A 71,862-nucleotide genomic window follows, 5' to 3' on the forward strand; every position below is an offset into this window, starting at 1 on the left:
TTTCCTTTGCTGCTAGCACGAATAGGGGCTCTAATAATCAAGCTGAGATGATGGATCTGTTGATTGGAATTCAAAAATGCAAGAATATGATTTTTGATGATATTATTCTCAAGCTGGATTCGCTGTTGGTTGTAAACTGGTTTAAAAAAGGAAAATGTAGTTTATGGTATTAGGAGGATTTTGCGAGGAGATTAGCCGACTATTATCAAGGATAAATTTTTAGATTCAACATGTTTTTAGGGAAGGAAATATAGCAGTGGATTTCCTTGCTCGAATGGGAAGTAGTGGCTACATTGAGGACTAGTTTGCACAAGAGGACCTCCCTTTCTTGATTAAGGGTATTATGCGCACTAATCATAGTGGTTTAGCTCAATTATGAAAGGTTCATTGATGTTTTGGTCTGAGCTGTTAGAAGTTTTGGTCATGATCACTGGGTGCTTGCTGTGGTTTTTACACGGGTTCTTTAGTTTTATTCTGTCTGTTTCATTGGTTCATTTGTTTACAATAAGACGTTGGTGGTTAGTGTCTTTTATTCTTAAGGTTGATTTGTCTATATTTCCTTTTGGTTGGCTATTGGCATTGTAACCATGGTATTCCTCTACCACAAGTGAAAGCTTTTTAATAAAGACCCATCCTCCTTTTCCAAAAAAAAAAAACATCATTGTAATATCTAAACTCATCTTAAATGGGTCTACAGAACTCATTTCACCATCTCAACTCACTACTATCATAACAACTCGAATACTAGCATTTCAAGGCTCCCAAGTTCAGCTTCTACGCTTGCAACTTTAGAAATTCTGAGCTCAATATGTATATACTGTTCAAGCTGAGCTCAACTTCTCTAGTTCTCGTAGTCTATTTACAGTCATTGAAATCGAACAAAATATGTTCTGGTAGTTAATATAGTTATGTCCACCTGGTTTATATATATATATATATATATATATATATATTTAGATGGCATTGGTTGCTTATATTCTAAATAATAGCTTAATTTGTGGCATTGTTTGTACGTAGTTTGTAAAGTCGTAGATAGTTTGATATTAAGTTATAGTTTCCCTTGTAACTAGACACTACAGCTAAAAAGAGCTATTGGAACAACTTTTGTTTGGAACGAAATGAAAATCGTCCCAAAAAATGAGATATAGGGATGTATTTCAAATTTCATTCCAAAAAAAAGATGGAAGGTGTTTGCCGTTCGAAGGTATATTTGGGGATTAAAAATTTTGTACCTAATAAGATAACTGCTCAAACATCCACAAAAAACATTCAAACAAAATGAAATAAACATCCGAATGGAAATTATATATGGTCGAAGGACAATTTGGCACGTTAAGTAAAAAAATTTAACAGAACATTGACTTAACTTTCGAACATCATACAAAAACATTCGAATACTAAGGTTAAACAATGTTTGAATAGATATTATTTATTAACGAATAGCGAATTGGCAGGTTAAGTAAATAAATTTTGGCGGGACATTGACTTACTATTCGAACATGTTACTATACCATTCGAATGGTACAATAATCAATGTTCGAATGTAAAATTAAGTGTTTGAACAGTGATTAGAGGAATGCTACTTTACATATTATAAAATAATTTTTTTATTTTTTATTTTAGTTTATTCTTATTAAACTAATTGAGTTGTTTTACTTATCATTCATACACTATATACTCTTTAAAGGAAAAATGAAAAAATAAAATAAAATAGGTGAAGTGTGTGGTTTGTACTAGGGATGATAAGTAGAATTAGTCTTATATTAACTAATAATTTATATAAAAGTTATCAATTAGACAATGGGAATAATATAAATCAATAATTAATTTCAAAAAGACAAAATTGATTTAATTATGATCAAATTTACAAAACCCTAGATATTGTCCATACCAAAAACAAAATATAGAAACTACTAAGATCCCAACTGTCTGCACACATCCTCGACTGTAGCTTTTTGAGAATTATGCTAGTTTTTAAGAGATGACATTAGGCCCTTTTTGTTTATTTTGAGCCTTCACATTCTTTTCTTGATACATTGCCACTTGTTATCCCGTTGAGCCTATTAATTAGCCTTTTTTTCTTAAACCTTTTTCCCAAAGTGTTTCAAGAATAGACTTTTCAATCTACATTAGTGTGGTGAAAGTGTGGAGATTGGGAAAAAAAAATAGTAGAAAAGGATGGAAAAAAAAAAAAAGCAAAGAGCAAAAAGCAAAAAAAAAAAACAAAAAAAGATCATCAAATTGAAGAACGGTAACATGAAAAAAAATATCTAGTGCTTCATCGAAAATGAGTTGAAATAAAGGATGAAATGAAAATGTCAAAAAGAATTGAAAGTCTAATTATTCTTGAAAACACTTGTTATTTTTACTATTACCCACATATTACATATTTCCCTTCTTTTACCCAACATTACGTGCTAATAAAGTCATTATTTGATATGGAGGATTGCATGTTTGGTTGTTGGGAAATAGGAAAATGCTAAAAAGCTCTAATTATAGATGAGGAGTTTGGGAATATATTTATGTAGGTGCTTAACAGAATTGGGGTAGAAGAAATAAATAGGGGTGAAAGTTTAAACTAGAAAACCTGCCTGAACAAGACCGAACCAGATCGGTTGGCTCAGTTTTGAATCAGTCCGGTTCAAAATTGGTTCTTGGCTTTTCGACACCCAACCGAATCGGTTTATAAAATATATATCTAAAGAAATTAATTTTTAATATTATATAAAATATTTTATATATGTATATATAATTTTTAGATATAATATATATAATTATATATGAAATAATTTTATCTTATAATTTATAACATAAAATTTTAATCTTAAATATATATATAATTTATATATAGCATATATATAATTATATTGACACTTGATTAAAATGGAAAAACTAAACCAAACCAGACTGGAATCGGTAAAATCAAAATTACCGGTTTAGGAGGATAACCGGTCTAGGATTGGTTCTTAAAAATGTAAAACCGGTGTATACCGGTTCAGTCTCAAAATTTGTACCAAACCAGACTGATTACACCCCTAAAAATACGCTTCTTTGTAGAAACTACAAGGTTTATATGGATAAGAAGAAATAAATGGATATTTGAAGGAAACTTTTTAAATCCATCAATTGTGTTCAACAAAAGTTTACAAGCACATGAATAGTTCACTCAAGTTCACAACCAGATGAGTAGCTTAAGCAGAATCCAATGCCAACAAGCAAGTTTACAGTGGCAACCTCTACCAACAGACTAGTTAAAAATGAATTGGGATGTGGTAATAAAGAAGGCAAACCAGAAGATAGGAGTAGGAGTGGTATTAAGGGATCAAGATGGGGAAGTTTTGGAAACAATAATGCAACGTGTAACTTTTTGTGTGCAACATGTTTTTGCAGAGACTCGGGGTTTGATTATAGCAGTAAGTTGGTGTAAAAATATAGGGTCACAACATGTGGTCTTTGAAGGGGACTCGAGGCAAGTTGTAAATGCAGTGATGAATGATAGAGAAAAACACGATATGTTAAGTTGTTTGCTGAGAGATGTAAAAGCCATTCTGCTAGATACAGTGTGGGATATAAAGCATATCAAGAGAGAATGAAATAAGGTGGCTCATCAATTGGCTTAACAAGCAACTTCTTTTTGCACTAGAATTATAGACTTAGAAAATGTAATATCATGTATATTGCCTCTTGTAATGGTTGAAAGCTAGATAACTGTTTGATGAATGAAGTTGAAAGGTTTTATTAAAAAAAAAAGTGAAAGAAAGAAATGAAAAAAAAAAAAAGCCGCAACATAAAAATCATAAAAGGGAAATTTTGACCCAAGGCTTGTAAATAGTAGATGTTGCCCAGGGCATGCGGAACGGAGCTCAGAGAGAAAAAAAAATAGAAAATACCTAGCACTGCTGGAGCATCTTGTACAGATTGAAGAAAAAAACGGGAGTTTAATCTCTAGTTTTACAGCTATGTTTACACTCTAAGAGCATTGTAATTTCTATTTTTCTTCAATTTCTTTTAAATATCATTTTGATGATTATTTACATTCAGATTGTGAAGTTTATTTTTATGAATATGTCTAGCTAGCTAAGTTTTCAACTAAAGTTAAGGATGAAACCTCATTAATTTTTAGTAGTATTATTTATTAGATTATTTTTTTTTTTTCCAGCTATATATGTGATAACAATCTATTGTTCTTGCTTCACATCAATTGAGAGAGATAGAGTTCTTGATATGAGTGTAATTATACTTTTTTCATGATCTAGAATAATCTTAATCAACTGAGAGCCTAATTTATAATTTTGTTAAAAATAAAATCCTATATTTTTTGTGATTTTGTTTTAATAAATACAAGTGATGATTTGATTTTATATATTTGAGCGAAGAAAAATATACTTTAGATTTTTTCTTAGAAAAGGGTTTCAACGATGATATTTTTATGATAATAAGATTGATTTCTAGATTATTATATAGATGTTCGAGAATAATCAATTTTCATAAATATATTATTATGAATTAATGAACTAGATTCCAAAACCTTAGTTCATTCCTCATTAAGAGTTTATTCATTGTTTAGATTAGTTTTTATCTCTTTGGAGTTTATTTTAGTTCTTTTTATTGTGATTAGTTCTTTAAATTAATTATTTCTTGCTTTGATTAATTGATTATTTAGTTATTAATTTCTTATTTTATTTTACAACTCATCTTTCTGAAATAGATTAGAATTTATTTGGTTTATATTTGATTAGTTTCCTACATTTTAACAAGTCACTATGGGTTTGACCTCATTCTTGATAAATGACGTCGTTCTTGATAAAACTATACTTCGGTATGGTTCGTGCATTTGCAAGTATAATTAAAATTTCACATAAAGTTTTTGAATAATTTCTTTATTTTATTATTTTTTCAAGACAAAAATAATGACGACACAAAATAAAAGAAAGAAAGATAATATAACTAGCAAATAATACCAACTTAAAATAAAATAACTCGATTAAATAAATAATAAAAAATGAATAACTCAGCGCATGTTGCTCTTCTAGGCAATATAAACATTGCTTGATCTTCTAGACGACCTCGCCATGCCCCTCGAAATACTCCCTTAACACTACTAGCTTAGTGTCTTGGCAGGACAGCTCGTCCCAATTGGCATCACACTCCTTTTATAGTATCTTGGCCGCGAGATGACAGCGGCTTATCACCTCATCTCTCTCGACCAACTCAACCCTAAGACAAGCGACCTTGCCACAAAGGTAAAAGTTCTCCCTCTCCTTCATGCGCCACTTTCTAAAGAAGTCGATGAAAAAGTGAAACACTACACTATTCCTCTCCGCTTCTCAAGGGCCTAGATCATGAAAGCTTCCTTCCCACAGACCTCCTATTCCAAGTCCCTCTCATCAACAATCCAAGCCACTAGATGATCAATTCCCTAAGGCATGTAAGTAGCAATACTGTAAGACAAACACAAAATAAAAGCGAACAAAGTAAAAAGGGCCCAAGAAGGGTGTTCACGTCATGTTTTGTACACCTTTGGGGAAAGTTTCAACAACTCAGGTCTTCAACGTTGGTCCTCAATCGGTGAGGTACGGAGCTCCCAGCAGTGGTTTGGTGCAGTTGTACAGCGTCGATGCGTACGTCTATGGTGATGAATAACATTTAAATGCTGATTAAAAAAAAATGATACACAAATTTATGTAGCTCGACACTAGCCTACGTCCACGAGGATTTGGGGAGGGGAGTTTCCACTATAATATACTTGTTTACAAACTCTCGTAGCCTCTTCTTCTCACCCCTTAGTAGTGATGAGGGATGTTGCTTGGCATGTCTGACCGGCCCCCTCTCCCTTTCTCACTTTCTTCTGACACCATCACCTTCCAATCCCTTCTTGTCCCCTCTCATTTTCTTCATATTTTGTCTTCTAGTAATGTGCTCTATCTTTTATTTCCTTTTTCCTAATGGGTCCCCCCTATGGGCTGGGCTTAGGAAATTCAATGGGCCAGGAGAAAAATATCCTCATAGTTACCCCCAACAATTCTTATCGGGCCCATCTGATGGAAATTTTACCAACCTGTTTTCATTCACTTCATCTCATTCTGCTTAGCCGTTAGTTTTTCTGCTTGTTGGCCTTTAGGGGGTTTTACCTCGCCTAGCCTTACTATCATCGCTTCGTTCTCCTGATTACCTTTAACCTTCCTTTCATATTTCCTTTAGCTCTGTTCCTTCCATTCCTATTTCCTTAGCTCCTATCCTTCTGTTCATATTGCCTTAGCTCCATTCCATATGTTCCTATTACCGTAGCTATGTCCTTCAACTTCTATTGCTTCACCCCGCTGGGCCTTTTTTCTTCCCTTTTGCTTTCCTCTCCATTTGCATCTTCCTTTCCTTTTTGTTTACTCTTTCCTGCATTCTCAAAGTGTTCATTTTGTTTATGAAGATTCCTTTAGTGGAGATTCTGTTGATGGAAATCTATAGATGGAGGTTTCGCTATTGAAGATTTCGCTTATGAAGATTTTGTTGATGGAGATTACATTGTTGAAGATTTTGATGATGAAGATTCCTTTGATAGAGATTCCATTGTTGAAAATTCTGCTCATGAAGATTTCGTTGTTGAAGATTCCACTGATGAAAATTTTATTGATGGAGATTCCATTGTTGAAGATTTCGATGATGAAGATTTCGTTGTTCAAGATTCTTTTGATGGAGATTCCATTGTTGAAAATTCTACTAATGAAGATTTCATTGTTAAAGATTCTGTTGATGAAGACTTTGTTGGTGAAGATTCCTTTGTTGAAGATTCTGTTGTTGAAGATTTCGCTAATGAAGATTTTGTTGATGGAGATTACATTGTTGCATATTCCTTTGATGGAGGTTTCATTGATAATGTCAGTGTCTTTCTCTTCATTATTCGGGAGGTCCATAGACTCGACCTGCTCTCCATCAAAGGGGTCAGAATGCCTCATGCCAAACCGTCTCTTTCTCCCCTGGAGAGGTAATTTAGACTGCGATATGGCTGGTCCCCTCCTTTGCCGTAGTGGGGGTTGGGGTAAGTAATCAGGCAGTCTTGGGGCTGAACCTCCTTTCCTTCGCAGGAGGAACGAGATGGCCTTTGACTCATCCTATCTCGTTGTTCCCCGCAGGAGCTAGGTTTTGGGCAATCTGTTCTGAACTTGCTCCTACCCATTGACACCACAGGAAAACAGGCTTTGGGTCAGACTGTCGCTGATTCCACATTTCACCACAGTGGAGGTCGGGGAAAGTTGTTCAGGTGGCCAAGGGCCGATCTCGCTCTCCATTGCAAGGGGACAAAATTTGGCTCAACCCATCCCCATGATCCACGACGAGGTAAGGTATTCAGGCAGTCTACTTCTAAACTCGCTCCCACTCGTTAATGCCTATAGTGAAGGTAAGTCTTCTCCTTCAGGCAGCTGAGGACTAACCTGCCTTCTGCTGTAAGAGGGACAAGGCAACCTTCAGGCCCACCTTTCCCTTTGGTACCCCGTGGGGGAGGTAATTTGGACATTGAAGTGGCTAGTCTGCTCCTTCATTGCGATGGGGATCAGGGTAAGTATTCAGACCTCTAGGGGAGCTGGTCCCGCTCTCCCGAATGAGGAAGTTGAGCCACCTACTCACCTATCATCCTACGTGGGGAGGTAGGCTATTTGGGTAGTTTGGGACTGGACCCACTTCCGCCTGTTGACATTGTAAGGAAGAGTAAGTTTGAGTCAGGCTAGCGCTGAACTCACATTTCGTTATGGCGGAGGTCAGGGTAAGCTTTTCGGGCCTCCAGGGAGCTAGACCCACACTCCCTATTCTTGCCTGTATATACTCACGAGTAGCTTTAGGCAAACACTCATCCCTTTGGTCCCGTAGGAAGTACGTTGTTCGGCCAGTATATAACTGGACTTGTTCTTGCTTGTAAACACTCACGAGAAAGGTAAGTATTCATTTTCGGGTAGCGAAAGGCTTACCAGCACTCCTCCGTGAGAGGGATAAGACAAACTTTTAGGCCTACCTCTCACTTTTTACCTCACTAGAGGTAAATTACTGATGGAGATTCTGCTGATGTGGAGTCCGTTGGTGGAGATTCTGTCTTCGGGTGTCCGAGGGTTGACCCACACTCCTCCATGAAAGGGATAAGACAAAATTTTAGGCCTACCTTTCCCTTTTTGTCCCTTATAGTACAAAACCTATGTCTGTACTCTGTAGCGACTCTAGGCTTAGGACAGGGCAGATATAATTCGGCCCAATATCGTGACAAGCAGGCATCAACCGAAGCAACACGCGAGAAGTTATGCCACATTAAATGCGTCGGCATGGAGTGCGAATATGGAATCCCCAAGAAAATCCTATTGCCGACAAGTGACTGTCCCATTAAATGCAATAGTATGATAGTCTGAGCAGACAAAACCCCAACAAGGAGGATATAAATATCATAAAGCCGGTAACGAAAAATGGTTAATCACTCTTAACCCCTTCTTTCCTTTATTCAAAACTGCATATATTTTAATTTTGATATCAAAGGTGTCACGAACACACCCGACCATCACATTTTTCTCTTTTACAGAAAGTCCATAGGTTCGTGATTGATGATTACAAACTGCCTTTAACATAAAAAGTATAAGGGCCAGTTTAGGTGATGGAGCATTCTCAGCGTACTCTACTACTATTTATTATTTTATCATTACTTTTCATATATTTTTTATAATTTTATATTACTATTTATTATTATTTAATATTTTATTATTATTTAACAATTTATTATTATTTAATATTTTATTATTATTTTTCCATTACTATTCGTAAAATACCTGAAATTACCTCATACTCAAACTCAACTTAGATTAACCCGCCTAGATGAGGATGAAGGCAAGAGAGGACAGTTACCCGCAATGGGTAGGAGTCATCATTGACTTGGAAGAGAGAGAAGCAGTTATGCCGTGAAGGAGCAATGACAGCTAGAAATTGTTGGCCATAAGGTAACACGTATAACCCCATTGGGACATGGGCATCCAGCTAGTTTGCAGTTATTCCTCCAGGACACACCTTTATTTATCTTGTAAAATTAACCAACCGAGTTTCAGAAAAGGAAAAGTCTAAACTCAAGCACTTTGTTAACCATTTGCGCACCAAACCCAATTGGCAGCCACGGTAAAAAAATAAAATGGTGCGTAAAGGAATGAAATAATGAAAGGCTAATGGCGGGAGGAATGAAAAGAAGTAAAAAATGGAGGAATTGTTTGGTGGATTCTTCTTGACGAGACGCCCCTACAGCCCAGGCCCTAGTCTCCTCTCCTCTTCTCCAATTCTTTTGAACCAGATCTCCCTTCCTCTCATCTTCTCCTCTCTAATCTCTGAATCCTAACCCTAGGAAAAGCCCCAAGTAGATCTTCCCATCAAAAAGCTCTCTCTCTCTCTCTCTCTCTCTCTCTCTCTCTCTCTCTCTCTCTCTCTCTCTCTCTCTCTCTCTCTCTCTGTGATTGGTAAAATTTAGGTGGATCTTCCACCTTCGCTCTCTCATCTTTGGTCTCTCTTTTTTTTCCCTCTTCTTTCCCTTCATTTTTTCTAATTTCTTCATCAACATAACTATTGGCCTCTTTTGGAAACGTCTCATTTTCCGTAATGGTATAGCTCAGACGTTGAAGAAGGTGGTGAGATGGTGCGGAATGAGTTATCTAATTGCATGAAAGATCAAGGACTTTTTGTTAAACCAAAGATGGATGATGCTCTGCTTTTCTAGAGCATGAAGCCTGATGCCACTTTAGATCCATTTACTTGCAAAAAAGCTGTTGGAAACATATCCTGGAAATTTTAATTTTACTTTGTGAGGTCTTATTTTTGTGGGACACGAGCAAGTAATTGGTTGGAAATCATGACCCCAAATTGAATCTAATTGGAGACTGGTTCTTTTTCCTCAACTCCTTTTTTTTTTTCTTTTGGTATTCTTCATGATGCAGCTATCCTCAAGGTTGTGTATTTTTTTTTTCTTTTATCTCATGAGTAAAAAAATCTGCCAAGACTTTCTTGAACATTTGTAGGAGCTTCAAAGTCCAGATTATGATTATTCATGAAGCTGTAATATTTCATCAATAATCGAGCAATACTTCCTGGTCAATGCTTCTTACTCAAAATGAGTTTAGTTTCCTCAATGGGATTTGGGGGAGGGGAGAAGAAAGTGGCTTCTCCTTTTCTCTTCTTGCACTGGAACGGAGAACGAAGGAGAGACGAAGGAGAGTAATTTTTTTTTTTAATAAAAAATAGTCCTGACATGGCAGCACACCATGTCATCTTGGTGCACAGATTCGTCCGCCAAATGCTTTTACGTAGAAGAATTGTTCAGAAAATGACATCCCTATTTTCTATTTCCTTCTTTTACACTTCTGCCACTCTGGGTGTAATCCGAAGGCTGGAGCATCGGATGATCGGGTCCCAGCTCATCTGTCCTAGTTAAGCCCCATCTTTTTTTTTTCCCCTTTTTTTTTTCTTTTTTTCATTTTATGTAAGAAGAAAAATGTTGTTAGAAGGGAAGCATTGAAATAGTCTATCTCTCGCATGAGCCTTCCCCATCTTTCTCTTGGTGAGTCAATCTCGTTTTAGTAGTTACCAACCCTCATTTTCAACTTCCCACCATCGCTCCACCTCCAATCATCATCGTCGCCCTTTCCCAATTCATTCCTCTCCACTTTCGTGGACCCCCCTCATACCCCACTCCCTCCAACCATAACAACCCAACCTCTAGACATAGAAAACCTCATCTCGCAAGCAAAAACTCTTTCCTGAAAGAACCTTCCATGCAACCATAAAAGCCATTTGGAGTTTTGTTATTGGACTCTTGATAGAAGATATTGAAGTTAACACTTTCCTCTTCACCTTGCCCTTTAAGAGAAAGAACGGGTACTGGAAACAGACCATGGAACTTTAAGGGCTATCATCTTGTTCTCTGTCATTGGCCTCCAGGTCTAAGCATAAATGAGGTTCTCCTAAATCTCTCTATCTTTTGGGTCCAAATACATGGACTTCCATTGGAGTCGCTAACAAGGCTGATAGAAGTTAAAATTAGTTAGATGCTAGGTAACCTCTTAGAAGTTGATTACATATCCATCTTTGGAGTAGCCTTGAAGAGGTATTTACGTGTTAAAGTTGAGATAAATATTTCAAAGCCTCTTCCAGAAGGATTTGACTTAGCACGTCCCAACTGAACTCAAATAAGGATTTTCTTCAAATATGAGCGACTTTCGAAGTTCTGTTATATGTGTGGAAGACTTGGTCACATTCAATAAAGTTGTCCAAACTACAAAAGTGGAAAGGAGTCCTTGGCATATGGACCATGGATGAGAGGAAACAATACCAACTCCAGAACAAACAATTTGTTTGAAGTTTATCAGCAGCACCAAGGAATGGAGTAACCAAGTCATCATCCTCTGATTAGACAAAGATCAAATGAAAATCATATGGGAAATAGAGGCACATAGGAGGATAACTACATAAACAAGGGAAGAGGGAAAATGCATTCTGAGAGTGCTATGTATATTCAAGGAGATGAGGTAACAACGAAATGTTTTTTTCCATATTCCATGCACAACTCCCCTATCTGTCCCAAGTATGACACGTGGATTCCCTTCTTCTATGTGGACAACCCTGTCAGACCCCTTTAATGAAAATTGTTGTCCTATTCGTTTGAATACTTTGAACCTGCAAACAGAAAAAATCCCTTGTCAATTCAAACATCTAGCCCCAAAAGCTTCACTTCTATCACCTAAAGCACCAAGCCCTCATTCAATGCTTAAACCAATAGTGTCAAACCAAAAGGCTGATTCCATTTAAATGGATCCTAACACAAATCACATTTTCCTTAACAAACCAACCAACTTTGTTAGCTCATCTATCTATCAACAAATAATATCCCAATTTAAATTGTTGGATGGGCCTCACAATCCTTTCAACGCAACGCCTACACTCTTTCTTCTAATTAGCCCAACGGGGCCACTCCTGTCTAACTATGAAACATGCAAGCCTTGTTCAAACATCTGACTCTAGCCAACCCATATCAATCAAACAAGCCCAATCAGAATCTAGCCATGCCCCATCATCTGAATAAACTCTTTCTTCAACTTTCTATCTAGAATCCATTTCAGAAGTGGCTCCCTTACCAATAACCCCCACTCCTCCCAAACAGAACCAAACAGATACAAAGAAGAGGGTGATTCACCTGAATGAAAAGAGATATTCCACCAAAGAAAAGAACACTGAAAGAAAATGATACTCAACTAGACCAGAAGATAACTAAAGAAGATTGTACTTCATTGAAGCTCGGCATCTCAAGTGGACTTGAATAGACCCTTTCAGCAATCAAAACAGCAAGGAAACTTCGAAGAAAGGAGGAAAAGATGACTGCTACCAACAGGAAATTCTCACCATACCACAAGATTAAGAAGGTGAAAGCTTCAAGCATGGGTAATCTCTTCCAAAATCTCTCCAATCCAAATGCACAAGTTAAAGCAACGGCTGAGGCAGCAGAGCCTTATTTGCCCCTAACTAATCAATGAAAATCATTTCCTAGAATTATAGAGGGATCGCTCATCCCTCTGCAAAAAGAAGCATTAGGGCACATATCAAGACCTTCCAAACTGATATTGCCTTCTTTTCGGAGGCACTTTTGAATGCTGTAAATGCCCCTACTATTGTTAATAGTTTAGGTTTTGACTTGTATATATGTAGTCTCTCTCATAGGAAGAACTGAGGTCTTTTGGTCATGTGGAGACCTGGTGTCGATGTAAAACCAATCCATGTTTCTTGTAATATAATGACTCTTTCAGTGCAGTCTGATCCCCCACATAAACCTTGGATGCTTAATTTGATTTACTGTCCTACCCAACATCATGAGAAAATCACTGGACCTATCTTGAGCTTAGGTGATTTTAACACCATTATGAACCAATCTAAAAAATCAAGAGAAATGCCTTTTGCATCCTCTTCTACTCTATATGGATGCTAATGGTATGGCTGATCTAGGTTATAATGGTCCCAAATTTACCTGGACAAACAAAATAAATGGCCATGGTAGAATCAAAGAGCGACTAGATTGAGTGGTTGCCAATCCTCAATGGACCGCTTTCTTCCCGGAAGCTAAAGTTTCTCATCTTCCCATTCTCTCATCTGATCATTCCCCTCTCATCATCAATCCTTCTGGTAGGGATAGATCTCCCAAGCCTTTCAAATTTGAGGAATTATGGGCTAGAGACCCTTCTTGTTATGAGGTTATAAAAGAGGCTTGGAGTCAAGAGATACTTAGAAACCATTCTTTTGTTTTGCAAAGAAATTAAAAGTAGTAAAAAATTCTCTCAAATTTTGAAACATCACTCAATTTGGACATATCCAAACATCCATTAAATTGCTCACAGAACAACTATCCAAAATTCAATCTCAAGACAACCAATCTTCCTCTGACCATCATGAAGAAATGATTAAGATTTTCTTAAATGGACAACTAAAAAGGGAAGAGGTTTTATGGAGGTAAAAATCTAGACATCAATGGCTCATTTCTACTGACTTAAACACTATATTCTTCCATATGTTTACCATTATGAGAAGGAGGAGAAATGATATCTATTGCCTTAAAAATGCCTCAAATCAATGGGAGTCAAATCCTCTAAATATACAAAATCAATTTCTAAACCATCTTAAACAGGTTTATCAGACTTCCATAACTTCTATAACCCATGGTCTTGAAAACATTGAAGTTATTTTTCCGGAAAAAATCTCCCAATTGGATAATAATTTTCTTTGTTTTATCCCTACAGATGAGGAAATTTTATCCACCATTAAACAAATTCATTCTTCAAAAGTACCTGTGCTTGATGGTTTTACGGGATTTTTCTTCAAAAATTACTAGGGCATTGTCAAGGATGATTTTATTGAGGCTGTAAAAACTTTTTTCATTAATAATCACATTCTGAAAGAGGTGAATCACACACACATAGTGCTTGTTTCAAAAACTAAAGCTCCTAGTAGTGTCCATAATTTCAGGCCTATTAGCCTTACCAATGTTTACTATAAAGTCCTTGGAAAAATTCTAGCAAACAGACTCAAAATAATTATGCCAAAATTCTCCCCCATGCAATCTGCATTCATGCTTGGTAGGAAAATACAAGCTAACACCATTCTTGGACAAGAAATCTTCCATTCCTTAAAGAAAAAGAAAGGGAAGCAAGACTTAATGACAATAAAAATTGATATGGAGAAAGCCTTTGATTATATGGAATAGAAATTCTTGATGGACATCTTTAAGGCCTTGGGGTTTCATCAGACTTGGATCCATTAGATCGAAGAGTGAATTTCTACGGTCTCTTACTCTGTTGTCATAAATGATAAACCCTTCTTCAAACCATCCAGAGGATTGAGGCAAGGAGACCCTCTATCTCATTTTCTCTTCTTTCTGGGTAGTGAAGTCCTCTCATGTCTTATTAACAGAGAAAAACTCAAAGGCAACATTGTAGGTATTAGATTAAGCAGTCAAGGACTGTCTATATCCCAGTTTCTGTTTGCGGATGATCTTATTCTCTTCAGCAAGGCCACTACTCTTAATGCCCACTATTTAGATAATTACTCTACCTGGTCTGGCCAAAAAATTCACATGGGTAAATCATCCATCCAGTTTAGTGAAAACACAAATCCCAATTCTTGCAGGGATATCAAGGGCATTCTCAACTTTAAACTCTCTTCTTCTACAGCTAAATATCTTAATCTTCCTCTTAATTCTAGAGACCCAATGAAAATTCATTTTAAATAGGTTCTGGAAAAAATCCAAATGAAACTTGCTAGTTGGAAAACAAAACTTCTTTCCCAGGCCACGCACCACTCTCATTAAAATAGTGGCAAATGCTATTCCTTCCTATAAAATGTCATCTCTTTATATTCCAGCTTCTGTGGCAAAAATAATAGACCAAGCACTTATGCATTTCTGGTGGGGTTTGATGCAAATAAGACTCATAATTTCACACCAAAAGCTTGGTCTTCCATTTGCAAACCAAAGTCAATGGGTGGTATTGGTATTAGAAAAACTTCAAATTTCAACAGAGCTTTGCTTAGCTAGCGTGGATGGCATCTCATTAGCAATGAAAAAACTATCTAGAAAACAATCCTCTCTACTAAATACTTGAAGCGAACCAACTGGATTTCAGTCCATTTAAAACCTTCATACTCTAGATTTTGGAAAGTTCTAATGAAATAGAATAATTTTATAGCCAATAACTTCTGTTTCTAGATCCACAATGGTTCCAATACGAGAGTTTGGAGTGATCCTTGGATTCCAATTACACTTAACCCCTCAATTCCTTAACCAAAAACTTCAAACATCCCAAAAGATCCATCCATGAAAGTTTTTGAACTTACTTTGGAATAACCTAGAAGATGGAACATAATCTTGCTCTAAACGCTTTTTAGCCAAGAAATAGTGAATGAAATTCAAAAAATTCATTTGTCAATTTTCCACTACCACAACATACCAGATATCCCAACATGGAAACATAATTCATTTGGTAAATTTTCTATCAAATCCTCTTATGTGGCTTTCATTTCTCCCTCACTTGATCAGAATACTCATCAAAATGGAAATTTTTGGAAACAAATTTGGTCTTTAAAGATTCAAGAGCGCCTTAAACATTTTCTCTGGAGAGTTACCAATAACATTCTCCCTACTAGAGATCTCCTAAGCACTTGTATTCCTCTCATGGATGATCAAAAGCTCTGTCCTCTTTGTCAAATCGAAACAAAAACTCTATCCCATCTTTTCTTGAAGTGCCTTTACTCCATTATAATATGGAGATAGTCACCATGGCCTCTAGATATCTCTCAGCTTGTTGCCCAAGGATTCATCAATTGGATAAAAATTGTTCTGAACCCTTCCTCTACCATAAAAATCCCTTCAGATGCTAAGCATAATTTCAACTTTTTCCCTTCTGGCTATGGAAAATCTCTAGTGGATTAGAATCAAATCTATCCATGAAGGCCAAACTCTCTCAATTGACCATTTTATTTCCAAAACTTCAAAATGCTTGAATGATCATTCTCAAGCTTGGAATTACAAATGAAGAGAGAAGAATATACCATGGAGACCTCCAGCTATTGAAAACAGATATACCGTACTTTTGATATTGTTGTTAGAGCAGATGGAATCACATTAGCTGTTGTTTGTAGAAGCCAAGAATGAATTGTTTCTTTTGTCATAACACCCTTTTCAACAAGCACCAATCCAAACCAAGGAGAGGCAAATGCAGCCTTCATTGGAGTCCAAAAGGCCCATGCAGAGAAGCTTAGGAAAATCCTTATAGCAAGTAATTTATTACAATCCATTATAACATTGAAAGATCCAAACAAAACTACAGATTGGACTATGGAAGGCATAGCTAGATATACAAGGTTCATAATCAATAATTTTAAAACTTGGAAAGCCACAAAGATACATCGATCTCAAAATCGATGCGCGCATTCTATTGCATAATGGGTATATTCCAACATGTTTAGAAATATCCCTCTTATAAAAATTCCTTAATGTCTCCTAAATTTTCGTAGTGGGTAGGATTCCCCTTCATTTTGATTTATTTTTTGTATGTAAATATTTATATGCTTTCCTTAAATACTAGTATTGTATTTTAAGTTATTTAGTAACGAAGTTTAGCTTTGTGAAGAACAAAAAATAAAACAAAACAAAACAAAAAGGGAAGCTTTGAAATGAAGAACGGGAGGGTAGTGTGATGTTATTTTGCGTGGAGTATAGGGGTATAACTGACAAATAAAAGAAAATTGTAGTACGGTACATGACAAAAAAGTGGTATGAGTAGATGACCTTGCTGTTGCAGATAAGCGATCGGTCATTATCGATTGATTTCACGGTATTTTGCTTTGCTTTCCTTCATCTTTTGCTTGCTTTGCTTTCACCAACTGATCGATCCGCATTTTCATGCATCACAGTATAATTATTATTATTGGTATATTTCATACTTGCTTACTGCTATATATACAATTAAGCAAAAAAGAAAATTAGAAAAAAAATCCTCGAGAGCAGAGTTGGGGAAGCGAAGGAAAGGAAGATCCAGAGATGGAGTTACTTATGGATAGCGCCGGATTTCTCAGACGTTACCGAGAATCCCCACGACCGTTTCCAGCTGCTCTTTTTCTTCTCCATATTGCATAACCCTTCCCACTCTCTCACAGTCCGTCTGCGTCATATAATATGGCTATGCCTCTCTTCTTTTTCCCTCACTCCACTTGTTCGCTTTTTTCCTAAATTCAATGCTTCTCGCATCTGGCCACAAAATGGGCTTGTTTCTGTTCTTCCTTTCAATTACTAGCAACATATGCGAGTCCATTCAATTAATTCTCGTTTAATTCACCGCAGGTCCGCAGTCACCCGTGGTTTCTTCTTCGTTTTCAATTTTCTTGATTCTACTTTCTTCATTTTTGCTCTTTGATAAGGACTCTTTGAATCTTGGGAAAAAATAAAAATAAAAAATTTAAGGATTCCGTGATTTGGTAGACAAGAAATGGCATCGTCAGTAGATGAAGTGGTGGAAGAGATTATGCGAATTCACCGATCTTTGCCAAGCAGGCCGGGACTCGACGAGCTGGAGGCCGCCAAAGCCTTGATCAGAAATTTGGAGAAGGAGGACCAAGCGAGACTCGATGCCATTGCAAGACAAACAAAGAGCCCCGATGTACCCGAGGAGCTCTTCATCGTGTTACAAGAGATGCAGAAGAGCTTAGTCTTTTTCCACGCCAAAGAGCAGAAGCGGGAAGCTTTGAGACTGCTCGATCTCGAAAGCCTCCACTCTCTGTTCGACGATTTTATTCAGAGAGCTTCCAAGTGTCTGCCTTTCACTACTTCTGCTGAAGGAGGCAGTTTCTATAATAGACCCAAGTCATCTGCGACTACTTCGTCGTCGAGCTTGTACTGCACCGACAAAGATCCTTTAATGGCTTCTAAATTGTTCGCCAAAGATGACAGCTATGTGAACAAGGCTAAATCAACATTCTACGTGGACGGCACTGGGATCGGGATTGGACCCATTGTTTCGCCCACGACCCAGATATTGTATCCTTCTCTAAAACCTCCTACCACTTCTTCAGGTAAGTCTTCTCTGCATTTTGATCTTTTTCCTCTTCTTTTTCCTTTTTTCCGTTTTCGGGTTTTGTCAACTTGAGTTAGTTACCCTATAATTGTTCCTCTTTTCCCTCTTGGGATTGGATGGGGTCATGGTCTGTAAAGTTTCATAAAGACGTAGCTCAGATTCGGATTTATTTGTTGTTTGGAGTGTTCTCTATTGAAAATAAGAGTGAAGCAATAATTTGTGATGGCTATCTTTTACCAGATATAATTCTGTTTTTGTAGTTCAAGATGGAGAAAAACTGAGTTTGATCAAGCTTGCTAGTTTAATTGAAGTGTCTGCTAAAAAGGGTACCCGAGATCTCAATCTTCAGAACAAGTTGATGGATCAAATTGAATGGCTCCCCGACTCAACTGGGAAGTTGTCGAGTTTGATCACCCTAGATTTATCTGATAATCGGATTGCGGCCCTACCAGACACCATAGGAGGCCTTTCATCCTTAACAAAACTGGATTTGCATTCAAATAGGGTCTCGGAACTCCCAGATGCTATAGGAGATCTCCTTAGCCTAATCTATCTAGACCTGAGTGGAAACCAGTTGTCATCCCTGCCTGCTACCTTTGGCAGATTGGTGCGTCTTCAGGAGCTTGATTTGAGCTCAAATCGGCTCTCGTTTCTTCCCGAGTCTATAGGATCACTCATTAGCATCAAGAAATTGAATGTAGCGACAAATGATATTGAAGAAATCCCACATACTGTTGGTCGGTGTACTTCACTTAGGGAGCTTCGAGCAGATTATAATCGACTTAAAGCTCTTCCAGAAGCTGTAGGGAAGATTGGGACTCTGGAGGTTTTGTCGGTCCGTTACAATAATATCAAACAATTACCCACAACTATGTCATCTCTCTCAAACCTGAGGGAGCTTGATGTCAGTTTCAATGAGCTCGAGTCAGTGCCTGAGAGCCTATGTTTAGCTACCACGCTTGTCAAGATGAACATAGGAAACAATTTTGCTGATATGAGATCTCTACCAAGCTCCATTGGGAACCTTGAGATGCTTGAAGAATTGGATATTAGCAATAACCAGATACGGGTTCTTCCAGGCTCTTTTAGAATGCTCACAAGACTACGTGTACTACGTGTGGAAGAAAATCCTCTGGAAGTTCCACCCAGACATATAGCTGAAAAGGGTGCACAGGTAAGTTTTGACTATTAGTTTACCTTGCTAAATTATTTAAAGAGTGCCTCTTTCTTCTATCCCAATGCTCATTATGGTATCTTGCTTGATCCTAGGCTGTTGTTCAATACATGGCTGACCTCTTCGAGAAAAAGGAAAAAGGAGATGTTAAGTCACAATCGGTTAAGCAGAGAAAGAGTTGGGCTCAGATATGCTTCTTTTCGAGGTCTAACAAAAGGAAGCGAAATGGTGCAGATTATGTGAAAGCCTGATTGATTACAGCATTGATGACTAGAAATATGACATGATATTTGGTAGGTTGTTGAATTGCTTCCTGGCCAATTTGGATATGGCCATATAAAAAAAAAAAAAAAAGGAATATAATTGCCATTTAAACTGGATTATAGCAATCGTTTAGGCTTTATTACCCTATCGTGCTGGTTTCACCACTTGCGTCATTTGGCCCATGGTTGATCCTCCTCATAAAGAGAAGTAAAGGGTAGGCCAAAAAGTAGGACTAGTGGTTAAAATAGATGGTAACTACCTGGGCCGATGTTTTAAATATCCGGTGATACTGCTTGTTGATGCATGATTTCATTGTTGTCTAAATTACAGGATATCGGCCATTAGCATGGTTGATGAAAGCAGAGATTTCATTGCAATGACTGCATCTGATATGGGTGGGTTTTTCAAAATGGCTTTTACTTTTTATGTCTTCTGAGTTGTAGATTTCTTTCCTTCTCCCAACCTGCTTCCTTTTTTGGCGGTCATTCTATTTTTCGAACCTTTTCTCTTCTTTTTCTGTCATCCTTGAGCGTTTCAGCCGGCAATAGGGGAGGGTCGTGGGACATCATGTTGTAATATGTATATCTCCTCCATTGCTATGAAATTTGAGTGACCTTTCTGCCACTTCCAAAAGGATTTTTCCCGATTCGAAAATTTTCCCGATTCGGAAAGAGTATAATATATCTTTTTCTATTTCAAGGAAGTTATTGGAATCAAACAATTAAATTATATTTTTCTGGGACTTTGGTCGAGGGCCTTGGTCTATCCTTGCGATGAAGGAAGGCGTCCGTATTTCTTCCGACTTGCAGCAGTCTACGATAGCTGCACATGGAATCCCACTTATGTCTCCATAAATCGAAGCACGACAATGATAAGAATATGAATTCAGCCATGCTTCACTTTTAAACCATGGTCAAATGCAAAGCCGAAGCTAATGTGCATGTGCTGGAGGATATGGCTTAGAAGACTCTTATCTGCAGTTCGAAATATCAAGGTAATTGTTATTATTATTACTGTGATTATAAATATCACTAAGAAAATGATTGGGTCCCTCCCATATGTGACTCTTCATGTATTTTATTTTATTTTTTTAATTTTTTTTCAATGGTTAAGAAAGTGATTAGTAGTAAACTTGTGATTTTTTTTCTTAATGATTAAGGATGTTTAAAAAATATTTGAATGGAAAAAATATAAATAAATAAATAAATGTGCAATTGCAGCATGGGGCACATTTGGGGTGCGCACACATGAGAGTCATCCTAGCATTGTCTATATTACTATTATGTTTTCTGATGTCATCTCTTCCCAACAACAACAGCATAAGATTTAGGGGTTGTTTGGAAGAGATGGTTTGGTTTTGTTTGTCTCATCTCATTTTTTTTTTTTATATTATTATTTTTTTTTACAAATATCTCTTAAATATAAATATTTTTAAATTTTAAATTTTTAACTTTTTTATCTAATCATTACAATTTTTCCAAACTTTCAAACAAGACATAAAAAATAATTTAACTTTTTCAAATTACAAAATAAAAATAATATTAAAAACTATATTTTAACATTATTTTAGTTTTATAATATTTTTATTCAATTTTTTCTTTCTCATTTTTTAAAACCTTATATAACATCATAATTCAAACCATTTCACCACTATTTACAAACTATTTTATTAGTATTCACGAATTTCTCATCTAATCTCATTTTCCAAATATCCCTTAAAGTTTCGAAGTTGTTCCCAAATGTTTTTATGAACATTCTCTAAGGAGTTTCGAGCATGAGAATAACATCAGTCCGGTCTTGGCATCAAGCTATTGTTTTGTGCCCCCGAATAAGAATCCTCTGCAACGACTTTCCATGTCTTTCTTGAAATAAACCGATGCACCCAATAATTTCCCGTTGGGGAATTGTATTTCATTGCTAGTCAAATCTCATTTGCTTTTCTTTTCAGCCTCGTCTCATTGTTCTCATCAAGCTTGCTTGGGAGCGTGAGCGAGATGGCAAGCGTGAGTCAAAAACGATGGCAAGCGAGAACCGAGATGGCCTTCTATTTGAGAGTTTAATCTTGCCTATCACTATACTTTCTCTCACGCTTGCTTTCTCCATCTCTCATTTTCAATCCCTTGTAGATTGTTTAATACTCTTCTATTTGAGAGTTTTCCTCGTTCGTGCTTTTTTTCGTGGGGGATATTTGTAACAAAATTGGGGTTTCTTGTTGTAAGGTTCTTGGAAACGTGAGGAAGCAATTACTATAAAGAGTTAAAACTATTAGAATTGTATTAATCAACTATAAAGAGTTAAAACTATTAGAATTGTATTAATCAATTATATATATTAATTGTGCTATATAAGGTAGCTTATATAGGAGGCCAAAGACTATACAAGAGCCTCACTCAAGGAATGTGAGACTCACATAACACATATATACTAACACTAACATATACACTAACATCTCCCCTCAAATTCAAGACGGTTGAGAAACCACCCTGAGGTTGTTAACCAAATAATGAAATCGAGTTGTAGAATGAGAGTTTGTAAAAATGTGGGCAAGCTGATCTTGAGAGGAGACCGAGAGCAACTGAAGAGAAAGTAAATGATGACTAACAAGATGACAATCAATCTCGATATACTTGGTCCGCTCATGGAAAATATCATTATGAGTAATTTGGATGGCACTACGATTGTCACAATAAAGAAGAGTGGCAGAGGTGAGAGGTACACCTAAATCTTGTAGTAACGATTGAAGCCAAAGGAGTTCAGCGGTGGTGTTTGCCAAGACACGATAGTCAGCCTCAGTATTGGATCGAGACACAACAGTTTGCTTCTTGCTACTCCAAGAGATCAATGAGGAATTGAGAAGGAAGCTATAACATTTGGTGGAACGACGATCAGTGGTAGCACTTGCCCAGTCAGCATTAGAGTATACTCGAAGAATTAGTAAAGATTGAGCAGAGAAGTGCAAACCATGGAAGAGAGTGCCCTGTGTAGGACAACGGTATAATGGGTTATTCAAGGGGCAAACATGAATTGAGTCACTTGATACACAACATAAGAAATGTATGGATGAGTGACTATAAGGTAAACAAGGCTATCAAAACAAGGCTACCAACCAACCAATTATCAATAAAATGTGAAGTTAGGCAATAATTCCCCACATGAGAGGGTCAAATGTGCATGAAGCTCAATGGGTGTATTAGCAATCTTACTGTCAATAAGGCTAGTTCGAGACAGAAGATCAGAGACATACTTGGCTTAGGTGAGATAGAATCCATCTACTGAGGAAATGACCCCCTAGCCGAGAAAATAACTAAGGTGACAAGATCTTTCATCTGAAATTGTTGAATGAGGAAGTCCTTAAGTTCCTGAATGCCATTAAGATCATCACCAATAATAATCATGTCATCAATATATAGTAGTAGTAAAATGCGACTTTTGTTGGAATGATGAATGAAGAGGGCCAGGTCATAGGAACTAAGGGAGTAGCCCAAGTGAGAAACCATAGAGGTGAATTTTGCAAACCAGGCTCGAGGGGCTTGCTTAAGGCCATAGAAAGCATGACAGAGGCAGCAAACCTTGGCTAGTGGATGAAAGAGACTAGGCGAATGTTGCATATAAACATCTTCACATAAATTTCCATTTAGGAAGACATTTTTGACATCCATCTTAAAGAGCTTTCACTGACGAGAGATCACAACAGCCATAAGAGTGCAAACAAAGGAAAGATGGGCTACTGGGGCAAAAGTCTCCTCATAGTCAATCACATATTCTGGTGTGAAACCTTTGGCTATAAATCAAGCTTTATACCTCTCAATAGAACCATCTGAGCAAGTCTTAATCTTATAGATCCAATTACAACGAATCATAGACTTTACAGAGGGCAAATCAACTAGATCCCATGTATCTTTCTTAGATAATGCATCAAGTTCCTCAGTCATTGCATCTTGCCATAAAGGATTAGTGGAGGGCTCGCGATAGGAGTGAGGCACATGCAAAGTAGCAAGGGGAGTGTAATAATGGAAATTATGCAGATGAGTAGGACCAGATCTTACCCTAGGAGAATGATGAAGGGAAAGCTTGATTATGTGATCCGCAGGTAGGGCAGGAATAGGGATTGCAACAAGAGAGGGAGGCAGCTCAAGGGACAGAGATTCTGGCTTGAAAGTGGAATGCATGGAACATTGGATATGGACACAGGCAAAGAATGATTGAATGGCTCATTTGCAAAAAGTTCTAAGGCAAAGGATTGAGAAATAGAGGGATTAAAAGTGGATACCTCAATAAACATCCGAAGTTCCTAGAACACAACATGACAGGAAATGTGAAGGCAATGAGTAATAGGATCTAACACCAATAGCCCTTCTGAGTATTGCCATAGCCAAGAAAGCAACAAAGGCAAGAATGTGGCTCTAACTTTATATGTTCATGAGACTGAAGAAGGACAAAACAAGTAGTACCAAAGGATCAAAGGTTTTGATAGTTAGAGGAAATCCAAATAGACACTCATATGGAGATTGATTTGAGATGATGGGACTTGGAAGGTGGGTAATGGTATGAACTGTAGTAAGGGCAGTTTCACCCTGGAGTGGGCCAAGGGCTTTAGCAGAGAGGAGAAGAGTTTGAACTATGTCAAGGGTATGACAAGGTTTTCGTTCAGCTCGTCCATTCTACTGAGAGGTGCCTAGACAGGAGGTTTGATGGATAGTGTCATATGTTTGCAAGATACTTTGAAAAGTAGATTGTTTGTATTCAAATACATATCAGATCAAAATTTTTTGATACGGGTAGAAAATTGAGTTTCAATGATTTTTATAAAGTTTTAATAAATATGCAATAGTTTAGAATGGGAGTGCATAAGATAAATCCAATTGTAACAAGTGAAATCATCAATAAAAATAATAAAGTGATGAGATCCACTTATACTAGTTATGGGGGCAGGGCCTAAACATTAGAGTGTATCAAATCAAAATACTAGAAGACAATGACTCACTACTATAAATAGGCAAAATAGGTTTGTTTCATAATGGACAAGAAATAAAATCAAAGGTATCTTAGGACACAAAGCCTAAAAAACCTTGAGAAACTAACTGCTGTATTTGGGAAGAGGATGCATGACCAGGTCGAGAGTGCTAGAGGGCAAAGGAAGGAGAAATATATGTGAACACAGAAACATTAGCTAGTGGACTGGGAGGAACTGAGGTAAGATGAAAAGTGCTCATTAGAAACATACACTCCACTCTGGGACCTGTTACAAGTGCCTGTCCTATCTGTGGATCTGCACAGTACAACATAGTAGTAAAAAATAACATGGTAGCTAAGTTGAGCCAATTGTCCTAGAGACACCAAGTTATACGATACTTTAGGAACATGAAGCACTTCAGAAATACAAATGTTGGATGTAGAGATAGAGCTTTGACTAGGACCAACCATATTGGATCCATTAACAATGTGTATAGCAAATGGTGGATATGCAAAATGCATTTTAGAGAACAAGGACGAGGAGGTTGTCATATCATTGTGGTAGGCAGAATCCATAAGCTAAGCGAGATACTTACCAGGCAAAACAGAAAGAAAAAAGGAGAATGATGCATTACCAAACCGAATCAGGACTTGATTGAGAAGGTTCTCCAAGTTAATTTTGGAGAGAGTGATAGTGGATCTAGAAGACTGAGACACATTTCTAATAGTTTCAAAGACCTAAGGAGTGTCTGAATTAGCAACAGAAGCAATAGGAGTTCCTTTCTTGTTACGACGGTAACAGGTTATGATGACATAGCTAGAACATTTACAATAATGAAAAAACAACCTATTGGAGCGGTGATTCCTAAATCATGTTTTCCAGCACCAGACTACTGAGGTTGGCTAGTGGAGGAAACTGATGGAGTGGTAGCCAAGACATTGAGCTAATTCTGAGTTTGTAATGTCTGCAGACGAGATTCCTCATAGATCAACTCATTAATAGCAATCCAAAGGGAAGGAGTCAGAGTGCGATTAAGTAGTTGACTATAGATCAACTCGAAGTCATCCTGTGGGGTAATGAAAAACTGATAGAGACGACGCTAATCACGAAGAATGGCATACATGTCAGCATCAGTTGGATCCTTCTAGAGTGGGTCAGAGACATCAATTTGATTTCAAATGTAACAAAGACAATTAAAGAAGTCGTTGATGGATTGGCCAGGCTTCTGTTTGAGTTGATGCAACTCGACATAAGTTGGTGAAAAATTCTACTCATAATCCCACACACTACACCTATTTTATTTTATTTTTCCTTTTTTCCATAATAAGTATATGATGTATGAATGGTTAATAGTGCAACTCAATTAATTTAGCAAGAATAAAAATAATAATAATAATAATTTTTCTAAAATATATAAAGTATGTCGTGTGGGATGATGAGTATCATCCCTCTAAGTTGATACTCTCTGAACCATAAGGAGTAGCATTTGTACATAAGTTCAGAAAGAAACATTTGTACATAAAGGGCCACTTTTATATGAGGTTTTGGGGAGGACACCCCGTGCTCTATGTCAAGATGTTCATCTCACCTCCCATTGTAGCTCAGTCAAGATCTTTTAATGCAGCGTGGAGTCTAGGGTGGTGCCATTAATGCGGCATAGCTCCCCTAGTGGAGTCCTACCGGTAGATAATCAGCATTGTGCTCCCCCATACCCTTTGTTAGGGAATCAAGGGCTGTCCAAGTTTCGGACCCTTAGTTGGGGCAAGTCTTCGAGTACTAAGTGTTGTAAGGGATGTCAAGGACGGCGAGTCCCATTTGTCCTTGTCAACTAGTCTTCTCGTGCTAGGCTTACCTCCAAGGTTGGTGTGTTATGGGTTGGGTTCTTTAACTGGGACTTGGGCCAGGTCAAGCCCCTTGTTGTCCCTACATGGGCTCGACCCAAGGGCTTGGAAGGAAATTCCCCTCACAGTATCTCTTCCCTTTTACGTGAATCCTTGCCAATTTCCACTTCCCATTCACAATTATGTTGTTGTCTTAGTACATAAGCACATCCTACTTTTCCTTCAAAGTTCTTTTCATAACAATGTTTTTTGAACCCTAGTTGTTTAGCACAATACCAAATCTTCTCGCAAATCATATGCATAAGGTCGTGGACGGGTAAGATAATTATGTGATCTACTTTGACTCAGCTCTACGCTTAACAATTTTAGTACATGATGACGGTTGTACTAGTGCTTGATTTTTCCCACAGAGTTGTAGATTAAAAGCACTTTTTTTTTCTTAATTAAAGTGTGCATATTCTTATGTTCGTTGTGTTTCCATAATCTGCAACTTTGTTTTTTTGTTTTTCCCTTCATGCTTCTTTCTTTTCTACATTGGATTATGTACAACATTTTTTTGTGATGTCTTTGTAGATTCCTGGCATAAATGGGGTTCTATACTATAGTCCTCAGATTCTAGAGAAAGCAGGTGTTTCAGTTCTTTTGTCAAATATGGGCATTAGTTCAACCTCTTCATCTCTCCTCATAAGTGCTCTTACAACGGTTTTTATGCTTCCTTGCATAGCTCTTGCAATGAACCTAATGGATATCACTGGTAGAAGGTAAGGTTCCCTTTTGTGAGAACCCTTGAGTTCATAGATATTTTTTTTCCCTTTTTTTTTTTTAGAAATATGAAATTGTAGATCATAACATGCAAACATTCCTGAAGATAGCACTCTAAATTATTTTCTTATAGGTCGCTGCTACTTTACACAATACCTATCCTAATATTGTCGCTCATTGCACTAGTGTTTAGCAGCATTGTCAATAAGGGGTCTGTTTTTAACGCAACAGTGTCTGCCACTGGCATAGTGGTCTACACCTCCATCTTTGTCATGGCTTTTGGGGTAATTCCTAACATCCTTTGCTCAGAGATCTTCTCGACTCGTGTTCATGGCCTCTGCATAACTATCTGTTCTCTCGCATATTGGATTGGAAATATCGTTGTCACGTACTCAACTCCATTGTTGCTCACCTCCATAGGCCTTGCTGGTCTCTTTGGTATCTACGTTATTGGATGCATCATTTCATGGATATTTATTTTCTTGAAGGTTCCTAAAACGAAAGGCATGCCTCTAGAAGTCATATGAGAGTTCTTTGCTGTGGGTGTAATGCAAGTTGCTAATAATAAGGATAATTGACTTGATCGTCAAAGAGTTATAATTCTAACTATTGGTTGATTTTAATTCAACTGTAATTCGAGCTAGATGATTCATAAACCCCATAGGGGGTATATGTATTGTAAAACACAAATCTGAAATAGGGTTCTTATCAGGAGAAGAGAACTACTATAAATACAAAGAGATTATACAGAATAAACTCAAAAACTGATGTGGCCTCATGAAATCCATTATATCTTCTTTATAATAAAAGTAACTTTACAATCTGACATACCACATCAATCTTCATCAATTTGTAAGTTTACTTTTATGTAATCCCTTTGTGACTAAAGTATTTTTCTTAGGAAAAAGAATATGATGAACTTTGCAACTAAACTACATTTCTCTGTCCATTATCCTTCTTTTTTATTGTCCCCTTTTTTTAAATGTTTTATTTTTATTATTTATATGTTTTGAGGTATTTGGAACTAGATTGGACATCTCTACCTAATAGACCAATGAACATTCAATTGGTATCAGTCTGATAAAATTTTAGGCAAAAAAACAATTGTCCTCTACAAGAACTAAATGAGCTAGATATAATGACAATTGCCCTTTTCTGATGCATACCTTCTTTTCATTATGATATCTAATCCTCCATTGCCATGATGTTGTCATACAAATTGAACTATAAGGATTGAAAACTGGTACTTTTGGAAACCCAACTGCATAAAGCTAATAGAGATTATTGACTAGCTTACATTTCTTTTTCCACTCATAACAATTAGAATCAGTCAGCTAACAGGAGAGGGAAGCCTACTGGTTTCATGGATTTTGTAGCAAGAGTATTTAGGAAACGCACATACAAAAGTTAAGGATGTATTAGATGACATCATTGGCACTTAAAATGAAGCAATTAACACTGCAATCAAATACAAGGCCTCTAAGTGCGGCAACTTGGGGAAGGGAACTATGCTGAAGAAATCTTTATAAATATTCTATCAAGAAAAATACTTTAGCTACAAAGTGATTACACAAAAATAAATCTACAAATTGGCATGATTTAATGTGTTACGTCAGATTGTAAAGTTACTTTTATTGTAAAGTAAATCTAACGGATAACATGAAGACACATCAGTTTATGAATTTACCTTTGTGTTATCCCTTTATGTCCGTAGCAATTATGGTAGCGCTATTCTAATGTCTTTTTTTAAAATAAAAATAGAGATTTTATATCTAATGATAATGATATCTTAACACCTGGTAAATTTAATGATAAGTTATAACCATATAAATCGTGAATAAAAATTATTTTTTGTCATTTTTTCTCAACACTTGTTATATTTTTATTTATTTATTTTTTTATGAACTTGGTTTATATTCGAGTAGCACTATTTGAATATCTCTACACTACACACCATTTATATAACATGATTTAATTTGTAATATTTAAATTTTAAAATTTAAGAAATTCCATATGAAAATCTTAGACCACACACATCTACTTGATCAAAATGTAATTTGTTATTTTTATCTTTCTATTTTAATATTTAAATTGTAATAACCCACAATCAAACCCATATTATTATTATTATTATAGCCCAAAGCTAGGCCAAAAAGCCCTGCCCATCAAGCCCTAGGGTTAGATTCTCTCTCTCTCTCTCTCTCTCTCTCTCTCTCTCTCTCTCTCTCTCTCTCTCTCTCTCTCTCTCTCTCTCTCTCTCTCTCTCTTCCTCTATTATCTCCATCTCCAACAGACCCAGTAACCACCCACATCCCTTCGTCACTTCCCCATGAGTGCTGCTAGACTCCCTACAGCAACACCACCAACAAATAACCCAACCTCACCCTACTGTGACAACATGAATCACCACATTCAACCTTTCAAATAGTGGTATAAATTTGATCTCTCTACTATGAGGATAAGTGTGTCCATATAGTTAAAATTTTGAAATTTTGGTTTGGGGCTTTGTGGTTGTGATTGAAATTATTATGTAAATTGTTGGAATTGATTTGTGGCACTCTAATTGATGTCGAGAATGGTAGGGTTGGGCATTTGGCCTTTTTTTTTTTTTTTTTTTTTTTTTTTTTTTTTTTTTTTTATATGTGGGGGAACCTCTCCAAGGCAAGGCCTTTCAGACCCACCCCTGCAAAATAAACCCCAATCTCGTGCACCGCACCCTTGGAAGTTTTCCTATATAGAACTAGTTAAATCACTGGCTTTGCACCAAGGAATGTGGCCCCAAAGAATTGTTTGTATCATAAGGTGTTGAACCTTAGAACTTGAGGGAAGTGATACCCCAATACCAATGCTTTCACCACTTGGCACCATGGTGAATTATTTGTTAATTATGGGCTATTTATGAACTCAATTGATTATAGGCTTGTATTATTCTATCGTTAGGATTCTAGAATTTCTGTTAGTTAGGTTTCTGAACTTGTGTGAATTATTAATGTGTTATTTATTTATTTATTTATTTATTGGTGAGGTTCTGATATTGCTAGTGTTCGAGTTCAAGGCTTATGTAAAACTCTTTGCAAGATTCAGGTAAGCAGTGTTTCAATACTAGACTTTGTCAAAAATTGATCATGGAAAAATCGACCATAGTTAATTTTACGATAAACTTGCATATTTTGTTATGAAAGCAACCTCAATTATTTTTCTGCACTGCTTTTTATTCTGAACTTTGCAAATTGGACATTCTTTCATGACTAGTGCAGACATGAACAATTTTTATACTTTTTTCTGGTGCATAAAATTATGAATATAAAATCTGAAATTTTTATCTAATTATATGATATGCGGCGAGCATTACATAAATATATAGTTTTAAATAGATAGTCAAATGAATATTTTTATCCAAAACAAATCCGTCCAACAACCCAATCTTCCCTTTCCCTCATATTTCTCTGGCTTGCCAGAGTCTTGCTTTTTTCTCTCTCTTCTCTTTGTCACGGTGGTATTCCCGTTCTCTCCCTCTTCTCTCTGATTTTCTCTCCATTCCTTTGTCCAGAAGATCCTATGTTTCCTTATTGGTTCCTGACTTCCCGTCATCCCAAGTTTGTGTGATTTCCTCTCTCTCTCTCTCTCTCTCTCTCTCTCTCTCTCTCTCTCTCTCTCTCTCTCTCTCTCTCTCTCTCTCTCTCTCTCTCTCTCTCTCTCTCTCTCTCTCTCTCTCTCTCTGTTTCCTTACTTGTTCATTCTCGTCATAAGGAATTGTTGAATGGAATGGCTCAATGGTAGCTATTTTTTTTGGTCACAGAAATTTGAGAAATAGAAAGCCTAGGTAGTGATGGGTGTACAATATATATATATATATGCAAGGGAGGGTATTTAGTGCGCCTCATTCTTCGATAGAAGCTCTTTCATTCCCTTCTGCATCAAATCTCTCTCTCTCTCTTTGGTAATTGATTTGTTTTATAGTCAATTGGATTGTGGGCATTTGGCTTTCTTGTTTTTCCTTCGTGGGTTGTGCTTGACTTAGATTTCTTCTTTGAGAGATTTTTCACAAAATATGGCGATTGCCACATTACAAATTACCCCGTTAACTACACCCTTAGTTCAAGACCTGGTAAGATTCTAAGAAAGTGAGCGAAAAATGCACAAAGCCTCTCACTTCCTAATTCTTTTTGTTTTTCACCTTGGCTTCTTAGTTACTAATTCAGTATCTTACTTTTGCACATTTCTCTCTTCTTATGCATCATTTTGATCAACAACATCAATATATCCCAAAGGATTTAAGAAGAAACTTCTTGGTGCATCCCCACTACCCTATTTATATAAATAAAAGGATGTACTGTAAAGATTATCATAACTGTTATTGCTGAGATTTCTTCCTCTATGAGATTCCTGCATATTCTAAAATAACCATTAGCACTGGTTGTTTTTACTTCCATGTATTGTTTTCTCTCCATGTATAGCTCTGTCTCATTGTCATCTTAGCTATGAAATGTCACATTGTATTTTCTATATAAGTAAATACAAAGGCCCTGCATTAGATCAGGTTGTTTCTTTATATGGTATCAGAGACAGGTTAAAAATAGAGCTGATGGCTCCATTGAGAGGTACAAGGCTCAAATTGTTGCCCGTGGCTTCACGCAAATTCCTGGTTTTGACTATGACAAAACGTTTAGTCCAATAGTTAAACCTCCTACTATTTTTTTAGTCTTCACTCTGGCTCTCTCCCATGGTTGGTCCCTTAAACAATTGGATGTTTGCAATGCCTTCTTTCATGGGGATCTCCGAGTGCATGTATATCTCTCACAACCACCAAGATTTAAGGATCCAACTCGAGCTATGTTAGTTACACAAAGCTTTATATGGTCTTAAACAAACACCTCAGGCTTGGTACATTAAGTTTAGCACCGACATCCAACAAATGGGTTTTCAACATTGTCCCTATGATACATCCTTGTTCTATCGTCGCATTGGGTCTACCATTGTAATGCTTCTCATTTTCTGTCAATGATATCATTCTTACTAGTAGCTCCACTCTTGAAATTTGTCAGTTTATCAAGCATCTCTCAACTGTCTTCCATATGAAAGACCTTGGTGAATTGCACTATTTTTTGGGCCTATATTCTAGAATGGAGAATTCTATTTAAAATTAGTATCGATAATATATGATCCAGTAAATTACTTACATGACATAATTTAATTTATAATAAAAAATTTAAAATTTGAAGGTGGTGAATCTGACATGACTCTTACTCAGACTTGGTACCTTATGTCTATCCTCCAGCATTTTGGCTTTGATGGTGAAAAGGTTGTCTCCAAATCTTTGGTATCTAGTGGTCAACTCTCTGCTACAGATGGTATTCCCTTATTTGATCACACCTTTTACAAACAAATGATTGGGACACTCCAATATCTCACCTTAACACAACCAGAAATTGCTTATGTTGTCCACTTTGTCTGTAAATTCATGCAACATCCTAGTAATCTTCATGTGCTTGCAGTTAAACGAATTTTCTGTTACTTAAAAGGAACACTTCATTTTGGTCTTCACTTTACCAAATCACCAATTTCTACCTTACAAGAATTTTATGATGCTTATTGGGCTAGGTCCAAAGATGACTGCCACTCTACAACTGGCTTTGATGTTTACATGGGCAACAATTTTTCTTTCTTGGGGAGCAAAGAAACAAACAACTGTTTCTCACTCAACTGTAGAAGTCAAGTACGAGCTCTAGCCACCACAACAGCTAAATTGATGGGGCTCATGCACCTCCTTTCTAATCTTGGATATACCGTACATGCACTCACCTTGTATTGTGATAATCTTAGTGCTATCGATATAGCTAAAAACCATGTTTTTCACTACTGTACAAAACATATTGAGATAGATGTTCATTTTGTCCCAGAGCAACTTGCAAGTGGTAAAATTTCTTTAGCTCACATCTCTAGTCAAGAACAAGTCGTTGACATCTTCACAAAAGTGTTGTGTAGTCCAAAGTTTGAACCAAATTGTAACATGCTCTATGTCGGATCTGTTTCAACTTGAGCTTGATAGAGAATGTAAAGATTATCATCACTATTAGTGCCGAGATTTCCTCCTCTAGGAGATTCCTGCATATTCTATAATAACCGTTAGCACTAGCTATTTTTACTTCTATGTATAGTTTACTTCTATAACACCCCATTCCCGTAGGGTAGAGATGTTACTAACATAACATAATACTAGGTAAAGCGAATCAACATTCTGAACTACTTCATTTATTAAAAAACATTAAACTAAAATAAACATAAATTGTCTTTGGAACTTGAAACTAAAAACACAAACTAGTCTTAAATAAGACTTTTTAATGAAATGACATAAAAGAAACTAGTCCTTGTGAAAAGACTTATTCAATTCTAAGTCTTTGTGCTAGATCTACTCCTAGCCATCTAGCTTCGCATCATCATAAACTTCATTTGTGACATTTGACATAGGAGAAAACAGATAACCAAAGAAAAATGAGTCGAAGACTCAGTAGATAGCACATCATACCGTAAACATAACATAACTTAGCATAGACTTAATTTTTGAAAGACTCTTCAAGCTTACATATATCATTTATAGGCTTGCTTAGCATGTCTATTTATCATCAACATGAATGAAAACATACATAATCATGGCAACATATAACATAAATGCATGAATAACTTGTTTATCCTATATTTCACTTATTATATGATGAACCACGCTTGAGTTTGTGGCACCTCATAACTTATCATAACATGGAGTGAAACATGCTTGAGTCTATGTTTCACTTAACATATGGTAAACCAAACTTGAGTTTGTGGCACCTTATAACTTATCATGAAGTGAAATACACTTGAGTCTGTGTTTCACTTAACTTGCATAACATGGAGTAAAACTCGATTGAGTCTTTGTTTTACATAACTTGCATGACATGTAATGAAATACACTTGAGTCCGTGTTTCACTTAACTTGCATAACTTGTATGTGGAGTGAAACACGCTTAAGTTCATATTTCACCTAACTTATGGTAACCACGCTTGAGTCCGTGACAGTACTTAGCATAACTTGTGGTGAATACACTTGGGTCTGTGTTACCTTTAAGATTTCTTGTCTTTCTTAATGCATGAGAATTTTATTGACTTCATGAACCTTCTAGCATGGCATATTTTTGTATATGGCATGGTATAAAATGACATATTCTTGTACATGGCATAGCATAGCATGACATGACATAACATGATTTAAACATTTTATGACACTTCACGACATACATGATTTAAGCACTACATGAACACTTCATGATCTAAGTACTAAATGAACATAACATAGATGATCTGACTATTTTATTACATGGCATACTTGACTTAAATTACTACATGAACACTTCGTGGCTTTCATGTGATTTTAATAACATTCAATCCATCAAACAATAAATTCATTCATACAAGCATAATGTCATAATTCATCAAAGATTGTGAAAGGAATCTAACCTTGATTTGGCTCGTAGTGTAGCATAGATAACCATCATAAGCAAATCATATTTTCATACATAACACTAATATTTATAGCATGCATGCATTTATCTGATCATACTATTTATCTCTTAGTGCTGCTTCCTGATTCCAACTTATAGTGCATTACCTATACGAGTTACCCGGCATCACTACTTTTCTAGAAAAAAGTGTCGAAATTCTTTATGTAATTAAATACAAAAATAGAATTTAACATAGTAATTACCCTGATTTCTTGCAAACTTAATAAATACTTGTGATATATGTGTGTATATATACACAATTATGAATAAATAATTTAGTAGCATAGTTGGTTTTAATTATGTGAAAATATAAGAATTAAAATACTGCTAAAGATAAGTTTGAAATAGTTAAAACATAATAACTTAATTACCTCCTAAGCATTAACTATGTAATACATAAGGCATCGGCCTATCTAAACTAAGGCATTGAAGAGAAATAATGGTCGGGCCCAATACTTGACAAGGCCCATCTGAGAGTTCAGTTTTCATAAAAATAATCCGAATGGGCCTTAGAGCCCAAGGCCCATTTTAACAACAAAAGGGCAACTGTCATTTGTGGAAAATTAGCCTCCCTAAGGATTATAATCGTTTGGATAGGGAAGCGATCTCATCTTATCTCATTATCACAATTTTTTCAAATTTTCACACAAAATATAATAAATAATTAAATTTTTTCAAATCTTAATTCAACTTTTTCAAATCCTAAAATAATAATAATAGTATTTTATTCAACTTTTATCTTTCATCTAAAATCATCTCATCTCATCTTAGATTCATGAAGTGAGAAGCTTGAGGGGTCATGCAATACATCATACAGAGAGAGAGAGAGAGAGAGAGAGAGAGAGAGAGAACTGAAAAATCATGGGAAGGGAGAAATCCCGTCGAGGACTTGCCAGAAAGAAGTGGGTTCAGGGTTGGGCTGGTCGGCGATTTCTGGTACCGTGAGTGGTGCTCTGACATCTTGGGGTGGTCGGTTGTGGTTGCACTGGCTGGCAAAATACCAAGCCTATGTGTGTGAGTTTTTCCTCTCTATGTAAACTAGATTTTTGTTTGATTAAATTTGAGGGTCTTGTGGGATTTCATAGATGAGGGTCTTGTTTTTCCTCTCTGGGATTTTACGTGAATGATCTAGAGATTGGATAAAGTTTGGATTTGAATGCTGGTTCTAATTTAGGAATCTTTTCAAATTGAAACCTAAGGGATAACTACAGGGGGATGATGATAAGGGGAGCTGCCCTATGAGCTAGAATCTCTATTTAATCCTATTTAATCTGATCTGTTATCCAATTTTGAAAAAGGTAGCGGCTGGCAACAAGATTTGGTGTGTTTACACTTTTTACACCATCCAATCAAGAGATGGCACGTAAGAGTTTCTCTAAAAGTGAAATAGAATTAGTTTCAAGGGATCAGTGGAGACTTTTGGTAGGACCTTCTCTCTCCTAATACCTTTCTCCCCTCTCCTCACCCCTTTTGCACCCCCCCCCCCCCCGGGTCTCTCTATCCATCTCTCTCTCTCAAAATAGGAATGGATAATAATCATAATATGAGAAGGAAAAATAAAACAAGGCTTTACCGACTTCGATTCTAGCCCTTCATTCTTAAACTTTTTTGTTAAACTTTCATATGGGTAAGGAGGGCAGAATTCAAGAAAAGGAAAATTGGAACATTGAGTTTGGAGCCATACTTGTCTTTGGAAGAGAAAGTGATGCTGGTATTGGAATTTTGGTGAATCTGCCAACGGGAAATAGAGACAAAGCCCTTATCTTATTTCTCTTCTTCTTGGCTCTTTCTCTCCATCTTCATTAGACAAGTCCAGGAGTTTGTCCATGGAAAAACTATTGCAACCCATGCCATTTTGTCCATTCTTAGGTGACAAATCCTTGAAAACTACTCGTGGGATTTTATTTTGTAGTTATTTCCAACATAAAATTAGTCTTCATTGCCGATTCCACACATCCCATTTCCTTCTAATTAAACAAACACAGAGAGACAAAATGTTAATAAGGGATGGATTGGATTCGTGATGGTGAGAGAGAGAAAGACCAAGATTGAAAGGGAATCCTTGGAGAAAGAGAAAGAACAAGGAGAAATGCTCTCAGTGCGCACCTATGGTAAATTATGTGAGTCTCTTACGTGTCCACATCTTATTGGCCAGTGAAAATTAAAAATTTACACCAGTTCCAGTTTGAAACTTTTCTCTTTTGAAAAATAATAAGAATCTGATAAAATAAAAGTAGATAAAAATTGAAATAAATAAAATAATAATAAATAAAAAAAATATGAATCAAACTAATCTCATGTCCCATTCTGAGTTCGTATGTTACAACTTCCATGTATAGTTTTCTTTCCATGTATAACTCTGTCTCGTTGTCATCTTAGCTGTAAAATGTCACATTGCATTTTCTATATAAGTAAATAAAAAGGCCCTACATTAGATCAGGCCGTTTCTTTACATATACTGTATAGAAACACACATTTATCCCCTTAAAAGGCCTAATAGGAGGAGTAGATAAATTTCTTATAAAGCACAGGATGAGTTAGTTCCTAAGCCATGTGAGACTTCTCAATATGCCCCCTCACGTGTGGGCCGGTATTTCTGGTACCATCATCGTGAGTAGGTCGTGGAAACCCATCATCAGTCATAGGTTAGCCTGCTCTGATACCATGTAGAAACATCAGTTCTACATGGTCCTAACTCATCTCTTAAAACCAGTTCAAAGAGAGAGGTTTGTTCCAACCTTATAAACATGTCCAAGACCTTGTCCATAGGCAATGTAAGATTTATTCCTCAACAACCTCCCTCACGTGCAAGCCAGTATTTTTTCTGGTCCTTATCACGGGGTAAGTAGTGTAGGCCCCATTCGTCCTATGGTAGGCTCTGATACCATGAAAAAATTTATGGGTCTAACTCATCTCTTAAAACCAGTTCAAAGAGAGATGTTTGCTCCAACCTTATAAACATGTCCAAGACCTTGTCCATAGGCAATTTCCTTTTAATTTTGTTGCCAAAACAGGATATATTGACAGACTATGGGAGAGATTAAGTGGTAAGAATTCTATCTCAAAAACTAGCTTTAAGGATAATACTGAATAGCATTTAAGAAATAAATTGGATGAGTGATGCTCGAATCATGTGTTTAGGCATTGATTGATCTCAAACTTTTTGGCTTCGTTTTTTGTGAAAATGCATGAAAGGAAAAGTATCAAACGCCTTAAGAACTTAGCTCTGTCTCTTGAATAAAAGTTTTCCTTTCCCAGCTCTCATTGTTCGCAGATCAATCTCTGGGAAATCATCCCCAGCTACATGTTAGCCAAAGCACATTGACAAAGCATAGACTGACTCAGTTGGACCCAATATAAATCCAATACATTTAAAGTCTAGTAGTCTTACAGTTGTTTATATTTCGTGCAAGCATGTTAGGCAATTTTCTTAACTAATTAACCTTCTTTATATTTTTTATAGCATATAGATACTTAATACTGTTGATCGGTAAGAATCTGCATCTCGTCTTTGACGTTTATCAAGTTCTTTAAATCGTGAAAATAGTTTGAACAGGCAAACAAGAACACAAATGAAATAATACTGACATTCAGATGAGAAGCACAACAAATACAATGCTTAATTGCTGGTATTTGAGGAGGCAATTAGTTGCAAGTTGAAAATTTATTTCCAGCTAAAACAAGTTTCGGCTACAGTGTAATAAAATATCGGTTTTCTTCTTTGAAAGATTATTTCCAAAGTCTTTGCAAGGAAATTAACGAGGCAAGAGGTCTTACTCATCTACATCTCCATCCATTCCTTTTGGAGGTGTGTAGTTGTTCGAACTTTTGTTTTTGAGTTTCTTATTAACATTAATATAGATTTGGCACTTATCAAAAAGATTAATATAGATTTGGGCTACACTTTTTTCCAATTTAATGGCTGCCCAGCCACATGTGCTGGTGCGGCAACTATGTGACATCTGGTTGTGTATTGTGTTTTAATTTTGGTTATGGGCTGGTTTTGTGAAGCTGGTATGTTTGTAATCCATGGTCTATGTTGTATTGTAGTGGCATGCTGGAAGATGGATTATCTTGTGTTGGGTTGCTTTTTGAAGCTAGCTGTTTGAAATTCATTGCTGAAAGTGTGCATCAAAAGCAGTGGGCCGATCCGTCCGTAAGAACCGTTTTGAGCCCACCCGACAAAAGTCGGGTTATTCGGATCCACGTCATTACGGGTTGAACCAAATTAATATCGGTCGAAACCGATACCGTTAGTGCGTTTTGAACCAAGGCAGACCTCTTCTTCCCTTTGTTTCACAAACCCTAGCCAGTGCACCACTCCATTGGGCATCGCAGTTCGTCGTCGCCGTCGTCTTCACCATTCGTCGTCGCCGTCGTCTTCACCGTTTGTCGTCGCCGTCCAAGCGAGTGAGTCCTTCTATTTAACATATTTCCCCCAAAACTGAACTGAAAATATGATTTTCTACTTGGTTTTGCTTCGTGTGATTTATTTTTGTGATTTTGTGCTGGGTTTTTCTTAGAGGATGAACGATGCTTGTATTTCTCTTCAAGATGAGGATTTGGTTGAATTGGGTTTTGATTTTGTGCTGGGTTTTGGTTGGAGTTATTGAAGTGGGCGATGGTGCTTTGTTGGGTTCTGCAATTGGCTTTGGTTTTGAAGTTCTTTAATGGTGGATTAGGAAGGATAAGTGCTTAGGTACTTTAGTTTCTTAGTTTAGATCTGCATTTTTTTTTTTCTAACTGATACGAACGATTTTTTTTTTTTTAAAGATCTGAATATATTTTTTTGAGATCTTTTTTTTAGTTTGCTTTAATTTAATTTGCTTTGCTTTGGATTGGTTAAGAATTTTTGCCAAAAGATGGGCAACAACATTTGTACCCCTTTTAACATTGGTTAACATCCCACTTAGCAAAATTCCTTAGTTTTTCCCTGGCTTCACTCACATACATACCTGCACTGCTCCAAGAATTCTCTGCATTTTTAATGGCGTTAATGATCTGAAGAGAATCGTCCTCTAGAATCAAATTTCTGAGACCCAACTCTAGGGCAAAAATTGTTGCTCGAAGTGTCCCATACGATTCAGCCACTAAAGGATCTGGGAATAAACTTTTATTCACTCTCAGAGTAGCTATAACCTTCCCTTCACAATCTCGAGCAATAACTCCTATGCCAATCTTGCACTGAGACAAGACAGCAGCATCCTAATTTAATTGATAGGTGTTCAAAGGTGGTGGTTCCTAACTAACTGTTGTAGTACTCCTTGGGCCTGTGGTTTTGGTTTTCTAGGATTTGTTGCAAATACCTCACCACTTTGTTGGGATGTTTAAATTTTGCATTGAAAATGAACTCATTCTCAGCCAAATTCTCCTAGCAACCACTGCTACTTTCTGCATCACTTCAAGATCCAATGTAATCTACATTGCCTCTATCAGCTCAAAAAAAAAAACTCCTATGAGAGAAATGACTCTTTTAGATCCTCTTAACCTTTCTAATCTGTCCTTTCCTCCTTTGGAAATCTGATATTTCTGATCTATGAAACTTTTTCTCTCAACTTGTGGAAATCTGAGGTAAAAGAGTGACAGAAGGAAGTGTGTGTTTAGTTTGTGGGTTGGTGGAGTTGGTACTTCGTGTCAACCCAATAACGAACAAGATCTTCCATCTCTAGAGAAGCCAAATTCCACATTTCCACTTCCCCAACTTTCACTTATGTATATTACTTTATAGAGTAAAGAGAGATAATGTCATAATGAGAACCAAATTTATTGAGTTTTCAAAAGAAACAGCTGTCCTCTAATCAATAGACCCTTTGGATTTTTTTTATTTAACTGTTAATTTCTGAGAGAAAAGGGAGATAAAAAGGAAAGGAAAAAAAATAGCTAGTTCTTTAATATCCTTTTAAGTAGATCCTAATTCCAGTCATAGTCCATTCTTAAGACTGTAATTCTGACTTATCAAAAAAAAAGACTGTAATTCTGATACCATGTCAATTCGGGTGCTTAAATAGAACAGCTACAACAACAAATCAAACTCTAGAAACCCAACATGTATCTCAATCATATTCAACCATTCTTGTCTTTTGTTTTTTTTTTTTTTTTTTTTTTTTTTTGCTACCTTTGAATACAGAGGACTGGGCGTGGCTAATGGGCTAATATTTTATGAGTTCTTTTTCTTTTTTTTTCTTTTTTTGTTTAAACAAGAAATGAAGATGCTTTAATTTGCTACTGCTTTTTCTTTAAACAAGTAATAAATTAATGAATCCAATAAATAAATTAGTTTATTTATTTGCTAATCTAAACAGCTGAAACTTAATTTGACTACTTTTCGAGGTGCCAATATATGATTTGCATGAATTAAAAATTCTGATTTGATTTTCCCTAATGTTAGTTTCTAAACATTTGATATTGGATTTGTAGATTCACTTGCAAAATGGTGGATTAAAATGGGATGCAGGGGAATTTTGTTACTGCCTTCTCAACAAATTATGTTTATTTTGTATAGGTTTTAATGGTTTTAACAGCAATTGCATAGAAAAATATGTTTATTTTGCAGTTTTTCTCTTGATAGTTTTGTACTAGTGTTTTGCTCACTACTTAGTAATGAAATGATATTGATTTGTATGGAAAAAAAAAAAAAAAAAAAAAAACCAAATAGATAGAGTGGGTGCAGAATTTCATCAAAACAGAAAAAAAAAAAAAAAAAAAAAAAAAAAAAGAAAAAAAAAAAAAAGAAAAAGAAAAAAAAGATCCGCCCGTACAAACCGGCATGTACGGACGGGTCGGGTTGGCGCGTTTTGGGTATCCGGGTCGGATTGGACCATGCACAGAACCGACTTTGGTTCACGGGTTGCAGGCCTAGCTGAAACTGTTGGTTTTGTTAAACTATTTGTTTAATTTTTCTGAGATTGAAACTGTGGTATGTTTTGTGTATTATACAGAAGAATGGTTTTTTTAATTTTTTATTATTTGGATTCTGTTTGCAAAGTGAAATGGAGGTGTGTTAATGTGTGTGTGTGTGTGTGAGGAAATTAAATGAAAGTGAAAGAATTAAGGGTAATTTGGAAAGATTACGTTCTTGCATGGTGTTGTAGTTTACAATATGGATGGGGACAAGTTTTTCATATTTCCAACGGGAATGGGATTGTTACCATTATTTGGCTGCTTCATTTAAAGAGTACCCTAGTAAAACCCAAAAATTGATATAAAGTTGGCAACAGGGCATTATATCGTGAAAGTTCGAAATGATGTATATGATATAATTTCCAAACATGATGTAGCTCGACATGAATCATCACAAGGGTATGCTCCCCGTTTGTGCACGGAATCCAAAGGAAAGGCCCTGGATGATATTGATCATTCTAAAACTGTTTTAGGTGTGTTTAATGGAAAAATTTTAGTTGTCAACATTAAATGAAAATATGATTGTTTAAATAATAATCTAACTAAAATATTATTATTAATTAACATATGATCTATAGAAATATAAAATATGATAAAAATTAATTAAATAAAAATAAAATATCAAATTAATAATATTTTATTATTATATAGAGAATAGATGAATAATGAAATAGATTTTGAATGGAATAGATAGAGGGCTAAACATGTGATTTTAGCAAATACTCTTTATATTTTAGACACGTTGAGTTATCAATTTATAATGAGAAATTATATGTATAGTTCTATAGTATGCAAGTCTTGAATATTCTCTTTAAAAAAATTAATAAATATAAAATATACATAAAAAATTATTTTTAACTAATAGACTTAATTTTTTTTTTTTAAAGAAAGTATAGGAGAGGAGACACAATAAAGACCTGGTTTAAATAGTAAGTTGAGATGATTTGTGAACAATAGTGAGATATTTGAGTTGAGATAAGATGAGTTAAAAATAATTTGAGTTAAAATGTTTTATGAGGTTTTGAGAAATGAGAAAAAAAATTAAATAAAAATATTATAAAATTAAAATATTGTTAGAATATTTTTTTATTTATAAATTTAAAATGATTGAATTGTTTTTTGTGTTTTGTTTAGAAGTTTAGACAAATTATAATATTTAAGTAATGATTAAATAAAAAAATTAAAAATTAAAAATTAAAAAATATTTATATTTATAAAATTTAAATATTAAAATTAAATGTGATGAGATAGAAGCATCTCTATCTAAATCAAGCGAATTAATATTATTTATCTGTAATACAAAATAAATGAGCTACCTTTTAAAAAACAATTTTTTTAATGAATTTTGCTTTTAAGTGAAAAAAGGTTTGATGAACGTGAAAAGACTCGAGTGCTGCACAACATATTGCTGAGGCTGGTAGGAATAATTTTCCTTCTGATAAAAAAAAAAAAAAAAAAATGTCATCTGTCTCATTTTTCACGATACTCACCATCTGCAGTCCAGCGAGCTAACGACTCCGCCCACCATTGTCAACCATCTTTCCTCCTCCATCTCTGGTTCTCTTCCGATGTTGACTCACGGGTAAATCGCACTGCCCACCTTCTGGTTTTAGGTTTAAATTTGTGATTTGTATTTTGTTCCTCCCTAAATGACGAATCATGGATTTATTTTTCTTGGTTGCAATCTTTATTTTTTTGGGTTTATTTATTCCTATGTGATCTGCCAACTAGTGGTGGATCTGCAATTTCCCTGTGTGTTCTTTTAGAAGATGATCTCGTGATACCTGGGGATTGTGATTTCTTGCTAAGGTAATATATGGCTCCTGTTGCTCCCCAGGGATTAGTGGGGACAATGTTATTAGACACCCGGTGCCAATAAAAAAAACATATATACGGCTCCTGTTGCTGATGATTGGTGGTTATTAGTTTCAGATTTACTCATTTTCCTCTTCTGCTCTTTTTGTAAGGTAGATAAATTGTTTGATGTATGGTCGGAAATTAGTGACACTGCCTAGGCTAAGAGGTATATTGGACTTGTAGGAGAATCTCATCAACCCCCTCCATCAGCTAGCCTAATTGGTTTTTGTGTTATTGTTGATCTAGCGATGTAGATTGTTGTGACCTCCCAGGGAATGGGAGATTGTTATGACCTTCTGAAGGTGAGGGATGGAAGGTTAAGGGAGAGAGGCTTGCTGTTGTGAGGAAGAAGACTTATCGAAGAAAGAGTGTTCTGTGAACTGATGGAAGAGGAAGTACAGTAAATGGATCTCGAAACTCACCGTTTGAAGGAATAAGGGAAGCCACGCACCGTTTAGAAAGAGGCCAGACGCAACTCACCGTTTTGTGAAGACCACTTGGAGCGCACCGTTTCTTTTAAGATGCTTTTCGTTTTCTGCTTGTAATTGGCATTTTCTAACAGTCACTAGTTAGTTAGTTCCAGGCTTACGTGTTAGTATTTTAGTGGAGGGGTTTGTTATGCCGTAGGAGAGGGAGCAGTGAAGGAAAAGGTATTCTGGAATCTGAGAATAGTCTGAATTTCTGTAAAGAGGTTGGAAAACCCTCGAAGTTTTCCTTTATCAATTACATGTGAATATGAGTCTGTGAATCATTCTGTCAAACACTTCCGCTACATTGTTCTTCTTCATATCTGAATCATTTCTTACATTTCATTGAGTTCCTATTTACATCCCTGCATCCATAATCCACAAAACAATCAATTCCCAATCAGGGTCATAACATAGAAGAATTTATTGATTTTTGACCCATATAGTTTTGTCTTGGGGATTTAGACTTGTAATTCAAGACAATTTCTTGTAGATATGATGATTCTCTTTGCTTTTTTATGGAATGATAAATTTGATTTGCTGTAGCTGGTTGAGACAATTTTATGTCGACAAACTCGAAATTTGAGTTAAATTGATGTCTACAAGACTGTTGGACAAGTCAATATAAAGAAATATTAAAGAACAATAAAAAATATATTTTAGTAATTTAGAGAAAAGAACTTATCAAATAAAAAAATTAGTTCAGAGAAAGGAATAGCTAATCAAATGTGGGATACCTTTGAAATGGAACTAGACAAAATAGCTAAAATGGCCTCTTCTGCTAAAATTTTAGTTGAACCAATGCCAAGAAGGCAAATATGTGTGATTACAATTAACAAATAGTTATCTTCTGCGCAGAGACTGACACATCTATCTCCTAAGGAAGTAAAACTTTTAGAGGGCTGCTTTGAACTCTGAAGTTGAGATCTGTGGAAGCGAAATATGGGCGACAACGATGGACTAGAGGATAGACCGGGTATTTTCATGGTCGGATCCTCCAACGTTGGCAAACGGACCCTCCTCTCCCGTATGATTCTTTTCTTTCTTTCTTGTTATAAATTATTTTACTTTATATATAATGGATGGGTGTTGTGTGTTAGATCCTCCAATTTAGTTGCTTTCTTCTAATTTCACTGCTTTTACATGGTTCAATTGTTCTTCCATTATTTCTTTGTTAGTTTTTGTAACACCCCCTTCCCGTAGCCTAGGAATGTCACGTGTTTTCATAAAAATATCCCGGCAAGAGATCTAATTTTTAATAAAATAAACATTTATTTCATAAAAAGAATTATTTAATATAAATATGTCTCCATATAATTTTAAATAAAATAAACTGAATATAATTCATGTCATAAAAAAAATAGTTTATTCTTAGAAGTCTAGAATTTAATCAACTACTCCAACTAAGCCTAGCGCACCTACTTGTACTCGTTGTCATGCTTACCTTGGGTGGTTTAAAAATATAAAAATAACTCAAATGAGTCAATGAATCAGTAAGAAACCCATCATAACGTAAACATACTTAGCATAAGGTTTTTCATAAAATATTTTATACTAAGAGTTAAAATCATGATTGATCATATTGATGCTTATGCTATGCATGATTGATTTATCTGAATTAATTGACTAATTTGATTTATCTGACTGATATGGCATATCTGGCTGGCCAACACACTTAATCATGTGTGCATGGTTGTGCACTAACTTCCCCTGTTGTAACAAAGGAAGCCAACTATGCAGTACTCTGGTGTACTATGGTGGACTACTCTTGAGTCCGTGGCTTGCATGCCCATCCTAAAATTGCATTGGTGTCATGCATTTGAATGCCCATCTGATTAACTGTTATAAGCTTATCTTACACTTAATCTAATGAAACCTTATATGTCTTGTGCAACATGAGATGCATAATATATACATAACTATAATATGCAGAATTAAACATGATGAATGGCGTGCTTGCAAATATCATGACATGTATGGTACATAAACACTGGTTTCGAAAGAACTAACTTTAATAATAATATATATAACTAGCTAACATATGCTAATCCTAATTTACGATCAAGCTACTTATCTTTTGGCACTACTTTCGCAATCTCACTTTGTAACTGATTACCTATACAATGTACCATGCGTTACTAAATTTAACTCTTATGATTTATTACAGTAAATTGGTTGTAAAAATTATACTTAATAGTTTAAATCCCATAATATTTCTTGTCAATGTGAATTTATAACATCCCTTTAGAACAAACCTCAAATAATATAAGGCGAATGAAAAAAAGCTTAAAGCACCCTGACATGTTTATGCATCAATGTAATAATGTTAAAAAGACTTTAGAATGCCTTAAGCTAAACGATGGGAGGAATGGTAATATATATAAAGGATGGTGATGATTTAAAGGCCTACAGTAATTTCCTTCTAAAACGTAAGATGTACTATATGGAGCCGAAAGCAAGCAAATTAACATGGCACCAAAAGTTCACAATTTGAAGGACAAGAAAGTAATGTTACTCAAAAAGGCCTAATCCTGTCAGGCTTTATATATGAGACATCACTTTCGGCATTGGAAAAAAAATAAATATTTGGAGACGAGGGTTGCTCAGCAGGGACTTACCTGAGGAAGAAAGGAATCGCTCACTGTGGGAAAAGAAAGAGCACAGCGAAATCAAAGAGTTGGTTCTGTGTTTTGAAATTTCAGAGGAAGGGGAGATATATAGATGCGAGAAGGACGTTGACGAGTTTGGGTAGAAGTCTATTTGTGACTAACGTAGAGGGAAGATCAGTCACAATCACTGAGAAACGAGAAAGGGGACAGACTTTGATTTTGTGTGGGAGTTTGATGTTTATTAGTACAAGGAATGGGAGTTTGAGACTAAGATAAAAGTTGGTACTAAATTTTAAATAGGACTCGATCAATGGATTCAAACTTTTAGAAAAATCTAAACTGAGAATTTAACTACATTTTTCCCCTAAAATAACACTAATAACCCGAATTAAAATATTTTTGATAAATATTAAAATTAAATAAATAGACAAACTATTTTATGCCATAATTTGAGGATCTGTATGTTACAGCTTTCACTATATATATATATATATATAGTACCTAAACTGTAAATTTAATGAATAATTTAAGAGCTATGTTGTTGCCTGCAGGATTAATGTCTGTGGATTTCGATGATGCTTGTGATTCATCATCTGAAGTAGTTGTCCATGGGTGCGATTCTTCAGGATTATTACCATCTACGTTAACTAGTAGAATTACTTTTGCAATCATCTTTGGGGCTTTCCAATATCTATTTTTGGTGTTGCATTGACAGTTTATTTTTATTAACAGCTGGATCATCCACACAAAGTACTACACGGCTGAGGTTTCTGTATGCATGGCTCATCTTCATGATGGGTTCTCTATTGGGACACTGCCAATGTTCAACCGGTTGGCTGCCTTGGTGATGGTTTTTGATATGAGTGATGTTAGTCTCTCCCCCCTTGACATGTTTACCTTTTGTTATAAATGTCAAATGCTTCTATGTGATGCATCTTTCTTTTTTTCCATTATGTGCAGCTGTCATCATTTGTTGCACTTCAGGATTGGGTAGCTTGCACTGATATTCGGAATTTTGAGATATTATTATGCATTGGTAACAAGGTCGATCTCCTTTCGGGCCATCCAGCTCATGCTGAATACAGAAGACATTTACAGAATCTTGGGGACTTAGCCAATTCTGATGCAGAGTTTACCGAATATGGGATTTCTGAATCTGAAGGAAGTGGCTTGTTGGGGAATGAAGAACTGTCATGGGAGATTAGACGGTCATGTCTGGAATGGTGCAGTGAACACAACATTGAATTCATTGAAGCTTGTGCTTCCAATGCTGATTTTGACAAATGTAAAATCATTCTTTTCCTCAGGTTGCAGTAGTTACCTGGTTTGCAATCATTATGGTTCCTGATGTTTCCCTTTATATGTTTCAATTCAAAATTTTGAATACATAACCAAGGAATATTAAATGCCTAGCTCAAGCACAAACAAATATTGTTATTACTTCATATTAAATGCCCAGATCAACCACAAACAAATATAGTTATTACTTCACTATGTTATTGTTAAGGCCTTAATATTATAAAAACTATAAGAACATGATAGACAATTGTCATTTGATGTTACATGGAAGTCATATTTACTAAATTTCTTTTACTGATGGAGAGGTTCAAGGAGAAGTAGCTAGATATTCTTGTATATCTTATATTGTTTTAACTAATAACTAATATTTGTAAGCATATATTAATATTTGCAACTAATTTGATAGTGTAACCTCGTTTCTTTTCAGAAATGAGATGAGATGAGTTAAGATTAAAGTTGAAAGTTAAATAAAATATTATTAGTATATATTGTTTTAATATTATTTTTGTATTGGGATTTGAAAATGTTTAATTGTTTATTTTATTTTGTGTGGGAATTTGGGAAAGTTGTAATGATTAAATGGGATAAGATGAGATGGGATGAAAAGTTTGTTAAAGTGAACGAGTATATGCATGCATATATGTGTGTTTGTATGTGTTTATGCGCTTATAATTATCTATTCATTGTGAGATAAAGAAGACATTCTTGACAGGTTTATCAGTTGATGGTGATTCACAAGGGGTTGACCGGCTCTATGGTGCCCTTTCTGCTTATATGTGGCCTGGGATGATCTTGAAATCTGGCAATCAGATATGTAAACCTTCATTGCCTGGAAAAGAAGGTGCTTCAATTACTAAATAATAACAGAGTTCTTCCATTCAGTTTGAATTCTTACTTTCTAGTCACATGGCTAACTTCTTTCCTCTTCTCTGCTCAGAGTTGTCATCAGGAGAATCTGATTATGAATTTGAGTATGAAATCCTGTCTGCGGGTTCGGCTGAACCTTGGGATGACATGGATAAAGGATGGGTTTCTGCAAATGGTATTACCTCATTTCCAGATAGGGCAAGTCATGATCGGGAGAATGTGTCTGGATCTGATGAAGAAAAGCTGCAGCCTTCAACATCAATGGCTCCGTTGCAGGATGAGAATGACCTGGGTGTGATAGCCAATGCATGTGAGAAAGCCACAGAGGCAGATGAGGGCACGCATTTTGACTTCGAGGATTTGGAACAGTTGATGTCTGAGATTGGGAACATGCGTGACAGTTTGAGATTGATGCCTGATTTTCAGAGAAGGGAAATGGCAGCAAAACTAGCTATGAAAATGGCTTCCATGTTTGGGGATGGCAGTGATGATGACGATGACCACGCCTGAAAATGGTTCTTGGCGTCATCCATAAGCTGATATTGGGAAGGCCACTAGCCAGTCTGTTTTATGAACAAAACTTCTTATCTTTTGTGTTGCGTTTCGTTAATCTTTCGTGTTGCGTTTCGTTCTCTGCTGCCCATGTCACAGCTAAGCATGGTTAGTCTGGAATTAATTTGCCTGTGATGTACTTATAAAAAAAATAAAAAAAACTGCCTTTGATGTGCTCCAAATATTGAAGATGTTAAACTTACAGTTATTTATTACTTAAAACTGGGGGGGTGGGTTTGGTAGATTTGCCAGGCGTCTTTTGGAGCCATTTAGCTATAAATACTGATGGAGGTTGTGTAAAGATGTTTGAATGCTCGCATATGTAGACTGGGATAGGCATTTTTAATCCCATTGTAGAGATGAAGAGTGTTTTTTAAATGGACCACACGAGCAACTTGAGAAATTGCCAAAGGAAGAATTTTTATTTCTGAAAAGTGGATATATATATATATACACACACATACGTGCGTTATATATACATACATTATATGTAGACTGGGGTATACATACATACATTATATATAAAAAGTATATATTAAATGTTATACTTTTAGTATTTTCTTATATATTTTTTTAAGCTTTTTTTTCTTATCATTTTTATTTTTTAAGCTTTTAATTTCAAAAATATTTTAGGATTTGTAAAATGATTTATTAACCTTTTAATTTTTTATACAGATAATATGCCACATAGATCATTATCCACCTAGCATCCCACAAATAAATCTTTTTTTTTTCTTACATGAAACCTAAGGACCAAAACAAAAATCTTCTAAACCCAAAGCCTAATTATTAATTAATTAGTTTCTTCAAATATTCATTGAATATATATTTTAGATAAATTTAGGGTAGAAGTTGAAGAACAAAGTCGTCGAAATTATTAATGCTGTTTAAACTGTAACTTTATGAATATGCCTGTAAATGTACAAAGATACATCGCTATATATTTAGGCTTTAACTAGCTGCATTCCAAAAACTACAATATTTCCTAGTAATACCGGTTGAAAAGAAAAATTGATAAAATTGTGGATGATAACCTCCAATGCCATCATCATCAGGGTTCTTTTATTTTAGGAGATGATCAGGTTTGACAAATGAGAAGTCATTTTCATTTATCGTTCCTTCTTCGTGGTGGTGTTCATCTAGTACTTCAGATTGTTGGTCGTGATCAGGATCTACTGTTATAATCAAGCTGGTGGTCGATGAGGTCGGACACAAAGGATCAGCTTCCAAATCAGAGCTCTCATGGTCGTCGTAGGCGGGCATGTGGGTTGAGTGACCCGTAGTTTTGAAGCGGTGCAATGTGCGTCCAGAGGCATGTAGCGTTGATGAGGCAGGGCTTCCACCTAGAGTTATGGTACTAGGAGATTTTCCTCCATGCCCGCCCGTTTTCTTTTTCACAGCCATGTGCCACTTCTTAAGGGCCCTGGATGTTTGTTCGTCAAAAATTGATTTCTTCATGCTCGAGCCCATCTGCAGTTCCCACCATGAAGATCATGATAAATGATCCAGTTCAAACATCACACGATCTTACTGAATGAATTAACAACATTACACCAGGAAATGCAAACTCTATCTCATCTTGTGTGCGAGGTTAACATGTCCCATTTGTTGGATGCAAGTGCCTTTATGTTATTGTAAGATGGAATGCATACTTATCCAAACACAAGATCACGAAAATATAGAAGGAAAGAAAAAAAAAAAAAAAAAACAAGCTTGAACAACAGTGCTCGTTTGCTGAATATACCCTATAGGTTAAAGCATTTAGAACGTTGATAGGCAGCTGAAAGCATGAGCACGTACAATAAATCAATTGATAATTGGATGCAAGTCTTTCTGAAACCAATGTTGTCTTATATGCTTTCGACCTTACCATTGTTGTTAATTTATCTAATCAATCCTTCTAGAGATTTCTTAGAATCTCATAGCATTAGTGAAAATACCTGAGCAACGAGGGCATATAGCGGAAGGGTGATGTAGCTACAAAGACATAGGACAGCAACCCTGCGACATTTATGAAGATTCAGCCAATCAATCCAAGGTAGTAAATAAATAAATAAATAAATTTTAAAAAAAAATGAAGCAGAAGAAGAAGAAGAAGAAGAAGAAGATTCAATACTCCAATTTAAGGTTTTTCTCATGGCTTCGCTCTTATTGATTTATAACATATATAGATGTACTTTTTTTTTTTAAAAAAAAAAACCACATTAATAGGGGTGTAACCGGTCCAGTTGAGTCCAGTTTTGGATAAAATTTAAGATCCAACCGGTATGCACAAGTTTTGTATTTTTCAAAACCGATTACGCATAGATTACCCTCATAAACCGGTACTCCAATTTTACTAGTTTCCGCTCTAGTTTTTCGGTTTTAAAATACTATATTATATATTAGTATATAACACTATAGTGATAATATATTATAGTATATTATAATATAGATTATAATTGTATTATAGACTGTAGTGATATATTATAATATATAGTGATATAGTATGAGTATAACTATTAATAAAATAAACTATAGTGATATAAGATTTTAAAATTTAATATTATATTAATTAGTAATTTATCATATAATACAAAACTATTTTATATATAATTATATATAAAAATTATATACAATATAAAAAATTAAAATATATATAAACCAATCCGATACGGTCTATTTTAAGGAAAAAAAAAACTGGAATCGGACCAATTTTAACCGGTTTTAAGAAAAATAAAACCGATACTGGATCGAACCAAACTCAATACCGGACCCAACCTACCAATTTGGTCCGGTCCGGTTTACCAGTTCACTATTTTTTTTTTTACACCCCTACAAATTAATAATAATAATAATAATCTTGTCAGCCTTTCATTGGCAAGCTTAATTCATAATGCGCGTATAAGCCAACTCTTCTTTCCCCTAGGCGAATGCCCTTCTATGAAGAGAAGTGCTTTTCAAGTGCCCATTTGCATTGCAATGAAAAAACATTAAAATAATAATAATAATAATAATAATAATAATAATAATAATAAAGAATTAAAGGCATACCCTAAAGAAACTTTTATAATAGCAAGCTTGAAATTGGAATGGAAGCAAGATTTCAACCCAAATGAGTACTGCACAGAAAGAAATGAAGTACAATGCCAATATAAGAGGATAAAGAATAAGAACACAAGAACAAATAAATGAGAAACTCGGTGGCCATTAGGAAAGTTAAGTAAGGAACACTCCATTACCCATATCCACAAGAAATATGTTATTTGGAATGCATTCTGCATGTAAAAGTAAAACTGATCAGAATAGTCACAAACATGAAGAAAATTTAAAAGTCAAAACATAGTTATATAGATTGCTAATTCCTCTTTAATTGATAAACTGAGATTTTAGTAATAGACCACTGATCAGATCATATTTTCTTCTTTTAAATATCTTTAAAGTGAACCATCTCCAGTATGGCCTAGACCTCACATAAGTTTACAGTAAGTCTACCGGTTTCCTTTTACCTATAATAAGAGTATGTAAAATGATATTCAACTCTAACAAGTTTTATTGTACTCATTTTATGTAAGTGGTAGAAACTTTAAGATCTAGTCCGCAATACAGGGGCTATTGAATACCTGAAACAAAGCAAAATGGATAAGATGAAGAACTAACTGAGGCTGACCAAACCAAAAGTATTTGTCTGAGGCTTGCACAAGTGGAATCCCTTGGACCACTGCATGCCTTTCTGTGATCTCAAGAGCCATCTTAGTCAAAATGGCTTGAAGTTTTGTTCCAACAGCTAAGATTATCTGCAACCCAGTAAAAGTTCAGAAGTTTTTATTGTCCCACGATTTGGAAATCTAGCTGATCATAAAAGAAAAAGATATCTCACAATCAGAGGGATCAAGGATGCCCAAAACAATGCCTGCCATCCTGGAAAGGAAAACCGAACAGAGTTAATCAGCTTTACTGGAAAGTGCAGAACTACTCCAGAAGAATTTCCAAGAAAATAGTATCTTACCATTTACATTTAGTACCAGGTAAACCACGAATGATGCCCACAATATAGGGCTGCAACAAAATTAAGAAACAAGTAATTCAATTCATCTGCTCCAAACTGATTATAGGATATAGCTTACTGAAAATCACAGTTTTGATGAAGTGAAAAGAGACATTAAATAGAGTGACCATTACCTTACTCCCACAACTGCTTTGAAGTCATCCTCTAATGATCTTTTGATATACTTCTGGAAGTTAAATTTACTTCCAGGAGCTAAGTGGACCTATAGATGCGGCAATGTCATAAAATGATGACATATCCTACCAGGTCTACCTATCAAAAATATCCTACGAGGTCTGTGAAATTATGAAACAAAAACTCACAGTGATGAATCCGTTGCGCAAGGTTAAGTAGTCAGCATTGCTAACAGACCTAAAAAATTGTCGAAAGAAGCATCCCTACAAAGAAATATTTTAACAAGTTGAGAACAAAAAGTAGCTACAAACCTTCTTTGTGAATCTAGTCTAATTGTTGCTAGCTAGATATTAAGTCAAATGCCCCAAAGTCTTTATCATGTCCCTGACCTTTCCTAGTATTGAGGCAGATCTGTATTTTCTTTGTAATTCTTTCATAACTCATCACCGAATCACCTAATCCATATTTCCTCTCTTTCATTGGCTCAACAAATACTCCTCACAAATCAGCTAATTTATGGTTTTAGTCTTCAATTTTAAACATCCATATTAGTATATAGCTACAACTATTGCAGTTGCAGCTGAAAAGTTTGGAGTTGATATCAGGGCATTTATTCCTCCAGCTTATTATCATAATAATGTAAATAACATGACAAAATCCAAGATGTGCAAGTTATTTCTTACAACATAAAAAAAGAAAGGAATCCTTGTCCAGAAACTGGTGTGTGCTCTAACAAATGATGTCTCATGAGTAAGCCTGAATCTTGAAGGATCTACAAAAAAGACATCCAAGTTTAGGTTTCAGGAAGGCAAAAAATTCAGGCATCCAGCTGTTGAGAGATGAAATTGACATTCAGGAGCAAGGAACTGCAACCTTCAAGCTATGTTATAAAGAGGCATGTTTTCTCTAAATTGTGGGATCACATACCATTTGAAAACTCATAATCATGGGATGAGATATCCTGCTCCCACTGCTTCCATCCACGAATCTGTGCAACAACAAGTTGAGAAGACAGTTAGATATAATTGAAATAAAGTTCATGTGGTCCTCGACATGATCATGACCATTATTGGGTGAACATTGATGAGGTACATGCGCAAAAGATTTTTATGAATTTCCAGATCAGTGCCCACATGCTACAAGGGGAAGCAAGGCTGTAAGGTGTACCCTTTGAGCCTTGGTCTCTTGGTCACCTCTTGTAGAGTTGGGCAGAACTCAAATATTAACAATTAGAATGGGCTGTTTCCACGCACATTTACGGAAGCATACCCCTCGACCTTGTTAGGAATAATCAAACCGAGAATGAAGATCAGCCAAAGCCTGAAGATTGATCTTCAGGCTTTGGCTGATCTTCATTCTCGGTTTGCTTAAATCAATCTTCAGGCTTTGGCTGATCTTCATTCTCGGTTTGACTATTCCTAACAGGCCTTATCCCACCATATCTCCTAGATTTCAATAGTGGCAAAGATCCCCCTCCTTCATGGTTTAGAAAGCTTGTATGATATGTAACTATGACTATGTATTTGAAGTTTATTTCAATGATCGAACCTTGTTGAGGAAAAAAAAAGAATGGGGCCTCTTCATATCATCCAAGCCAGTATATGCCTATTTTGTTTTGGTTTGGAACAATTATAGCCGATTTGTACCATAGCTATACTAATCGGTTTTGTTAGTGGCAGTACTACTAATTTAAAGATCGTTTCACAGGTTCAAAGTTCAGACTAACTTAGTGATCTTTTCCAGTTTATAGCCATTTCTGGTAATAACTGAAATCAGATCAAAGTAGCTGAAATGAGCCAAATACCCAAAACTGAGCAAGAAACCGATTGTAATTTATATATATATATATATATATATAAATAATATGAGTTCATTAAAAGGCGCAATCCATGTATACGGGAAGTACACAAGAAATACACCTACCTAGAAGGAACATAAACAGTTTGATACGTGCAGATAAACAGAATTTACCAACATTGATAGTAAAGCCTTGAGGACCATCTAAAGAATTTCTTCTTGAAAGAAATTTCCAAAAGCTCATATCATTCATCAAGAGATCATAACGGTCTCAAGAAGCCTTATTTTTTTATATCTTGAATCCAAAAACAAGGAAACAACAGAATACGTATGCTTTTTTAGTCACAAATTGGATTTCAATTGTATTGAATGGCATCAGAAGATGAGAACCAACACATTTTGCCTTCCAAGTATGTAACTTAACATCAAAAGTAAGAAAAACAAAAATAATAAATAAAGATTTCATTTACCTTTAGTCTACCAAGCATCATTGTGATAGCACTGTACAGCACATGAAAGAATGCTAAGAAAAATATGAGGATGTGCAACTGATGCAATCCGGAGACAGATATAAGAGGTTCATAACCCTGTTGACAAAATTCAATCTGTGAGTTGGACAACCGAATATAATGTTCATGCACACAGTGACTAAAACCAATGTTTAGGTTTTGACCGGAAAATGTTCAGAAGCTTAATTACCTCAAAAGAAAAATAAAAAATTAGAAAAGGTAAATAAAGCAACACAAGGAGGCATATATGTGCAATAACAAAACAAGTCAGTGGCTTCAAGATTGCCAATAAAACATTAGAAATTTACTTGTAAGAATCAGTATCCTAAGGACAAGCTTTGCCATAGTTATGCTTACACTTACCTTCTTGCAACTGGGAGCATAGCTACCAGCAGCTAAAAATCTGCGGTCAACCCATAATAGCCTGCGACGACTTTCAGTACTTGAGTCATTTTCACCATCAGATGGACATGGCAACATATTGTCTAAAGCCCGAGCAGGAAGACAGATTCTGGCAATGTAACTCTGCCCAAAGGTAAGGAGTAGGGAGATGAAACCTAGAATCATCAACTCTGCAATAATTGCATCAGAAGTCAGATATGTATCCATAATATGTGCTTCCACACAAGCACCGCAAAACAGAAAACACGAGAAATAAAGGGGAAAAAAATGGATTAAAGTTCAGATGAGTTTCTTGGTTCCATGAGATCAAAGTAACAATGAATTACCCGCTTTAACCTTCTCCAGAGCTTCAAACAGAGCTTTCTTCTGCCTTTCTGTAAACCACTGGATTGAAATTTTACAATTTAAAATCAGGGTTAATTAAAAGAACGCCAAGTAGAACATCACGAAATTAAACAAACTATTATTTTAGGTCATTAACAAGCAGAGCAACTCAACTTCAACTTCTTTGGGATATTTGATTGTTTTCTTAAACACCTTTTTATTATGTGTCGTCAAAATTCACGGGTTTTTGTCTTGTACCTTTTCTTTGCTGAGAAAATGGAGTTTCCCTAGAAGCCAGCTAAATTAACAGACAGGAAACGATATACAGAGACGTAAGAAATTTGTTTCTACTCAAATTTCTAGATTTTGAGTTCCTTCATTACTCTGATTTTAGAAGTTTTTTGGAAAAAATGGAACAATTAATATGTAGCGGAGGAAAGTTGCTGACTGGAGATTTGAGGGTAGGTTGGTTGGTGGTATACATCTCACTTGGGTTTTCTGGTAGGCAGGGAATAGTTCCCGAACAGGAATTAAGTACTTGAGTTTAAGAATTGGGAAAATTCCCATCAAAAGAAAGAAAATCATTCCGGCATTGGTATAACTTATAAATTATTAGAGTTGACAGAAAAAACATAAACATAAATTTAGAAACGTCTTTAATTTGGAGCAAACGGGTTAAAGAACACGAGGAAACCCACAAGAGGAGTTAAATACAAGCCATAAAAGCTAATATTAAAACACTTACCGTTCCAAGTTTGTGAAGGACCTTTTCCAAGGCAATGGAAATGATGATGATGAAAGCAGAGACACCAGCAACAGCCCATGTGGGCGTCTGATCCAGCTCTCTAGTCTGCGAACCACTGCTCTCGGTTGCTGCCAAAGCCGTTACTCCTCCGAGCAGAACCCATACACAGAAGCACTGATGGCACCGGAAAAACATAGTCATTCTTCTTGCTTGAGGTTCAGACACAGAGAGGGGGGGGACGGGTGAAATGTGACTGATAAACAAGTTACAGGGATGTTTCGGGGGTATCGTTTTGAAGAAAGACGGGGCCTTTATTGGTTCGTCGTCGGAGTCGAGCATAAAAAAAGGTATGAAAGCGGAGCAAACTAGTCACGGTTTCAGATGGAGGGGAAGTACTACTGTAGTCGCTGCCAGTTGAAGATACGCGGAGAAATTAAACACCAACCAGTCTATCATGGAGTTGGGTGGGATTGAGAGCGGCTCAAACCCGAAGGTCCACGCTTTTTGTCTGGATGAGGAGGGAGGAGTAATGAAGACCGTCAGAAAGCCAAAGAAGAAACAGTAAAGGAAGCCGAGTAAAGAAATTCCAAGGTGCCACTGATTGAGGACAAATTGAAATTATGAACAGAGCCGAGCCATTAGTGACACGTCTTGTGCATGGGTGTAAACACACCAAAGTCCTGACTCGGGATTCATATTATTTTATTATTTGCTCCCAATCCTAATGCTAATCCCACGCCACTAATTTATAAGGCATCTTAAGAAAAGTCTTCTTATATATAAAAGCGTCAATCCCTCCCTGAATGAACAGTAGAGGGAATCAGGGATTATGTTACGTTAGAAATTGAAGCACAGTGAGGGCATTGTCTGAACTGAACTTTACATATTATAACTGAAACAAATAAATAGATGACGTACCTGCAAAGGTTGCGGCGCGCACTAGTGGCTTGTTTTGGGTCAACTAATTTTAGAGCATTCACACTATTATTATTTTATTTACACGATATTTCGTGTTGAACCCCACCATTGTGGACGAAATCATAAAAGTAGCTAAAGCGGAGAAGTTCCTAACAAAAGGAATTTGTTGTTGCAAAACCAAATGATCTAATTCCCTATTCACCATGCCAAGCCTGACTATCTCAATCATCATAGACTATATATTGCTTACTGAAACCAATTTATGTAGTGAGAGTCTATTTCTCTTTAAATTATATAAAATATTTCAATAATAAAATCAAAAAAAAAAATCTCAATTCTACGAATTCAGTGAAATAAATTGAGACTTTTAATACCATTTCCTAGTACAAATATCTGTATATGTAAGGTAATTCAACAACTAGAATCCTAGGATTTTTTTTTTTTTTTTTTTTTTTTTGTTGTTTCCTGGATCGTAGGAATCGTATGTAGTATTTAAGGCATGCAGAAGCAAAAAAACCTACCATGCCGCCCATTGTTATTTTCGTCTGTGTGGTGCAAACGCGTGGACCCATTCAACCACATTAGTGTGTTGGGAAGCTATCAACCGTTGTAACTGATTTGTTTAAGTCAAATTTGTAAGTCCTCTTTAATGAATGGATGTGATCTGTTATTCAAAAAAAAAAAAAAAAAGAAATCTGGTTAATTGAGAGGCTAAGTAGCTTTTTGATTCCTAAATATATCTTTATGGCTGGAATTAATTGTATAGCCGTGGGTTAGTAGCCCGAGAACTTACTGAATAAGGCAAATAGAATTTTTTATATTCTTAAATATTTTTAAAAAAAAAATTACAATATCATTAAAAAATACTTTCTCAATTATTAGATAAAAAAGAAATTTGAAACACAAATTCAAGATCTAAATTCGGTTCTCCAACCATTTCTCTATGAAAACATTGTGAGCCCCTCCATGAATGAAAAAAAAAAAAAAAAGTCCTCTCCATCTCAATCATATTTGTTGGGTCTCATTATCTAAAAAGAAGGAGAAATATGATGGCATGGCCCGCATGGGTATACTATAATGTAGGCTGCGGAGATACCATCATGAGTGACGTGCTAATTTAATTTTATTACATGATAGTCCTCTCGATCCACCACAAAGAAAGAAGATGATCGGCAGTTGTGGAATAATTTCCAACTGCTGATGATGAGAATTAATTGCCCTTTATTATAATTAGGTTAAATATTGCTTTTGCCGTAGTAGCTACTACTATTATGAACTTAATTATGCTCTAATAATTATAATTATAATTTCCAACACATGCTTATATTTGATCTCTAATCACGGGATGCATGTGTATAAAAATCAGATTCTTTTCTGTTTGGTACATACCGGGAGGTCTCTTCAAACAATTGAGGTATAGATTACTTGACTTGCACCAACACAAATTCAAAGAAAAGCTTAGTGGTGGTCAAGGGACCCTCCGATGCCAAAATTAGTTTTTTCTATCAAAATTTTGATAGAAGTTATTGCCTAAATTCTTATGTATTTGGTGGCTTGTTTTTATACCAGGTATGGGGAGCATCTTGCATCTGTAATCAGGGAGCAGTCTCATCACCTTCATGCTTCGGCCGCCTAATGCATTTAATGCAACGTAGCATACTGGAGAAAGGTAACTTATGCGGCATGGATCTTTAACAAAAACTTTGGCGACCTCTCAGCCTATGTCGACGGTGCCTGCCTTTTCCACTCTCAGTGCACGAGTGATGGTTACTTCTCTCGCACATTCTTCAACAGCTACAACTCATGAATGCTTGGGGCATGCTAGAGTCAATCACTATGACGTTGCGTATCGAAGAAGGGTAACTAATGCAATGTGGATATCTAATAGTTTTGCCGGTGACCTCTCAATCTACACAGATGGCACCCGCCTTTGTCAACTCCTTATCAAAGCTTCATCATTTTCCTCAATCCCCATTTTTATCACTTCGAAAGATTTCCTGGCTGAGCTGGCTTGATTCTTGGGCCGTGAGATGAGCTTCTTGTTTCCCATGGGGCCCTAGGCTGAATAGACACTTAGGCCAAGAGACAGGCTTCTTATTCCCTGTTGGGCTCAGCTCCTAGGGCTGAGGGGGTTTTCATCCCTTCCAATATATATTGAATACCTAAATTTTGAAGACTCATGGAATCAAAAATAATAATAATTTATATGGTATCATTTATTCAACGTCATGTTGAGCTAGATTTAGTACAGAATGAATATTGAAAGAAATCTAAACTCCCACACGAGGTACTGCATGCTTGGATCATGTTATAATTTATAAGTTAATTAAGCAATTTATGAGAGGACAATCTGATTCCTCTGATTATGACCAAATATCAGTGATTCTCCACAATTGTAGTTGTTTTTTTTTTCTCTATATAATTGTTTCTATATTTGTAATTGTACCAATAGAACCACTTCGGGCCAGTGTCACCTATAATGGATGACAATCGGAGACCAATAAAAAGTTGCCACATTAGGATTTGAAGAACACACATGCAGCAACTGCGCTGCAGGGGGTCTTTTCCCCTAACTCCCCCTTTTGATGTTCTCTCTCTCTCTCTCTCTCTCTCTCTCTCTCTCTCTCTCTCTCCCCTTCCATAACTCTCCTTCCCGAGTCTCTCCTTCCTTCTTCACATAAACTCTAACCCAAACCCATGAAAACGAACTCGAAAGCATCCCTCTCTGCATTTTCTCATGTGTATCACTTCTTATTCCTCTGCTTAGTTGCTCTATCAAATTACAGCTATTTTTTTTTTCTCAGTCAATTCCGTGAAGTTAGTAGTAGGCCAAACTAAGTACACGTGAACGCCCTAAATTATTTGCTTTCTGCTTTTTTATTATTATTTTTTTTCCTCTATATTCTTCCGTGGATTTAGAATCCATGATTCCTTGCTAATTTCTAGTTGCGACGAGAGAGTATAATGTCTTCTAAAAGAGTCTCTTTGGATAGCATACAATGGGTAATTGCTTAGATTCTTCAGGTAAAGTGGATATAGCCATTTATGGTAACATATAATTCCCTTTGTAGTTAATCCTATCGCCTTACCCTTTTTTAAATAAAAACAAATTAGTGAATTTAATCAAATATTTGTTTTCTAATGTGCAAGATTTTTGGTGAGCTGAGTTTGAGATTTTGGAATCATCCAAAACAGACATTATTTTCATCTTCAAGACCGGAATTGTGGTAGAAATTGCTTGTTTATATTTTTTATGCCATAACAAACTTTTTCTTCTCCTACCAAGATCGGGAGTCTCAAGAAATCACAACCAAAATAGTCGTTCATCAGCTCCTTCTAGCCTAACCATTCCACCATTCAATGAAAACAACAATGCTTCAAGTCTTCCTACTCCTAGGTCTGAAGGTGAAATATTATATTCTTCAAATTTGAAACCCTTCTCATTCAATGAAAAAGGAGAGATATGGTGAGAGGGATGATTTCGGGTTCGATTTCGTGGGGGTTCATGGTTAGGGTTTTCATGAAGGAGAAAAGAAAGACTTGGGAAGGAAAGAGAGTGATAAAGCAGAGAAAGAGGGGGGAATGGATCCCCTGCCCAGCAGAGATGTAAGGTCTTCATCAACACCTTAAGTGGCATGTTGACATTGGTTTCCGATTATCACCCATTGTAGGAGACACCGGTTATAAGTTATTCTCTTGTACCAATACTATGTATCTTCTGTCTATAATTGAATATCTCTTCACAACATATTGGCTTGATGCATTTCCTTTACATGATATTGGAGCCAATCAGTCAACCCTTTGCTGATATTTTTTTTTTCTCCATGGCCCAATCCGACACTTCTCTGCTTCCGCTCAATACAATGGTTCACAGGGTGACCATCAAACTCACTCCCACAAATTATCTCTTGTGGCATCATCAATTTGTTCCCTTGCTTGAAAGTCAAGATCTTATGGGCTATTTGGATGGGTCCTTGTCTGCACCTACTGCTCAAGTTCATGCTAGAAATGATCTGGTTCCTAATCCTGCCTACAAGACATGGCACACGAAGGATAAAATTTTACTTAGCCTTCTTTATACCTCTCTCCCTTCTTTATACCTCTCTCACTAAGGAATGTATAGCTGAAGTCGTTAATTACACTACTGCTAGTGATGCTTGGTTGGCTCTTAAAATTTCATTTTCTAACAATTCAAAGGCCAAAGAGCTCCAACTAAAAGATGAACTCCAGCTAATGTAGCGTGGTTTTCGTGGTGTTGTTGAATATGCACATTGTTTTTTATCATTATGTGATCATCTTGTAGCTATTGGCAAACCAGTTCATGACACATATAAGGTCCATTACTTTCTTTGTAGGCTTGGTTCTGATTTTAAAATTTTTTCCACCTCCATGTTGTCACAGTTGCCATTGACCTCCTTTGCCAATCTGGTTCTAAAAGCTCTCAGACATGAGCTTTTTTGTAGACCAATCCCTGGGGATTCCTTTGTCGTTCCAAACCATCTTCTCCCTTGCTAGCATCAAGACAATCTTATAAGCCTTCTAGAACCATTTGTCAATGGTATGGCAAAGAACAGCACACTACCAATAAATGCCATAAACTCAACAAACTATTGAAGAAAGCTAAGGCTGAAGGTTTGATTGAAGCCTTTGCTGCCACTTCACTTGATGATTCTCAAGATACTGATTGGTACACGGACACGGTTGCAACTTCTCACATGACTAATGATGTTGCTACTCTTGATAAATATATCTCTTAAATTGGTAATCAACAAGTTGCTGTGGGTAATGATCAAGCTTTGTCTATTTCTTGCATTGGTTCTATCTCCTCTCTTGTTACTGCTCATCCTTTAAAAATGTCCGATGTTCTTCTTGTTCCTCACATTACTAAAAACCTCTTGTCCATTAGAAAGTTAACTTGTGAGAACAATTGCTCAGTGATGTTTTTTTCTTTTAGTTTTACCATACATGATCTAGCAACAAGAACGGTGGTGGGAGTCAATCACTTGAGAAAGGGCTTTATATTCTTGACCGTGGTCATGAAAGTTTTCTGTCCAATCTTTCTCTATATAATTCTCGTGCACCTTCTACCATTTGGCATGCACGATTAGGACACCCTTCTTTTCGCATTGTTTCCTCTTTGAATAAGCATGATGTTATAACATTTTCTGATAAAGGCAATTTTGATTCCAAATCGTGTTTTGGTTGTCAATTAGAAAAAAGTCACCGCTTGCTTTTTCCCAATTCAATCAACATTGTTCTTTTTTATTTGAACGGATTCACTGCAATTGATGGGGATCCTAGTTAATTCCCTTTTCATCCGGTTATAGATACTATTGTGTCTTAATAGATGATTTCTCTTGCTTTAATTGGTTCTTCCCTTTAAAGCTTAAGTCAGATTTTTTAACATCTTTATTCAATTTCACAAGTATGTCATTAATCAATTTGACTGTCAAATCAAAACTTTTCAATGTGATGGAGGAACAAAATTCACCAATCATCATTTTACTTCTTTTTTTCATGTGTGTTATTGTGCAACACATAACTTGTCCTTATACCCCTAATTAGAATGGTATTGTAGAGAGAAAACATCGCCACATCATAGAAACCAATCTCACTCTCATGATTCATTCGCATGTACCTCTTCATCTTTGGGTTGAGTCCTTCTCCACGGCATGCTATCTCATCAACGATATCCCATCACCTGTTCTTGATGGCAAGACTCCTCATGAAATTCTACATGGTAAAATTCCTTCTTATTCTTTGCTTCATACATTTGGTTGTCTTTGCTTTCCCTTTTTACATAATTATATGCCAAATAAATTATCACCTTGCTCTATTCCTTGTGTTTTTATTGGATATAGTCATCTTCATAACTAACTGGGTCTGTGTCTCACCATGTTCAGTTTTTTTAGGACTATTTTCCTTATGCTATCTCCATTATTCCTTCTTCGATTGGCACTAATTATGTCACTTTTACTGACCCAATTTTCTTTCTAGGGACAGTTCTTCCCCCATAGGTGTGACTCCAGCTCCTAGTTCAGCCTCCACTCCTTGTAATGACTCCTATCACATCCTCTTAGCCTTCTTTGCCTGAACCATCCTTGAAAGTTCCTCCACCTAACTTTTCTTTCTCTATCTAACCGTCTACCTTTACTTACCCCATGATTACCCATGCTTGGGATGGTATTGCTAAGCCTCACATTATTCATTCATTACGTGCTTTCACTACTCCTCTATGGTTTTAGGTTTATCTTACAGTAAAAGAGCCTCGCGGCTTTAAGCCAGCTGTTAAGCATCCAGAATGACTCTCGGAAATGGATGATCAAATTGCTGCTTCCAAGCATAATAACACATGGCCATTAGTTCGTTGTCTAGCTAATCAAAATGTTGTAGGTTGTAGATGAATTTTTAAGACCAAGCTTCATGCCGACGGATCCATTGAGTATCACAAAACTCATCTAGTGGCACAAGGATTTTCACAAAAGCATGGCATTATTTTTGAAGAAACTTGTAGTCCCGTTGTTCGACTTGCTTTTGTTCAAACTATTTTGACTCTTGCTACTATGAATAATTGGCCATTATGTCAACTTGACGTAAAAAAATGTCTTTCTCTCAGAGGAAGTTTATATGGAGCAACCCTCGGGCTACATTGATCCGCAGTTCCCAACTCATGTCTGTCACTTACAATGTGCTCTTTATGGCCTTAAGCATGCTCCTCGCACATGGTTTCTACATTTCAACCAATTTTTGCTTGGTATTGGGTTTATTGCTAGTCGTGTTGATTCATCTCTTTTTTTCCATCATAGTCCTCATCGTGTTATTTATTTTCTCCTCCATGTCGATGATATGGTTAGAATGGGAAGCAATTATTCTATGATGCGTTCTCTCATTGATCGACTGGCCAAATAATTTTTTTATGAAGGATCTTAGTGATTTACACTATTTTTTGGAGATTCAGGCAGTTAAAAGTAACAATGGTCTTTTTCTCAGCCAAGCTAAATATGTGCTTGACTTGTTGACTCGAGCAGATATGGTGGATTGCAAGCCTATCTGAACTCCTTTTTTAGTGGGATCTCATCTAACAGATTATGGTACTTCCTATTCAGATGCTACACAGTTTCATTCTCTAGCTGGTAGCCTGGCACATTGCAATATTTGACTCTTAGGAGAATGGATTTATCCTACAATGTTAACTCTATATGTCAATATATGCAAGCTCCCACCGTTGATCATTTTAGAGCCTTGAAGCATATTTTACACTATGTTAAAGGAACCTACCATTATGACATGCAACTCTGACGGGATTCTTTTTAGACTTTACTTGACCACTCTGATGCCGATTAGGCCGACTGTCTCGACATTGAATGCTTAATAACTAGATTTGTTGTTTATCTTGGCCATAACTTAATTTCATGGTGCTCTAAAAAGCAAATTATTATGGCCCTTCAACTTCTCCGAGAACTCCAAATCATCCTTCCCTCTCCTCCGAGACTTCTATGCAACTCTAAATCACCAAATCTTGCTCCAAACATATTGATATTGACTATAATTTTGTTCAGAAACTTGTTGCTCGAAGGGTTGTTAGTCTCAACTTTGTCCCCTCACACCTCCAGTTGGCTGATGTTTTCACGAAAGTAGTGGCCAAATTACAGTTTTTATTGGATCGTGGCAAGTTGTGCATTTTTCCTTTTTCCACCACACCAACTTTGAGGGGGGATATTAGAGGACAATCTGATTCCTCTAATTATGACCAAGATATTAGTGATTCTCCAAAATTGTAGCTGTTTGTTTTCTCTATATATTTGTTTCCATATTTGTAATTGTATCGATGCTCTATATCTTCTGTCTATAAATGAATATCTCCTCACAGGATATTGGCTTGAGGCATTTCCTTTACACAATTAAATTCATTTTTTGAAGCCCAGCTTCAAATTTATCTTCCCTTGTAATTTGTATACCTAACTACCTGTTTGTTCTGGCTGAAGATCAGTTGCTTAATTAATAGGATGTGGCACCAACCTTTGAGAGATCAGTACTTGAAGCTAGAATTAATGGATCAAGAGACTATATATGGTAATTAATTAAGTTACCATATAATATATGTGTGTGTGAACATTATTAACTGTGATTTCAATCAGTGAATCAACATACAATATATGGTACTTGCTTGCATGTAAACGCTAATTAATTGAGTATAACTAGCAGCCTCGTTACAAAATAAATATGTATTCTATTGATGCATGAAAAAAGGGGACTTGATTAATTAGATAAGACACAATTATATAAATATTAGCATATGATGCGCATGCATTTCCCGAATTTAGTGGGAACTACTGCTTGACACGTACAATGCATATATGGTATATATAATTAGACATGTGATCTAAATTAATTATAAGTCAAATATTTGTAGGCCCATGCATGCATGTAACCTGTGATTTCAACCAAACGTGTTCCCAAAGTAATTAAAAGTATCTTATAGCTACCTAACAATATTTCTTTCAGAATTAATGTTATGTCTTTTTGGTTTGACCACTTTCTTGTTTTGCAAACTTAGTAATTAGCCACTTCATCATCAGCTAGCTTAATATTTATTCTTAATTTTGACCCTTTTTTTTACATGTGTGCATCTAATTGTTTGTTGATACCAAATGTAATATCCAGGCCCAAGACCAAACCTAAGCCCACGGCAAGCCTAGCCCTTGAACCTCTAGACAACGTCATTTCGATAAGTGCCTTTTCCCCCTTCAATAGCTCTTCTTCTTCTTCTCCTCCTCCCCCAAAAATTCTCTCTCATTAATCTCTTACAATTTTCTCTCCCCCAAGTTTACTGCAGGTTAACTTCCACCGAGTCCATCCATGATTCCTCATCTCCATAACGGCACACCCTCTCAAGTTGTACCCATCTCTCTGCAGGCCATCCACGTTTGGTCACAACTGCCATACTCCACCAAGGTAAGTCTCTTATTCCCTCTCACCACTCTTATTCTCCTTCTCTCGGTATTTTTGTACCTCACCCTCACGAATTTGCTCATTCACTATTATGTGCCTTAGGTTTGTCCCTTTTGTTTCGTGTGTTGGTCTTTATTTAGTCAAACTTGTCTTTTATTTTATTTCTTTAGTTGCTTGTTTTGTGGACTGAGTCTTGCACGTTGGGCTCATCATGGTCAATTAAGTCTAGTGGGTTAGTTTTGAGTTAGTTAAGGGCCTATACCACTTCTATAACGTGGACAGTTAAGTTGTAGTCTATTTATTTTACTGCAGTTGAATGAATGAACATCACAAAAATTTTTTGTGATTGAGAGGGATAGGAGGCCTTGGCACTTCAAATTGCCAATAAATATTTACAATTTTCCTTAGTTATAGTTTTTGGATCCTAATAGTAGTATCCAAAGCCGCGTTCCTACGACATGGCTGAAGGAACTAGGCTAGCACAATTGATTGAGGCAATGGCATCTCTGAAGGGGGAGAATTTGCGCCCGCAAGAAGAACACGAGAGGCAGAAAAGGGTGTTAGATGCAATGCTGCAACAGTTAAATAACTTGGCTTCAAGTTATGAACAGATAGTGGGGATGTTTGGAAATCATAACTCTGGAGAGGGAACTTCCAATCAGCATAACCAGGTGAGTAACAATCCTTTATTTGAGAAAACTAGGGGTATTCAGGTAAGGTCTCTTAGACTAGAATTTTCAAAGTTTGATGGGATTGAACCTAATGAATAAGTTTTAAAAGCAAAACAATTTTTCTCATATTATAATACCCCAGATGATCAAAGAATTAAAATAGCTTTCTTTCACATGGAGGGTAAAGCCCTCTCATGGTATTCATGGCTCATGGATTCTAGCCCAGTTGATACTTGGGATGCATTTACCATAGCCTTGAGGGTGAGATTTGGGCCCTTAGCCTATGAGGATCTAGTGGGGCAATTTACTAAGTTAAGACAAACTCATACAGTAGAAGAGTACCAAATGCAGTTTGAAGAGTTGTCTAACAAAGTTAAAGGAATAACTGAGGAGTTTAGAATAAGTATATTCTTGAGTGGATTTAGAGATGATCTCAGAATTATAGTAACAATGTTCAAACATTCTACATTATCAGCAGCCTTCGGATTAGCTAGATTACAAGAAGAAGAAGTAGTAAGGCGTACCACAGGTCATTCAACCAAATACTAGACTTACTCTAATTCCACCTTGAATACCCAACTCAAACTTCTAGCACCTCCTCTTATACTCAGCCTACCTCCTCCTCCTCCTAATCAACCAAACCCAAGACCCCCAATACCCACCATGACTAGAAAACCAACTTTCCCATCAAATGAATTACCCTCACTCAAATGCAAGAGAGAAGAGAGAAGAAACTATGTTATTACTATGATGAAAAATATTATCCAGGACATAGGTGCAGTAGGCCCAAGATATTCCTCATTGAGGGTATGGGAATGGAGGAAGAAGAGAGTGAGGAAGTGGACAAAGAAGAGGGAGTATTGGCTGTGATCCAATCTGAGGAGTTTGATAAGGAAGAAGCGGGAGAATTATTACAAATATCTATACATGCTATGGCTGGTTCATTAGCCCTTAAAACTATGAGGTTGTTTGCTGAAATTGATCATCAAAAAGTTTTGGTTTTGATTGACACAAGGAGTACTCATAGTTTCATATATCCTTATATAGCAAGGAAATCCAATCTGTCAATGGAGGAAAGCCACTTAACAGTTGAAGTAGATAATGATGCCACACTTCCATGTCTGGGTCAATGTAAGGTAGTCTCTTTTAAGCTATAAGATCATGAGTTTATGACTAACTTATATATGTTAACTCTTGGAGGATGTGATGTAGTTTTGGGGGCTGATTGGTTAAGTGAGTTAGGATCTATTTTATGGAATTTTCTAATTTAACTACAAAGTTTCAATTTGGTGACCAATCTATTCAGTTGCAAGGAATTCAAAGACCAGTGCACAATATTGTGGAGGAAGTTCCTAAGGTGAAAATCAAAGAAAGGGCTGTGAGGGGAATTTGGCTGCACATTATGGGTGGTAATATTGGTCAAGGTAGTGTAACACAACCAGCAGAGGTGCAGAAAATTCTAGACCACTTTAAAGAGGTGTTTGGCAAGCCTATGGGGTTGCCATTTCCCTAGAATTTTGATCACAAAATTAAATTACTGGAAGACACTAAACCCATTTGTGTGAGATTGTACAGGTACCCTTATTATCAAAAAGAAAAAATAAAGAAACTGGTAGCTGAATTACTGAAGAATGGAAGCATAAGGAGTAGTCAAAATCCCTACTCTTCTCAAGTACTACTTGTGAGAAAAGCATATGGGAGTTGGATAATGTGTGTAGATTATCGTGTACTCAACAAGGAAACCATAAAAGATAAGTATCATATCCCCAACATTAATGAACTGCTTGATGAGCTAGGAGGGGCTGAGGTTTTTTTCCAAATTAGATTTAAGGTCAAGATACCATCATATATGCATGAATCCTGATGACATTCCTAAAACTGCCTTTCATACACATGGGAGGAATTATGAATTCTTAGTAATGCCATTTGGGCTTACTAATGCATCATCTACATTTCAAGGGGTGATGAATGATGTATTTAGATCCTATTTGAGAAAGTTTTTGCTAGTGTTTTTCAATAACATCTTAATTTACAGCAAGTCTATGCAGGAGCATGTACAACACCTTTCTCAAGTTCTGGAGTTATTACAAGCTAACCAGTTTTATGCAAAGCTGTCAAAGTGTATTTTTTGCAGTAAAGAGGTGGAGTGCTTGAGACACATTATTTCAAGAGAGTGAGTTAAAGCAGATCCTCAAAAGCTGGCTACAATGCAAGAATGGCCAACTTCTAAAAACCTTAAGGCACAACGAGGTTTTTTAGGACTCATAGGATATTACAGGAAATTTGTCAAGAGTTATGGAGCAATAGTAGCTCCATTAACGGCTCTTCTAAGGAAATTTTTTTTCTTAGAATGATAAGGCACAAGGAGCATTTGAGAACCTCAAGAAAGCAATGGTAAGGCCACCAGTGCTCTACTTACCCAATTTCTCTAAAATTTTGTAGTAGAATGTGATGTGTTAGGGGAAGCATTGGGAGTAGTTTTAATGCAAGAAGGGCAACCAATAGCTTATTTCAACCAAGCTTTAAGGGGTAGGAATCTAAACCTTTCGACCTATGAAAAGGAATTGTTGGCATTAGTATTGGTAGTAAAGAAATAGAGGCACTACCTATTGGGACAGTCCTTCAAAGTACGCACTGACCAACAAGCACTCAAATATCTCCTGGAACAACAAATAGGTACCCCATCACAGCAGAAATGGATCTCTAAATTGCTTGGGTATGATTTCTTAGTGGAGTATAGGAGTGGTAAAAGTAATGCAACAGCTGATGCCTTATCCTGGGTGCAATACTCAGAACCCCATAGCCTAAACAGCGACCAAACACTAACCTCAAACACAAACCAAATAGGCCCAACTCAACCCAAACACCATCCCATACACCCAGATCCTATACAAACACACCAAACCACCCCGCCAACCCAATTTCTCCAATAGGGGCATCCAATAGCTTATTTCAGCCAAGCTTTAAGGGGCAGGAATCTAAACCTTTCCACCTATGAAAAGGAATTGTTGGCATTAGTATTGGCAATAAGGAAATGGAGGCACTATCTATTGGGACAGTCTTTCAATGTACGCACTGACCAACAAGCACTCAAATATCTCTTGGAACAAAGAATAGGGACCCCATCACAGCAGAAATGGGTCTCTAAACTGCTTGGGTATGATTTCTCAGTAGAGTATAGGAGTGATAAAAGTAATAAAGCAACTGATGCCGTATCCCGGGTGAAATACTCAGAATCCCATAACCCAAACAACAACCAAATACTAACCTCAAACACAAGCCAAACAGACCCAACTCAACCCAAACACCATCCCATATACCCAAATCCCATGCCAACACACCAAACCACACTGCCAACCCAATTTCTCCAAAACCAAGCAATCAGCATCTTGCAAGCACAATGGATAAAGGAATTGAAGAAAGCTTACCAACAGGACCCCATGTTGCAGCAACTAATAAGCCACTACCATCATGGAGACCTAGACCTATCTGTTTACCCACTTTGAAATCAGTTACTCTTTTACAAGGGTAGACTACATCTTGGGTTATTAGTTCCCTTTCAGTAGTAGATCCTGCAGCATTTCTACAGTAGTCCATTAGGGGGCCACACAGGGGTACATAAAACACAAGGTAGAATAAAAAAAGAGTTTTACTAGCCTGGCTTGAGAAGTGATTTGCGGGCATATATTAGGGAGTGTGATATATGCCAAAGATGCAAGGTTGAAACCCTTCACCCTACAGGGTTGCTTCAACCCTTGCCAATACATATGAAGAATTGGGAGGATATCAGTATGGACTTTATTAAGCGTCTGCCCCCCCCCCCCCCCCCCCCCCAGAAGGTAAAACTGTAATTTTGGTTGTCGTGGATAGATTGAGCAAGTATGTTCATTTCATGGCCATTACACATCCCTACACAGCAATGACAGTGGCTAGGGTTTTCATGAACAATATAGTTAAGCTGCACGGGATCCCTCAGACCATTGTAAGTGATCCGGATCTAGTATTTACCAGCAACTTTTGGAAAGAGTTATTCAGGATTTGTGGGACTGAACTCTTACTCAATACAGCCTATCATCCCCAAACAAATGGCCAGACAGAGGCCATGAACAAGGTGCTTGAGTGTTATCTCAGGTGTTTTTCAAGTGATCAACCAAGGACTAGGTGAGATGGTTTCCTCTAGCAGAATAC

At 36.3% G+C, this 71,862-nt stretch overlaps 4 protein-coding genes across 13 annotated transcripts; 3 read left to right on the plus strand and 1 right to left on the minus strand.

The window, feature by feature from the left end:
* Positions 1 to 16,845: 16,845 nt before the first annotated feature.
* Positions 16,846 to 27,699, plus strand: LOC122315925 (plant intracellular Ras-group-related LRR protein 4-like). 7 transcript variants are annotated; one of them, XM_043132270.1, is made up of 5 exons: positions 16,846 to 18,111; positions 18,374 to 19,287; positions 19,383 to 20,545; positions 26,920 to 27,122; positions 27,242 to 27,699. In XM_043132270.1, the coding sequence occupies exons 1-3, from the start codon at positions 17,529 to 17,531 to the stop codon at positions 19,536 to 19,538; spliced, it is 1,653 nt and encodes a 550-aa protein (XP_042988204.1). In that variant the 5' UTR covers positions 16,846 to 17,528; the 3' UTR covers positions 19,539 to 20,545; positions 26,920 to 27,122; positions 27,242 to 27,699. The 7 variants fall into 7 exon arrangements, with proteins under 7 accessions (XP_042988204.1, XP_042988201.1, XP_042988203.1 ...); XM_043132267.1 differs by having other exon boundaries at positions 26,920 to 27,112; XM_043132269.1 differs by having other exon boundaries at positions 26,920 to 27,107.
* On the plus strand, positions 24,992 to 27,635 carry LOC122315343 (monosaccharide-sensing protein 2). Its single transcript, XM_043131213.1, has 3 exons — positions 24,992 to 25,048; positions 26,920 to 27,107; positions 27,242 to 27,635. Exons 1-3 carry the CDS (start codon positions 24,992 to 24,994, stop codon positions 27,633 to 27,635), a joined length of 639 nt encoding a protein of 212 aa, XP_042987147.1.
* Positions 27,700 to 38,895: 11,196 nt separating the features above from the next.
* LOC122315195 lies at positions 38,896 to 49,612 on the plus strand. Of its 4 annotated transcripts, none has more exons than XM_043130988.1 (8): positions 39,035 to 39,053; positions 43,043 to 43,125; positions 44,726 to 44,894; positions 47,028 to 47,088; positions 47,209 to 47,344; positions 47,437 to 47,761; positions 48,488 to 48,616; positions 48,713 to 49,612. In XM_043130988.1, exons 3-8 carry the CDS (start codon positions 44,810 to 44,812, stop codon positions 49,150 to 49,152), a joined length of 1,176 nt encoding a protein of 391 aa, XP_042986922.1. In that variant the 5' UTR covers positions 39,035 to 39,053; positions 43,043 to 43,125; positions 44,726 to 44,809; the 3' UTR covers positions 49,153 to 49,612. The 4 variants fall into 4 exon arrangements, with proteins under 4 accessions (XP_042986924.1, XP_042986922.1, XP_042986923.1 ...); XM_043130989.1 differs by lacking the exon at positions 39,035 to 39,053 and adding an exon at positions 42,920 to 42,960; XM_043130990.1 differs by lacking the exon at positions 43,043 to 43,125 and having other exon boundaries at positions 38,896 to 39,053.
* Positions 49,613 to 50,068: 456 nt separating this feature from the next.
* Positions 50,069 to 57,764, minus strand: LOC122315194 (MLO-like protein 10). Its single transcript, XM_043130987.1, has 15 exons — positions 57,134 to 57,764; positions 56,391 to 56,448; positions 56,026 to 56,234; positions 55,624 to 55,740; positions 54,284 to 54,344; positions 54,040 to 54,128; positions 53,545 to 53,619; positions 53,356 to 53,444; positions 53,183 to 53,232; positions 53,054 to 53,094; positions 52,797 to 52,970; positions 52,416 to 52,451; positions 52,228 to 52,295; positions 51,135 to 51,195; positions 50,069 to 50,664 (listed from the first exon to the last, which is right to left on the minus strand). Exons 1-15 carry the CDS (start codon positions 57,470 to 57,472, stop codon positions 50,257 to 50,259), a joined length of 1,875 nt encoding a protein of 624 aa, XP_042986921.1. The 5' UTR covers positions 57,473 to 57,764; the 3' UTR covers positions 50,069 to 50,256.
* Positions 57,765 to 71,862: the final 14,098 nt, after the last annotated feature.

The sequence above is a fragment of the Carya illinoinensis genome, chromosome 7 (assembly GCF_018687715.1).
Source record: "Carya illinoinensis cultivar Pawnee chromosome 7, C.illinoinensisPawnee_v1, whole genome shotgun sequence".
NCBI lineage: Eukaryota > Viridiplantae > Streptophyta > Magnoliopsida > Fagales > Juglandaceae > Carya > Carya illinoinensis.

What these genes read in the sequence shown, in the direction of transcription:
- LOC122315194 (XM_043130987.1), bottom strand. Translation starts at nt 57,472, where the DNA reads ATGCTCGACTCCGACGACGAACCAATAAAGGCCCCGTCTTTCTTCAAA. An exon ending in ATGCTCCCAGTTGCAAGAAG is followed by an intron (nt 55,741 to 56,025) that starts GTAAGTGTAAGC and finishes TTTTGTCAACAG; the next exon opens with GGTTATGAACCTCTTATATC. An exon ending in AAAGCAGTTGTGGGAGTAAG is followed by an intron (nt 53,233 to 53,355) that starts GTAATGGTCACT and finishes ATTTTGTTGCAG; the next exon opens with CCCTATATTGTGGGCATCAT.
- LOC122315925 (XM_043132266.1), top strand. Translation starts at nt 17,529, where the DNA reads ATGGCATCGTCAGTAGATGAAGTGGTGGAAGAGATTATGCGAATTCAC. An exon ending in ACCTCCTACCACTTCTTCAG is followed by an intron (nt 18,112 to 18,373) that starts GTAAGTCTTCTC and finishes CTGTTTTTGTAG; the next exon opens with TTCAAGATGGAGAAAAACTG. An exon ending in TAGCTGAAAAGGGTGCACAG is followed by an intron (nt 19,288 to 19,382) that starts GTAAGTTTTGAC and finishes GCTTGATCCTAG; the next exon opens with GCTGTTGTTCAATACATGGC.
- LOC122315343 (XM_043131213.1), top strand. Translation starts at nt 24,992, where the DNA reads ATGTGTATAGCAAATGGTGGATATGCAAAATGCATTTTAGAGAACAAG. An exon ending in TAGAGAACAAGGACGAGGAG is followed by an intron (nt 25,049 to 26,919) that starts GTTGTCATATCA and finishes ATGTCTTTGTAG; the next exon opens with ATTCCTGGCATAAATGGGGT. An exon ending in ATGGATATCACTGGTAGAAG is followed by an intron (nt 27,108 to 27,241) that starts GTAAGGTTCCCT and finishes ATTTTCTTATAG; the next exon opens with GTCGCTGCTACTTTACACAA.
- LOC122315195 (XM_043130990.1), top strand. Translation starts at nt 44,810, where the DNA reads ATGGGCGACAACGATGGACTAGAGGATAGACCGGGTATTTTCATGGTC. An exon ending in CAAACGGACCCTCCTCTCCC is followed by an intron (nt 44,895 to 47,027) that starts GTATGATTCTTT and finishes TGTTGCCTGCAG; the next exon opens with GATTAATGTCTGTGGATTTC. An exon ending in TGGTTTTTGATATGAGTGAT is followed by an intron (nt 47,345 to 47,436) that starts GTTAGTCTCTCC and finishes CATTATGTGCAG; the next exon opens with CTGTCATCATTTGTTGCACT.